The sequence below is a fragment of the Amphiura filiformis genome, chromosome 7 (genome assembly GCF_039555335.1).
Source record: "Amphiura filiformis chromosome 7, Afil_fr2py, whole genome shotgun sequence".
In the NCBI taxonomy this organism is placed as follows: Eukaryota; Metazoa; Echinodermata; class Ophiuroidea; order Amphilepidida; family Amphiuridae; genus Amphiura; species Amphiura filiformis.
This window is the reverse complement of record NC_092634.1, coordinates 45,187,185-45,248,132: the sequence shown is the minus strand read 5'-3', so window position 1 is coordinate 45,248,132 and position 60,948 is coordinate 45,187,185. Positions and strand designations below refer to the sequence as shown.

The window sequence follows — 60,948 nt, the reverse complement described above, 5'->3', positions numbered from 1 at the left end:
TCATCGCTAGGAGGGGCGCAGAATCGATGCTAAATTGGTCAATTCGCCCCCCCCCCCCTAAGCCTGGCGTTCAAGGCACGTTCCCCCTTCTTCCCCCGGTCGCTACGCCACTGACATTGCACTTGGTACATCGTATACATATACTTGGACGTTTTTTGATCGAGATATGAGCTGCGTTGGTCGTTGTTATGGTAAACAATAATGTTATATCCTTTTCAAATACTGCAATCCATAACAACGGTTATCGTATCGCAGGGGGCAGTGCTTTCTATAACACACTGCCTAGAGGTAAATTACAACATCAATAATAATAATTAAAACAAATAATACAACAATTAATCTATCGCTGTAAGCAGAATGTTTCGTGTAAGAGTTGTGTAACATGGTAGCCATGGTACCAATCAAGTATTGACCAGGTAACGGGTATATAAGGCAGCATGTGTTGTAAACGGTCACAGTATCTTTTCTGATCCTAACCATTACATTTGTGAAACGGAAAGAAGATCATTTGAAATAACCAAAGACGTAGAGGTCTTCATCTTTGTTTTACAACAACCTTAGAAGAAAACCAATCCTATCAAAATGGTAAGTAATTATTCTTATTTATATATTTTAATTTTTACATGATTTTGCAGTCTGTAAAAGGGATTATTCTGTTACCCTATAAACCTTTGGTGTCGTGCTTTAAGTATATGCTTATGTATGATCTGTCGTTGATATCATTGGGACATAAATATCTCGGCTGATAATGTTACACAAAATCATTAATCTTCAATATTATCATCATATTTACACGTATGTATTTCATGTTTTGATAAATTGCATCAATGTTAAAAAGCCATCGGGTATCGACATTCATCATCATCATCATCATCATCATCATCATCAGTCGGCTGCGGAGCAGGCGACTACAAGCATTCTCCAATTGTTGCGATCTTGGGCAAGCGAAACAATTTTGGTTGGCTGCAGCATCCCTTCAGTATCTCCCAGGAGGTGCTGTACATACTGTAAGTACAGTGTCCGCGGCCGTTCCGGTTTCCTCTTCCCATGTGGTGGAATATGGGCCCTAAAGCGCATATTCTTTCACAGGCTTGTCATCTTCAAGACGCAGTATATGGAGAAATTTGAGTTGATGAATCTTGACTCTAGCAACCAGTGGAGTGGTGTTGGTCAGATGGATCCGATCCACACGCTTGATGTTTAACATGATTCTGTAGCAAGATGTTGCAAAGCCATTGATCTTGTTTTCCATGTCCTTGGTGATTATCCAAGACTCGCACCCGTACAGAAGGATAGTGACACAAGTTGTCTCAAACAGCTTGATTTTTGTTCCGATTGGCAGGGATGGGCTTCTCCAAAGGCGTTCCAGTTTCCAGAAAGCGGTCCAGGCTAGAGCTTTTCTTCTTTTTAGGTCTCCAACACTAGAGCCCATCTTGGAACCCAAGTATACTTGAAGTCTGTGACATGGTTGATGGTACTACCATAGACTTCAAGTGCATGGCTGGGCGTTACAGTTTGCAGTCATATTCTGTCTTAGGTGCGCTGATGACAAGGCCTAGATCTGCTGCTGCTGTTGCAGTCCTAGTAAGCTGTGATTGGGCCCGGGCTATAGAAGATTCCAACAGGGCAATATCATCAGCAAAATCCAGGTCATTCAGCATCCTAGCAGGATACCTGCTTGACCGACGTGGGTAGGTAACAATTTCAGCATCAATTCCAGAAGTTGATTTCTTCAGGGGGTAGTCTACCAATATAATGAACAGGAATGGTGCCAACACATCACCCTGAAGCACTCCAGTTGTTACTTGGAAAGGCTCTGAGATACTTTTAGAGTCCTTGTAGAGCACCTGGATGGCATTGACCACAACCTTTGGTATTCCATAATGCCGCAGCACTGAGAACATGACGGACCTGTTGATGGAGTCAAAGGCTTTTTTGAAGTCCACAAAAGTGACTGTCAAGGGAAGTTGGTACGAGTAGTTCCTTGAAGCCTTCCATGATCCTCCTCAAAATGTGTATTTGCTGAGCACAGCTTCGACATTACAAATTCGCAATCATGTCATTTTAGGACAGTTTTGGTAGAGTTGAATTATCTTAGGCCTACATGTTATCATTAATACATTTACATATTTAGTTTGTGAGAATTTGTTAAACTTTAGTAAAACATTTTAAACAATATTTTATAACGAAAAAAATCCCAATAGTGTGATCAGCTCTCTGGTGTGATACGTCGTCGGTAAGAGTTTTGCCAAACCCGTTCCCACAATGCATTGGAAACTGTTTGAAAGAACCATAAAGCAAACTTATTTTAAATAACAGTGAACAGTGATTCTTATGATTTAGAAATTCATTTGATTTTCTAATACATGTTATATTAAATTGAATTGAAAGTGTTCTACAACCGGATCTTTCTAAACTATAAAGCATAATTATAATTTAAAGCCAACATCAAAATTAATTTGATAAAATGTTGTTAATTTCAGCGTGAATGTATCTCTATCCATGTCGGCCAAGCCGGTGTGCAAATGGGCAATGCCTGCTGGGAGTTGTACTGTTTGGAGCATGGTATCCAGCCTGATGGTCAGATGCCAAGTGATAAGACCATTGGAGGAGGTGATGATTCCTTCAATACTTTCTTCAGCGAAACTGGAGCAGGAAAACACGTCCCAAGAGCTGTGTTCGTAGACTTGGAGCCCACTGTTGTCGGTAAGTTATCCTTTTCAATGTGATTCATATGTTTATATTGCTCATGCTCTGCTGCTGCTGATGACTGGGTCAGGATTTCGGAACCGGGGGTGGCAAAACTTGTGAATGTAACGACAAAGATATTTATGCCGAAAAAATTGTGACGTGTCAAAAGCAGACACTTTTGGGCAGGCTCTGGGCAGGATATAAATTTTGAGATGTTTACATATCTTAAATAATAGAGATATTTTGCTCCACAACGCCGTTTTGAGTTCGTAAGTTATGGTATTATAAAATTAGAAATTGAGATATCGGCCTTTATTTTATTATTGACAATGTTGAGAGTAGGAATTACCTTGAAAAATGTTTCAAAATATACAAGATGCCAGTTATATTCCGGTCTGAAACTATCAGACAATATTTTTAACATTAATAACATCACAATTCGCAACACACCCAAATTGAGAAAAAGTCATCCCCGGGCAGATTTTTGGCTATTTCTGCATTTACGATTCTGCACAGAAGTGTCTGCTTTCGATATACAACGTCACATATCATTGGTGGGGATTTCTATATTCTGAAGATTTTATCATAAAGAGACACAATGTATTCTAATGATTATGTTTGCTTAAAGATACGAACAGTAGCAAAACTGATCATTAAGTCATGATTACCACTTTCTTTTTAAATAGATGAGGTCCGTACCGGTACCTACCGTCAGCTTTTCCACCCTGAGCAACTGATCACCGGCAAGGAAGATGCCGCCAACAACTATGCTCGTGGTCATTACACAGTCGGCAAGGAGCTAATCGACTTGGTTCTTGATAGAACTAGGAAATTGGTAAGTGATTTGTATTTCTTAAAAAGACCGAGTACAAATAAAAACATGTTTCTCGTCCGGGTTACAAATAAATGAGGAAGAGGGACTTTTTTTAAAATTGAAAAATACCTATATTTGGCCCTGTATTTAGTATATACTGACGAATCCAATTTCACGCATTCCTACACCTCAAGGTCCCCGTCGGCTCCATCTCACCTAAAATGTGAAATGATGCGGCCTTGGAGGGTATTTTAGACTGCATTCTATCACCCGTGTTACACGTAGACAAAAGAATGATGACAGTTTACAACACAAAGGAATCTAATATCGAATTTTAAGCGGCTTTAATCCACCCAATAGGGCAGTCACAACACCAGTCTGGTGCTGTGGGGACCCAGTAATGGCCGACTAAATCCTGACCATGACTTGGGTCGTTAGATTCGTCTATAGAATAATGCCTGAAAAAAGTAGGAGGCACTTGGAATTTTATTGCTCTGGCCTGGTATAGGTATTATATATTGAATTATAGAAAAGCTATAAAAAGCATCTCAACTTCCTAGACGTCTTTCTTCAAAAGTTATAACTGAATTAAAGCGGGAGTGGCCACGTGGAAGTAGAAACGTGTTTTATTTTTTACTTGGCCTAACTATTTTATGTTAGTATCATATTATATGATAATCACTCTAGCCATGCAGGTCCCGAAAAGAAGTACAGAAGAAAGAAAATAAAGCTAAATCACATACATGAATCATGAAGTAAAAACCGCGAAACGGTTAATTGCGTATGAGTATAACACGTCAAGGGTTGCTATCGGCAATAGCTGCCTTATGGACAGTTGCCATTTCGCCCTCTTTTTCTCCTATTTCTGAAAAGTTGATTAAATATATGTTGGTATGTAAAGAAACCTTGAATCGTTAGCTTTAATAAACCAAAACAATTATTTCAATCGGCTCACAACTTTTGAAGATATGCCCTTTTGAATAAAAGTACCCGTTTTTCACTCTGTCCACGGATAGCAAACAGAGTGGTTTGGATGGATCATGCTGTGGAGTGGCCTGCACGATCACCAGACCTCACACCACTTGATTTTTTTCCGTTGTGACAAAATCCAAGATCTTCGCAAACGTATTACTGAATGCATTCGCAAGTATCCGGCGCACAAGGATGGTACGCAACGCAATTGATGCAATGAGGACCAGGGCTGAAACCTGTATTCTCCAAGGAGGCAACCAGGTAGAGGGCAGAGCAGCACAGTAAACTCACTTCAGAAGAACTAAAGACAAACCAAACAGCCTTTTAGGGCTACCTTTTATCATAAAAAGAGAAATGACTTATGTTGTAAATAAAAAAAAAGAAAGCAAGAAACAACAAAGTAAGAAAGTAAGAAACATAATAAAACAAAAAGGCATAAATAACCAAGAAAAAATAAGTAATTGCAAGTAAAGCAAAAAGAAGTCCCATTCGGCATCCATTTTACCCACAAATTAATTACACTATTAACAAAACCCACCGGTAAAGCCCATTCCATAAATAAAGTTATTTTATAAAGTTATCATTGAGGAATGTTTGATATTCATGCATGGTATGTTTGTACTCCTTTTCAATCTTTGAAGTAGCGAAACCTTCTCCGTGGACAGAGTGAAAAACGGGTACATTTCTTTAAAAGAGCATATCTTCAAAAGTTGTGAGCCGATTGATAAAATTGTTTTGGTTTATTAAAGCTCACGACTCAAGGTTTCCTTACACACCAAAATTTATTTGATCAACTTTTCAGAAATAAGAGAAAAAGAGGGCGCAATGAGGGGCCTCTTTTTTTGGGGACACCCTGTATCTAAATAATATGACACTTGGCAGCTATATTGCAGATGTGGTCTTCTTGCAATAACCCCGACTTATGTTTCCTTTATAATAATGTCATGATTTCCTAAAATTTATTATCTGGTCATAAACTTTAAAAAAAATCGACACTAGTGGTCAAGAATTTCATGATTAAATAACTAATCATTTTGAAATTAACTTGCGACTTCTTTATTTTTTAATTTTCACAGGCTGATCAATGCACAGGTCTTCAAGGCTTCCTCATCTTCCACAGCTTCGGTGGTGGCACTGGGTCTGGCCATCTTTAGTAATCCCTATAACACCGAAGTCCCAATTATTATGAAACATCCACAATGCATGACCAAAAATCAAAATCATCAATATTGAACAGATAGGCCTGAGACATCATTTGTAAATTTGGGTTTATATCGTTTTTACATAACTTAACTCCAAAGTATTTACTTTCAAAAAGAATTTTCACAAATCGACCGATTTTACAAAAATTATAGGCCAAGAAAACAATATCGCAGCCGGCTCCCTCCTCAAAACAAATTTGAATAAAATGGACGATTTTAACGGCTAGCACTTCTGCTATCTGTCACCACATGCTGGTGTGGACACTATTATGCGCCACAGTCTTAAAATAACGAATAATGAAAAGTCACCTACTCAATCTTGAAAAAAAAAAAAAAACCAAAGAACTGGAAGCTGGGAATTAACCTTCATATAGTCATTACTCAAAAATATGGGATAGCGAAGCCCTCGGGCCGGGAGGGGGGGGGGGGGGCACTTAACACAAATGACCATAAGGGTATGCTTCCCCTGGAAAAAAAATCCTTTTTGGATTTCGCAGCTCCGAAAGACCACTATATTTGACCAAAGCAGAGCTCCGAAAGACCCTTGATTTTGATCATTTCAGCTCTAAAAGGTTTTTTTTTCAGGCGATTTTCAACCAGAAAGCCAAGACAGACCCTTGATTTTTACTGTTCGCAGCTCCAAAAGACCCCTTTTTACCGGTACGCCGTCAGCTCCCAAAGACCCACCACCTCAAAATTCCGGGGGAACATACCCACCAAATTATTTTGATGTGCCCCCCGGGAGCGAAGCGGTATTTTTTTTCGTAAGACATGTTGTAAAATCAGTTGATTTTTCAAAACATCATTTTTTCAGTAAATTTTGCTTTATTCCGTGTTAGATATGAAAACGGGGGGAAATCAGAATTACGCAGTAAGGGACCGTTCACAAACACTTGTAAGGGGGGCCTGATGCAAAAAGGGGGGCCCTGATAAAAATGACCACAAATTGAGTTTAGGCCTATATGCTTTTCTATGGGGTTGACCCAAAATTTTCATGTCAAAAAGGGGGCCCTGAAATTTTCGAGGTCTGTAAAGGGGGGGGGGGGCGTCAGGCCCCCCTAACAAGTTCTTGTGAACGGTCCCTAAGTACAAAAATTATGTGGGTCTATGGAAAAAAATATCTACAGCTGGATCCCCATCCTATGTGGCTTAATTTTATTTCTGAATAGCGCCATCCATATGTAGTTAGATGCCGGGGTACCGGTGGGGGTGTGCTAGCGAATGTGGGGTGATGAGGATATTTTCTGGAAATTAGGAAATGCTCTGAGCATGTTTTACAGGGTCGGTCACCCACCTTTGCACAGTATTTTTGTGGGGCCTGAGAGCCCCTGAGCACAAATAACACACCAAATTGCATTATACGAGATTTTTTGAAATTCGCGATATATACCAATTTTATGGCAAATCATTAAAATTGATAGGGCCTATATTAGCTTATATTTTTTATATTAATTTTAACAGAAGTAAACTTTATAAATCTAATGATACATGTATGTAGCTGGGAGGAAAAGCCGTCCATCATATGAAAATGTTGACCTTTTGTATTGAAGATATATATTTTCCCCCAAAACACAGCCCGAAATATTTTAGGTCTTTTGGGGGAAAAAATGCGTATCTTCAATACGAAAGGTCAACATTTTCATATGATGGACGGCTTTTTATGCCAGCTACATACTATTTAAGAACATATCATTAGATTAGATCATTACTTCAAGGACTGTTAAATTTTAAAAAAAAATAATTTGTCATAAAATTTGTATTATATCAATTGAATTTCAAAAACATCCAAATTATTCGATATCATCAGGAGTTGTAGTATTCAGAATGCAATTTGGTGTGTCTGATGTGCTCCCAGGTCCCACAAAATACTATGCAAACGTCGCTATCCGATAAACAGATTAATTTTAGAGCAAAGTGTGCTGATCAATATACGATTTGTTTGAAACAAATCGGATGTAATTTATGGTTTTCATAATATATCAGTTTATACTTTCTTTAAATTCTCAATATTGTTTTTATCAATAATCAATTAATGTAGTTAATGAGCTAAAATGACTGGCAGTGGCAAGGCTTATGTAATTCAGTTGTGCCTTTATTTTGCTAAAAATCCATGCATAGATGTTCAGGATACTTTTGTATATTTTTGCATATGGAAAGGTTTCTATACAAAAATGATTCTCCTATAAACCATCATGCGCACAGTTTCCACCTCGATACACCTGAGCACACATTTTCGTCCAAGAGCTCTCAAGCAAGCAGTGAATTGTCACTCCGCACAGTCTTTGATTACACTGCACGGTTGAGTACATAGCATTGTAACAGCTGTGGAGCTTCTAGCTGAAAAATGGACCTCTTTGATTGGTTTTGTCGAAACCTCAAGTGTTCCCTTCATCCAATCAGAATTTTTTTAAATATCAAACGAAAGCTAACACTGCCCCCTAAAAACGCTTTTCGTCACTAGGTCAACAGATATCGCAATTCAATGTTATAGCAAGGCGAATGTGGAAAATCTTTTGAAAACTGCTTATCCAAGCACATTTTTTGACCAAAATGTAGGTTTTAAAAGTCAAAATCTCAGGTGTTCCTTACAATATTTTTCAAATTTTATGTCATTAAATGAAAAGGCACACTATTATATTGTCCATATACTAGCGTCAGAATGAGCAATGGTCAATTCTCTTTACGGTAAATTACAAATCTTGCGCAAAAAGTTGCTATTTTCGCCTGTTTTGTCATACGGTTGACAATTTTTCAATATTTATTATGAACTATGACTTTGCTAAAGAGCGCTTACAAATTGATATGCCTTGAAACTTTATCAAAGTGTTTCTTATAATTATGTTCTAATATATTATATTGTCTAACCGCTCTCTAATTTGCATGACTGATGTGCTATTTTGCATAATTGATGTGCTAATCTGCATAAATGCTAATCAATTATGCAAATGTTTCAAAACGTTTTAATAACAACAAATATCGGCTTACAAACACAGGCTAGTTTTGAAAATATTCGCAAAAGGTTAGAAAAGGTTGTCAGAAAACTTTTAAATGTAAAAATGTTATAAAACGTTTAAGTAACATTTTAAATACACTTTTTAAAAGTTGCTTTAAGTGTGGACCAAATATTCTTTATAAACGTTTGCCAAAAAAATACTCTACAATAAAATAGCAAGTTGTGTCATCTAAGATAATATCTATACATGTATTTATTATTTCCAAGCGCATGGTGTGCAATCTGAATTTTCCATTAAAAGTCTTTCTACATGGTATCACCATTTGGATTGTTTTTCTTAGGTGAAGCCTGTTTCAGCGGTTTTTCGGTGTATGATAGTATGGCCATTAGCGCCAATCCGGCTTGAATGTTGGGGGGGGGCAATTGGCCAAAATGGTCAAAAAGTGGCTGAAAAGAACAAAAAATGGGTCATTTTGGCGAAAAGTGGAAGGGGGGGGGGGGGCCTGCCCCGGGATTGACGCCCATGAGTAGGGCTAGTTTACGTAATCACTTAATAAAATTGTTGCTGCAGCAAACAATAAAAAGTCTAATATGGTCGAAGTACTCATTTATGTCATGGGCCGAACATCGAGCCTTGTGGGACTCCTCAAGTTATAACTCCCCTATAATAGTTTCATCACTTCTACTGCATTGTTTATTTTGCCGAAAAGGTAAAGGCCTATGTTGATTGTCATTTAAGTAACAAATCCAAACCATTGGTTTTTCATTACTATTTTCATAATGTTAATAAATTCAATATAAGTTATATTAACAAGTATAACTGGTCCCAGATCAGGGTGTAATTGTTGTTTGTATATGTAATATCCCAAAATATATCTAATTTTGAAAATAGCGTTATAGTTAATTGTCATAATATTGTGAATCTTGGCACGAGTCCATTTAAAGGTCACCCTAATTTGTTACTGAACACCAATATACACAACGACAAAAAAGCATTGCTGTTTAAAATGTTATAGCCTTGTTTATTTATTTATTTATTTATTTATTTATTTATTTATTTATTTATTTATTTATTTATTTATTTATTTATTTATTTATTTATTCCTATCTATTTATTTATTTATCTATTTATTTATTTTACTCGGACACCTAACGCATTCAAAATAAAACACAAAATAGACTTAATCACTAAGACTAAGACCATCCCACCTCAAGATTTTCTGGGGAAAATCAAAATATATAATAGAGCGATATTATTATTTAGTTTGCTGCTTGTTGCCTGTTATCTTCGTTGCCCCATCTGTTTTGCCCTGATGCCCCGGGCTGATGCCCTGTAAGAGTTGTAAGTTCTGAATATATTAACCTCTGATCCGGGTTCTCATCATGACACGTCATCACTGGTTCACGAACATCAGCTGACACAAAAATACACATGTTACATACTTGCATTTTTTAAGGGATCTGGAATGAGCGTTTTGAGCGTTTCGACAGTATTTTTTGTGGGACATGAGAGCACATCAGACATATCGAATTGCATTCTGAATACGAAGAATGTCTTTCTGATATCAAATAATTTTCATTTTGTGAAATTCACGATATAATATAAATTTTATGGCAAATTATTAAAATTTGATATTTGTCACATTTTTTATCCCACCTTCATACATTTTAAGTACATATCATCAGATTTATAAAGTTTACTTCGAGTACTGTTAAATATCAAAAATATCAATTTTTAATCATTTGCCATAAAATGTGTATCTATTACATTGCGAATTTCAGAAAATCAAAATTATTTGATATCAGAAGGACATTCTTTGTATTCAGAATGCAATTCGATATGTCTGATGTGCTCTAATGTACCACAATAAACATGATAAATACTGTCCAAACGTTCATACCCCACCCCTTAAGCAAATTGCCTTATGACATGTTGACCCGCACCCGCATGTTAGTTTTTAAAAAAAGTATAGAATATATACCTACTTCAGTAACTTCACTGAGTTGTTTAAAAGCTTTTTAACATAAGTTCCATGACATGTTTTGCCGCTTTAATAACGCTTATCATGTCATGACTTACGAATTTTGCTTGACCTGCTATTCTGACAAAATACCAGATTATAATGACTTTTTCTATAAGATTTTGGCGGGATTTCGGGGTTGAAAAACTTCGAATAGAACAAAATCGTCACAAAATATAATACACTTATTACCATGACAATCTACTAGTAACCGTGGGATTTGCTTCAATAATTCCCAACCGAATTCTGTTCAAATAAAATTCCATTCCCCTAGGTCATGCATATTCTTTAGTTAAACGAATCACCTCATGCGACAGCGGATATATTCAATTGATGCTGTAACACACTCACGAATAGACGTGTGCGCGCAAATCTGCTCTCAACCATCGAATTTGAGAATCAGATTCATCCAGACTCTTTGATATTTTTCGACGATTTAACCAACTAAATCTACCAAAATGGTAAGTACATTTTCTTCATCTCAATATGTGATACCGGGAATGATACTAGATTGTGTAATAGTACTGTAATTGTGAAAATTTTGGTGGGTTAATAAAATATTTTTTACGCACGTGAACTTAAAGAAGGGAGTATGCATGCATGCCTTGTCGTCGAAGCCGTTGATCACCATAAAGGGCAATGCACGAATATTATACACGACATGACGCATGTAATTCAGTTTCAAAAACAAATGCTTACAACATATGAGTTATTTAACTCTTAGATATTTAAATAGTAAATGTGTCCAATAAAAATACGAATCGTGGATAACTTAAAACAGTTTAAATAAATAACTGAAAGTCCCGCCTCGATTATTGTAAAAAAAGTCTTCGTTGCATTTTGTCCTTGGAAAGTATGCATGTACTCAAAGTTAAAGTAAAGTACCACGTTTATAGAAATGACGTTCTGAAAGTGACTAAATGTACTAGTTTTGAAACGTCTGTAAAATAATTATACATGCTTTTATTCATTTATTTACTACTCTACTCATTTAATTCTTAATTACTTATTCATTTACCGTACGTACTTATTTTTTATTTATTTATTTATTTATTTATTTATTTATTTATTTATTTATTTATGTATTTATTTATTTATCTATTTATTTATTATTACTGATTTATTTAGGCCCTATTTATATTTATATTTATACGAATCCTTGATAAACCTGATCATTATTATTCATCCCAAAGTTATGACATTTTGTTATAATCTTTAGCTCTTTCAATTTATCATGTTTTTGGGTGATTTCAGTTCAGGATATAGTTCTTGTAGGGCCTATTTACCATGATTTACTGTGGTACGTACCATTTCAAAAGGTCATCTACCAACCTAGCGTTGATAATAGTCTAACAATATTTATGGCATATAATTATTATAGTACTTAACTGGTCGTGTATCAAATTATCAATTAATTTATATGTTACTTATTTGTAAGGCCACATAAAATTAAAACTTCGTTTCACGTTCCCAACTTTTTGGGAAAGTGAGGAGGGAGGGCGATAAAAAAACACTTTCAAGTGATTCATGCTGAATAATAAACTTGTTTATCAGCATATACAACATTTGACTATTTATTAAAACTTAAAATAGAGTTAAATTGAATTTGAAAATTGAAAATTAAAAAAACAAAAAACTGGACTGATCCCAGAAAGTAAGGAGGGAGGTGGACGTAAAACTAATTATTTGTATTGAGTGTCTTTATCATTTTGTTCAAAGAGCATAATTAATATGCTGATAAAGTTCAATATGGTTGTATAGATAAACCGTGTCAGGTATTCGTTATGAAAATACAAATGCAGCCCAGCCAGGATGTAGCCAATTATCGCGTGTACAACAAGAGCAGAATATGATTCATTCCCATGATGCATTTCGACTCGTCGTATAGGGCAGGAAAACTTCCTATGTGTTATTATATTGGCCCCTGAACATGTTTAACGCAAAACCTCCTATGTACCCTCTCTTGCCAGTTTTATTTTAAACTTGTTCAAGGGCAACCAACATTTCCTGCCCATCGACGTTTGGAGACATTGTGCTATAAAAGCTTATAAACACATGGAACCTTGCTATTCATTGCTTTATGGGACTCAATTCAATTCCATATTAAAAAAAAATCGAAATATTTTTTTTTTTGCAATTTTGCAAAAATACAGATTAGACCACATAAAAATAAATTCATGTTCATGTCTCATCTGGCCCACCCTCCTCAGTACAGTTCATCATACGTTGATTTTTCAATTTTCATATTAAATTTATGTTTTTAATACTTGAGTAAATTTTAATGCTGATAAACAAGTTTATTAGTCAACATGAATCATAAAAAAGGGCCTCGTCGTTTTCCTCGAAAAAATCTGCTGGCAATTGCAATGTCAATTTTGCGTGAAAACAGCTTTATTAATGCACCCATTTTTTGCATTAAAAAACGTCACTCCCTTCTCAATCCCCCCCCTTATTTAAAGACATTTCACAATCCCTCCTCTTCTGGCAAAAAAAATCTGACTTTTCTCCCACTTGCTTACAAAAAATCGCATCCCCCCTGAAATCATCCATATCCCCCTGGCGTAAATAGTGACCGCTCCCTTATGCGCTGATTATGAGAAGTGATGTATGCTGGGAAGACATTCATTTCTGATGTGTACATGTGCCTTGTTGTACATTTAAGGTATTGGACATATTGGAGGAGATGATCAAATGTAGCGCAGTGGCATAACTATATTATGAAATCATGAGTTAGCACAGGATTTAATTGTATTGATATTTAATTCCACGTTTACTTGATACACGTTTACATTTTTGCAATACACATGTACATGTACATGTATAGGTGTAATATTTGTATATCATATGGAGCGTAAATTTGTATTCAGATTAATTAATAAGCGGATATAAATTGTATTGACGATGATGTCAAAATTTAACCTTTGCTTGAAAAATATAAATCGGTTCTGATATCATCAGGGCACGTGATCATGACGAAAATGGAAAATAGAAAAAAAAATAATAGCATTATAATTGCAAGGACACGCAATTGTACATGAACCGGAAATAAAGTAAAATCCAAAAATATGACCATGACTAGGAAGGAAGAAAGAAAGAAAGAAAGAAAGAAAGAAGAAAAAAAGGAAGAAAGAAAGGAAGAAAGAAAGAAAGGAAGGAAGGAAGGAAGGAAGGAAAGAAGGAAGGAAGGAAGGAATGAATAAAGAAAGAAAGAATGAATGAACGAAAGTATATTGATAATATTGAGAAATAATTGAACATCAGAAGTTTTTTTATAGGCCTGCGCCTACTGCCAATATTTTGCAAAATAATTGTGATTTTCAAGAGGCAAGAAAAATGTTGAAGACACCAGGTTTTATACTTAATGTTGCTCTCTTGAAAAACACAAAACCGCATTTCTGAATCAAAAATATAATATCCTTATTTGTCGTGAACCAAAATGGCGACAAAGATGTATGGGTTCGTTAGTAAAAATTTTATGCGCAATCTTTTTAAATAGCACTACTTGGCCACGATATAAATAACTAATCCCTATAAAAAGAAAAGTACGCGTCGATCAAGATTAAGCTGTGAATTGTACGAAACGTTACCATTTTCACGTCATGCACCCATGCATGTATCAAGTTAGAATATAGAATTAAATTGAATTGTAGAATGATTGAAATACTCCATAAGCAAATTAATGATGATGATTTTCTGGCTTGTATGACGCGGCGTTTATGTCTAACTTTGTCGTCGATCTGCCAAATGAACCAGCTTAGTTTTTATTCCTCTGTATTCTTAACCTTTTCTATGTCTCAACCATGGTATTCCGAAAATATTAATCTTACGATTCCTGCAAAGTATTTAATTTCAATTTCTTTTTCTTCACATTTCAGCGTGAATGTATCTCAGTCCACGTTGGCCAGTGCGGTGTGCAGATGGGAAATGCATGCTGGGAGTTGTACTGTCTAGAGCACGGTATCCAGCCTGATGGTCAGATGCCAAGTGATAAGACCATTGGAGGAGGTGATGACTCCTTCAATACTTTCTTCAGTGAGACAGGTGCAGGAAAACATGTCCCACGTGCTATATTTGTGGACTTGGAGCCGACTGTTGTTGGTAAGTTGCTGTTGGATATTGAAATGCAGTCTGAATAGCTTTGAAAATACTTGCGAGTTTACGCGTGGGGAGTAAAAATAGTACAAATTACTCAGTGTTGAGTAAAAAGGGAACAGCAAAAAATGAGTCAAATGGAACACAATATTGATTTAATTTTTTACTCAATTTGAGTACAATTTAATCAATACTGAATTCTAATCACTTATTTTGTGGTTGCTCTGTTCCCCTTTTATTTAAAGTGTGAGAATTTGTCCTTCCAAAAAAGGTCGATTTCATTGTTTTTCTGAGAAAAGTGGACCTTTTTTGGCCTATTCATTCACAAAAGGACGAATTTCAACAATTTTTACAGAAAAAAAGTGGATTTTTTTATCAGGATCGGCAAGGGAGGGTGGTGTCGTAGCCTCACACCACCCGCCCTGGTAACTGCTTTGGTATAATCCCCATGACTTTGAAGAAAATACTTTTTAGTGGATGTAGTGGAAGTAAGGAGAATGGATGGGAAAGGGAAACAAGGAAGGAAAAGGAGAGGGGAAAGAGAGGAAATTAAGGGAAAGTAAACGAAAAAGAAATGGGAAGGATGTTAGAGAAAGGGAAAGCCAAAGGGAAAGGAATGGAAAGGGAATGAAAAGGAAATGATTGGAAGGGAAGGTATAGGGAACATGGGAAGAATAGAGGATATAAAAGCAAATATTTAGCAACCTTTTAAATTTGTTATATTATCTATGTTGGCCTCGTTAACATTTAAAACTGAATTTTATTTATTTAACAGACGAGATTCGCACCGGTACCTACCGCCAACTCTTTCACCCTGAGCAGCTAATTACTGGCAAGGAGGATGCGGCCAATAACTATGCACGTGGTCACTACACAGTCGGCAAAGAACAAATTGATCAAGTGTGTGACAGAATCAGAAAACTGGTGAGAAAAAAATCCTGCAAAATACTCTAAAAATTGCTCAATACTTAATTATTGCACTTTTCCACTGTTTACTTATATTAGTATTGAGTGATCTTTCTATAGAAACATTAAACTGATGGTTGCAAAGATTGGATGCACAAAATATAATTTACAATGTGCAGGCAAAGTTTACAAGTTTTCAGAATTGCAATGCAGCTGAATATTCATGATGTTACCTATAATTATTGGCTGTAAAGTACAATACGCTACAGGGCGTCAGCAACATTTTAAAGGACCTGACTAGGATATAGATTATTTCTTATGTTTTTGAAATTTTCTTGTTAAAAAGCTGATGAATGGAGATTTAAAAATAAAAGAGAGAATTGTTCTCAGTCAAAGTTTTGAATTAAATCTTTCCTGGGAACTTACTTTTACAACTTGCTACGATGCGTATGATACCATCAAGTATCACATGAGCAGCCAAGCGTAGTTACTTGATGAAGTCTGATGGTATCAGACGCAACGTAGCAAGTTGTAAAAATAAGTTCCAGTATAGACAGTGGAAGAAGATTTAATTCAAAACTTTGTGCTATTTAAAAAATATTTCATCGTCATTATAGTCACTTCAGTATACATTGTAGGAGTATAAAACACGAAAATGACCCTTGCTGTGATAATAATTGTCATTTCAGGCTGATCAATGCACTGGTCTTCAAGGCTTCCTCATCTTCCACAGCTTCGGTGGTGGCACTGGATCTGGTTTCACATCTCTCCTTATGGAACGTCTCTCCGTAGATTACGGCAAGAAATCCAAGCTCGAGTTTGCCGTCTACCCAGCTCCTCAGATTTCATCTGCTGTCGTCGAGCCATACAACTCCATCCTCACTACCCACACCACCCTCGAGCACTCTGACTGTGCTTTCATGGTCGACAATGAAGCGATCTATGACATATGTCGTCGTAACCTGGATATTGAGCGTCCAACTTACACCAATCTTAATCGTCTTATCGGACAGATCGTATCTTCAGTCACTGCATCTCTTCGCTTCGATGGTGCCTTGAATGTCGATCTTACTGAATTCCAGACCAACTTAGTGCCTTACCCTCGTATCCATTTCCCTCTTGCAACATATGCTCCGATTATTTCAGCAGAGAAGGCTTATCATGAGCAGCTCAGTGTTGCTGAAATCACCAATGCATGCTTTGAGCCAGCCAACCAGCTCGTGAAGTGTGATCCTCGTCACGGCAAGTACATGGCGTGCTGTCTTCTATTCCGTGGTGACGTTGTCCCCAAAGATGTCAACGCAGCCATCGCTACCATCAAGACCAAACGTACCATTCAATTCGTCGACTGGTGTCCAACTGGCTTCAAAGTAGGCATCAACTACCAACCACCAACCGTTGTACCAGGTGGTGATCTGGCTAAGGTCCAGCGTGCCGTCTGCATGTTGAGCAACACCACTGCCATCGCCGAAGCCTGGGCTCGTCTGGATCACAAGTTTGATCTGATGTACGCCAAGCGTGCTTTCGTTCATTGGTACGTCGGTGAGGGTATGGAAGAGGGTGAGTTCTCTGAGGCTCGTGAAGATCTGGCAGCTTTGGAGAAGGATTATGAAGAGGTTGGTGTCGACTCAATGGACGAAGCAGAACAAGAGGAAGAAGACGAATACTAGACAAAAACACCAGACAGAAACAGAGATCATCACTAATAAGACAAAGTAGCCATCTCGAAGAATATCAATTTAACCTTTATTTTTTTTAAATATTCAACGCATTTTTGTTTTCAGGAGCTGTAAACAGTATCGGACAATAACGGGTCAATATCTTAAATAGAAAACATGTATTCGTAAGAAAAGAAAGCATTAGTTATCAAATGTTAAATAATTATGAAAATGTGTGTGCATTTCATCGTGTATAGTCACTATACCGGCATTCCGACAACTGGTAATTGCTTCAATAATTGTCGCAGTACCTGTGTACAAAATATGTTCAGGGAATTCTTGCATGTTTGAGCCAGGTACCTACTGTAGGATGATAATCTAACGGGGTTATTCCCGAAGATGAAGTTTGTCATAAAGTACCTGTTAATGCAGGCCGACCAGTCAAGCATCCAAGGATCTAGGAAGAAGATGAGTAGAGGAAGCCGAGACTATTGGTTGGTGTTTGGTTCGGGTGCTCGGTTGGCGCTGCGGTTTTGAAGCTACTTGTTGACGGACTACATGTACGAGTAGAGCTATGTAGTTATATACGGTAAAACGCACAACTTAAACGAAGATCAAACCACAAGAACTATTTGGATTGGTCAACTCTCTTCCAGAACTGTTCAAATCAAGAGTAAAACTGCAAAATTAAACACACTCTTGCCACTTTTATATGGTTAAAATATCCATATAAATTATTATTATAACAGCCTATATTGGTTTACAACGTGAACAAAGTTTCATATATCATTTTCGTCAGTGAATAAAGATTTTAGTGATTCAGTGATCACAGTCTAGTATCAAATATGTTGTCACTTACTTTGTCATTTGTTGTTTACTTGAGTCCTGAATGAAATTTAATAATAAATATTGGAGATATAATTGAAGACCGAATTAAAAAGACTAGTTTGCGTCTGACGTCTGGGCAAAGGCGTGGCGCGATTGGTTGCTGACCTGCGTAGTACGCCATTTTGGTCTGGTTGACAGAACGTCATACGCAAACAAGTCTTTAATTCTGTCTTCAATTATAGATTTAGTTCCCGGACACAACTTGAAAGTGCTTTTCTAAGTAGTCTCGTACAAATATTTAACAAATTTTCAAATTAAAACCATGAATATAGATGCACGCAATTTGATAATCGTTCAGTTTACCCCATCCATCTTGACAGAATTGACCTTTTCGGTAAATCACTTAAGCCTTTACAGATAGACATGGTAGACCTGGGATGTCGTCATACCGATGTGCAACATCGTTTAGCGAATATCGTTACTGCGCATTTCAAAGCCAAGAAGTGTGCAGTAACGACGTGCGTAGCGGCATGACGACATCACAGGTCTACCCGCAAAAGATGAATCGAAATAATCAATTCACGTTTTCGGTAATTGACCTTTTCGGTAAATCTCATAATTCCTTATAGCCCCGGATGTCGTCATTTGACGTCATGCCGATGCGCACATCGTTTAGCGAACTCCGCTACTGCGCATTGCAAATCAGCGCTAGCGTGACGTCAAATGATGACATTTGGGGTCGAACGCAAGGTATAATGAGATTTACCGAAAAGGTCAATTCCCGAAAGCCTTTGTAAAAACAAACCCAAGACTCCGTCATCGTCGATGCGCAAATCGACAATGCGCATGTTCGTCTGATCGAGTGTGCGAGTTCGTCTGATCGAGTGTGCGAACGTGTAATCCGATTACAACCATGTCAACTGGATTGCGCTTTTGAGTTCTACACCACGATCGAAATGATCGCAACACAAAGTCTATGGCATGTACTATCAATTCCAATAAGTGCGTGATCCACTTACTGAGGGAGTTACGTAACCACTTCGCTGGCAGGGTTCGCTGGAGAATTCAGCATCGAAGTGGTTACGTAATTCTCTTGGTTACCGGATCACGCTATTTTGATATCCTTCGAGTACCATATACTTTGTGTGGTGATTGTTTCGATCGTAGTTCATTACTCTGGCGCGTGATCCCGTTGGCATAGTAACATTACGTAACTTCGATACTGAATTGACGACCTGCGTATGATCATGTGAGGTAGTCTTAGTTCAGCAGTCGTTTTAGCAAAGTCTTTTAAGAATAACCTCCCATAATACTTGTGGCCCTTCCATGTTTAAAACAAAACTGCCAAGAGGTTACATGGGCGTTTTGCTTTAAACATGTTCAGGGGCCAATGCAAGCTGGTGGACAGGGTGAACGAAGTTCAGGGGCCCGAAAAATGAAATAAGGGATAAAAGAGAAAGAAAAAAAGAATGTTAAAAGGGCCCGCACTGCTCCTTGTTCATGGGCCCGAGGCTCTTGCTATACGCCCATACAAATGTGAAGCTACCCATGTTTGTCATACAGCCCGGAAAGTGGTTGCTTTTTGATTTATTCGGTTTTTGACAACCCTGGATCCGGGCCGTGGATAACCCAAGAAAATCTCTATTGAAGCTTATAATATCCATTGGGATACATTTGAACAGCGGGACGGGTTGTGTACAGTTGGGTATGGCTCTCTGTACTTGGGACCAAACGTCCCCTCCGAAGGACGGAGTACTTTCATGATTCATTTACCCAATTCCAAATGACCCATCATGCCCATGGGGAGAGCGGAAGTCTGAATTTAATCTACAGAGGTTGCCAATTAATTTCAGACATTTTTTCCCCAAGTCAATATCCCAACAAATCTACACCGCCTGGAATTGAACCCGGGACCTCATGCTCTAAAGCTAAGGCAAGTACCCTAACCATTAGGTCACGCGCTCCCTCATTGCTTTCATTTGTCCTTTAAAAAAGTATCCATAAATAACAAAATAATCAAGGGTTCTGGCAACAGATGGTTTACAAAATTTTAATAACGATTTTACCATAAACAGTAGCTGTCCATGATTTTACACACACACTGACAAAACGTGGTCATGTTGGTTAAGGGATCTAAAATGAGCGTTTATTGTGTTTCGACAGTATTTTTTGTGGGACATGAGAGCACCTCAGACCTATCGAATTGCATTCTGAATACGAAGCATGTCTTTCTGATATCAAATAATTTTCATTTTTGAAAATTACAATATAATACAAATTTTATGACAAATTATAAAAATTTGATATTTTTCAAATTTTTGATATATAACAGTCCTCGAAGTAAATTATATACATCTAATGATATATTCTTAAAGTGTATGTAGCAGGAAGGAAAAGCCGACGGTCAATTGAAAATTTTGACCTTTCATATTGAAGATATGGATTTGTTCCCAAAAAGACCTAATTTTTTTTTTTGTGTTTTGGGAAAAAAATCCATATCTTCAATACGAAAGGTCAAAATTTTCAATTGATCGTCGGATTTTCATCCCACCTACATACACTTTAAGTATAAATCATCAGATTTATAAAGTTTACTTCAAGTACTGTTAAATATCAAAAATATCAATTTTAATGATTTGCCATAAAATGTGTATTAAATTGCGAATTTCAAAAAATCAAAATTATTTGATATCAGAATGACATTCTTCGTATTCAGAATGCAATTCGATATGTCTGATGTGCTCTAATGTCCCAAAATAAATACTGTCCAAACGTTCATACCCCAGCCCTTAAATGAAATGATGTATCATAATGTCTACGTATAATAAATGCACGGGTTAATACCCCACAAAGCAAACACATTGCAAACACAAAACGTTACTGCTAACGAACGTTTATATGTCGGGTTATATAAAGGGCATAAATCGTTAATAATAACATTTAAATTTCTTTTTATTGAAGACTGTATGCAAAATATTATAACATAATTTTATAATGCTATTAAGTGTCGACAAAATATTTTGGAAATATTTTGCAATAATATTAGCTGATCTCCACCAAATATGTTCTCAGTTCACAGGTTTACAAAAGAGAAGCCATAAAAACAATTTTACTATGGTTCGTGTATGGCAACATACGGTACGATTCCTTTTAAAATCGGACACTTTTATGGATTTATCATTAGAATGGAAAAAAACCCACCAACAACAACAAAAAAAACCGTTCCAAATTAACATAAAGGAAGCCAAAATAATACCTGGCGAAAATAACCTTCGTCATTAAAATACATGAACTACATTGCTCTTTATTCAATATCTCTGGTAGCCCGAAAAGTGTGTATCGGCTTTCCTATAAATAAACAAAAATTTAGGACTCAGTTTTATTTGCAATATATATAAAAGTGGTACATGCTTTTAGTACATACAATATAATCTAAGCGGTCATATCATTTAATTAATAGTACGGTATCCGTATAAATGAATCACATAGTGGCAATAACGAGTCCTAATGAGAAATGATGGGTTTAATTAGCATGATTAGTGTCATACTCAAGTACAAAAAAGTCCCTCGCCCGCCAAAGGTTAAATTCTATAACAGTAGTTAAGGATTTAAAAAAAATCAACACTTTTAAACTATATATAGTACTATTGTAAAATAGCCGATAAAATAAAGGCTAAGCAATAAAAGCATACATTTTTTACTCTATGCAATTTATTATGTCAAATTAAATACACTTGTCATTTTTTTTCAATGATAATATCAGTATAATATATCACCGGTTATATTGGGCGACCTAAAATTGTGATTTGTCATAGAGTATTAATTTTTTAAATAGCGTGAAATCACAATACGTCACAGACGAGGGAGCGGACGCCGGTGGAATATTACTGCTTACATATTTTCCGTTGTAATTTTGAAGGTCATGTACAAAAGTATATGAGATATCATTGAAGCGCGAATAGTTTGTTAGTTGTTACGGACGTACATACGGTATAGTCACCTACTGCTACCAGCACCTCGAAGTTGGATATCAGTGGAGCAAAATCTCAAATTCTCTTTTACATAAAATAACTCGTGGTTCTCCTTATTCTATCAAAATGGTAAGTTTTAATTTACTAAATAATTATAATATTGCTGTTGTTTTTCAAATAAAATTTTTTAATTTTTTTATATTTAAAAATACAGTGTTTTAACCATTTATCACATTTCACATTAGAAACTACATGTAATATCGTTGTCGTTGCACGCAGTGGAGCGCAAATTTTGAAAGTTTGTGGGAAAAGTCTAAATTTTGAACGTTTGTGGGAAAAGTGTAGATTTTGAAAGAAATCTGGTATTCGTAGTATATCAACAAATATTGAGTGATAGGGAGGGGCGTGTCAATTGTTCCAGAGCTGCATGTACAGCATGTATTGAGATTTCATGTTTTTGGTGTGACTATTGAAGTGTAATTTTTGTAATGCCTATGTTATTCCTAGAGTACAAACATACCTGGAATATAATTGGGTAAGTGGTTCTTGGTGTACCTACATTATTATTGATCATCAAGTTTGACAGTTATTTTTTTCAAATATCTGACTTGTGCGGATAAATCAGTACTAGTGTACCACAGTGTACTTTGAAATTCCTTCGTATTGACAGGTTGGTTGCGTTAAGACTAGATTAGTCGATGTATTTTCCACTTCTTCACCTTTTCTTTATCACTACGTGTGTTATTGCCAAGATGACTGCACATTAACAATTATGAATTGTAAGTTAGTTGGTGCAGCAGGTCAAAGACGATGTTGTACATTTAAATACAGAAAAATATCACTCATCCGCATATTTGCACTAAATTGACAAATATATGAATAAAGTAAAGTAAAAAAAAACCCGTGTTTTGCGTCCCCACCAGAGCCCACCCACTTTCCTTTTTTAGGGATTCTGAAATGTTCTTTCTTTATTTCAGGCATAACCTTTTTTTATTGTTAAAAAAAGTCAGACTATTGACCATATATTTTCCTTCGTCCTAGTAAGCATTTTGGTTCTGTGTTAAAACCCCCTCAGAACCCTCAAGTAAAAAGATTGTACACTTTTACACATTTCTTATACTGATCATGCTGGTAGAGATTTAATGGATGAGTTTGCATTGTCAAAAAACACCCCACAACCCCCCTCCCCCCCAAAAAAACCACACCATAAAACACCCCACACACACCAGGCCGGGCGCTAAACATTCATAGTTTAACCTTGTTATTATGCTAGTTATTCTACAGTTGAACATTATTTAAATATTTAGCAATCAGGCTAATAATTCAAAGTCCTAAGGAATATGATCACATTATGAAATACGATATTAAACCACGTTTGACCAAGTACTTTAAAATATATAAATGCAGTAAATTAAGGACGTGCTAGAGAAGCATTTCGTCAAAACATTAAACCTGAAAAAGTTTTTGTAGTTAACACGAAAAAGGGTATAAAGATAAAATATAATTTCGTGTTCTAAGTACATTGTATATCAGCAAAGGTCAGATTCATATATAGTGAAAGGTAATTAACATAACTATAATATACCAATCAATTTCACATTAAGTTATTGTTGTCGCTTATTATTAAATAAATCTACCTACCAGTACATTCTTGAATATGATAATTTGCTGTTAAATTTTTGAATATAAACGTTTTAAAATATATAAGTGTCATTCTTATTTCCTAAATAAAATACATTTGAAATTCCATGTTCATTATTTAGATTAATACTTGCAGATTATACATCAGGGTCATCACTGATATTTTTTAATTGTAATGGACAGTATTGATACAAACAAAATCCTTGCAAAATGACAATGGTGATCAACAGCTTGCAATCACTATGAACCACAATGGCCTCATCCCAATGGCATAGTTCAATAACCTCAATTAAACACTCATACTAGTGCAAAAATTGACCTCAGGTTGCAGAGTATGAGTTTTGGTACCCACATTTTCAAAGTTCATTCAATGAATGTACAAATGTATTGGGGTTAAGGAACTGTGCCCCTGATAGATGAGCACGTTGTGGATCCTAGTGAATACAGCCTTGCAGTTTGAATAGATACCATGATGTGTAACTAAATTATTTAATGACCGTAAAACCCATTGTGATATCATGATATTTCAGTTCAAAATGATTAAAACAATACCGAATATTTTTAGAATAATTTATTGATAATTTTAACAGATAGATAACACATAGCGTATTCAAATTCACGATTAATATTGGAGTATTAGTCCGTATTATCATTTTTCTTGATACTAAATCGTGTTTTGGGATCTTTTTGATATGATAGTCCACGTAAAGATATGTTTGCATATAATGTTAAACAATAATTTTCAGAGTTCTTTGCGACTTATTTGAATGTATTATTTGCCTGTGTCTTTCAACAGCGTGAATGTATCTCTATCCATGTTGGCCAAGCCGGTGTGCAGATGGGCAATTCCTGCTGGGAGTTGTATTGCTTGGAGCATGGTATCCAGCCTGATGGTCAGATGCCTAGTGATAAGACTGTTGGAGGAGGTGATGACTCCTTCAATACTTTCTTCAGTGAAACTTCCAGCGGCAAGCATGTCCCAAGGGCGATCTTCGTTGACTTGGAACCTACTGTTGTGGGTTAGTATTCATAAACATCTCCATTAAAAAATATATTATATATTTGAAACTACCAACCAAGCTTTCCAGTAAGACATCAATGTATGATCATTAGAATAACGAACATTGTTATCGTTGGATGATGTATTCCACAGGGCAGAATGCCCAGCATCCCATATTTATTACATACCAGGTGATACTACCTATATTAGGTGCAAATCAAATTAAATGTTTGTGAGCTGGTGCTAAATGTAGAAAGCATTAATTTCCTTTCTTTAAAGAGTGAAAAGTATAATTTGTATCCGTTTTTCTTTGTTGTTATAAATTGTGATAATTTTCCGTGTTCAGAGAAAGAATTTCAAGAAGCGTCAAGATGATATTAGTGCTCCCTCTATCGCTCTCTTTTGCTGTTTGTGTGTGAGCTTCAAATTCTCCATTGATTGGATGTATATCATTAAAATATAATCACTTCAGAAGTATAACATATAATATAAATAGTAGCGGACCCAAAATGAATCCTTGCGGAACATCACCAATTACATCTCTCGATTCTGATTCATACGTTTGATAGAATATTGTTTTCTATTATTACTTAAATATAATTCTCTTTTTGTCCAAGTCTGGACTTACCGAATCTTATTTCTACCAGTACCGAAACGTGTTTCTGGATAGAAACAACAAATTACACAAAGTAAACATATTAATCAAACCGTTTTGTTTAAACAGATGAAATTCGTACTGGTACCTACCGTCAGCTTTTCCATCCCGAGCAGATGATAACTGGCAAGGAGGATGCGGCCAACAACTATGCACGTGGTCACTACACAGTGGGCAAAGAGCATATTGATCAAGTCACTGACAGGATTAGAAGACTGGTAAGACCAACATGCGCAAAGTTTTCATCCAGTACACTCTAAATTACAAGGATTTAAAAAAAAATCCTTAAGGTTGCAATTAGGGACCAATCAATTTTAGATTTAAAATTAATCTGATAGATTTGAATTTCAAATCTTTTAAAATTTGATTTTAAATCTGTTAGATTTAATTTAAAATCCAATACTTGATTAGTCCCTATCACAATCCCTTAGGATTGTTTAAATCCTTGAAATTTAGAGTGTAGTTTAAACACCAGTTTGAAAATATCAAAATCAAATATTGGAAATTTGAAACATGCAACTCACTTTGCTGAATCGTTAAAAACAGGAATTCGCTTTCAAAATTTGACCCGGCTTTGAAAATCTCACATTTCCAGCATTGATTCACTTGGAGGCAATGTTGTATAATTAAAACAGTCGAATCTAACACATTAATTGACACCAATATAAACTGAGTCTGGTACATATAAGCTATAATAAACATGATAACATAATAATAATAAAAAACAAGAACTGGTTTAGTTTATACCCACTTGTCTTAGATGCTCGGCAGAAGAACAAATATGATCTTTTTCGGTGACAGAATAGTTGCGTAGCTTAAGCTGGTACTACACCCCTTGATAAATTTGTGACTATTTTTCTAAAAAAATAATAACACACTAGTAACAAAAGTTACTAGGGGCAAGGAATCCAGTTACTACTCTGGAATTTCAGTGACTCAATTCAAGACAAGCTAGTATCGCTGGAATGTACCTCAATTCTCAACATATAATGAACCACTTGTCTTGAATCACTGAAATTCCAGTGAAGTAATTGGATTCCTTGCCTCTATAATGTACATAACTTTTGTTACCGGTGTGTAGTTATTTTTTGAGAAATATGCAAACTTAGTCACAGAATTTATCAGGGGGTGTAGTACCACTTTAAGAATAGAACAACGATATGTTTGTCGCGACGGAAATGCTTCCAAATACGTTGTCGTGTAAACGCCCCCTTGATAGGTCAAAGAAACCCGTTTTAACATAAAATAATGTACTGATTTATCATTTCAGTCTGATCAATGCTCAGGTCTTCAAGGCTTCCTCATCTTCCACAGCTTCGGTGGTGGCACTGGGTCTGGCTTCACATCTCTCCTTATGGAACGTCTCTCTGTCGACTACGGCAAGAAATCCAAGCTTGAATTCTCCGTTTATCCGGCTCCTCAGATCTCTACAGCTGTTGTCGAGCCATACAACTCTATTCTAACCACTCACACCACTCTTGAACATTCCGACGCCGCTTTCATGGTGGACAATGAAGCCATATACGAGATTTGTCAGCGTAATCTAGACATTGAGCGCCCATCTTATACCAATCTTAACCGTCTTATTGCTCAGGTAGTTTCCTCCATTACCGCATCTTTGCGTTTTGATGGTTCACTCAATGTCGATCTGACAGAATTTCAGACCAATTTGGTGCCCTACCCGCGTATTCATTTTCCTATGGCTACCTATGCGCCTGTAATATCTGCTGAGAAAGCTTACCATGAGCAGTTGACCGTGGCTGAAATCACCAATGCCTGTTTCGAACCAGCTAATCAGATGGTAAAATGTGACCCTCGTCACGGTAAATACATGGCATGTTGTCTGCTGTTCCGAGGCGACGTAGTTCCCAAAGATGTAAGCTCGGCAATTGCTACAATTAAAACCATGCGTAGCATCCAGTTTGTCGACTGGTGTCCAACTGGCTTCAAAGTAGGCATCAACTACCAGCCACCGACTGTTGTGCCTGGTGGAGACCTGGCCAAGCTGCAGCGTGCTGTCTGCATGTTGAGCAACACCACTGCCATTGCTGAAGCCTGGGCTCGTCTGGATCACAAATTTGATCTGATGTACGCCAAGCGTGCTTTCGTTCATTGGTACGTCGGTGAAGGCATGGAAGAAGGTGAATTCTCTGAGGCTCGTGAAGATCTTGCAGCTTTGGAGAAAGATTATGAGGAGGTTGCTACTGATTCGCACGATGGGGACGAAGACGAAGAAGAAGATGAATATTGAGTCAGTAAATAATAGTAAATCGTTGACGTAGTAGATACCATGATAAACCATCCTTATAATTATGTAACACGTGAAGCGCCTTACGCGATTCGCCGAACGCGGACAGCGACAATAGCCAAAACGGCTTTGCACGGCAAAATATCGCCCTCTATAGTGGTAATAATACAATGGGATCAGGTATTCGTCAGTATGCGAAAATACAACGGTGTGTTAAAGATAATTCATACACTCTTAGATAGCGAGAACCAATCAGAGCAAGCGTTGGAAAAATGCAAACCACGCATTGATTGTGTATAATATGCACGGGCGCGCACTGAGAGTAATACTCACAGTGCTTTCGGACTCGTTCAGTTTTCTTGCTGGTTGATGCATTTATATTTGTTGCAATTTTCGTGTATGAAATTGTACAAATAATACACATGTACTGAGATGTTGATGCGTCTAATGCACTCTCTCTTCGAGGCTCGTGCATTAGACGCATCAACATCTCAGCACGCATGCATTATTTTGTACAATTTCACTCCCAGCATTTATTAACCTATATATCAGGACTGTTGAAAGTTTGTACCATTAGAATAATCACTTAAATTAATATACAGTTGTACATTTGCCTATTTACTGCTTGCAAAAATGTTAATCTGTCATTGCATAAATTGCCATATTGTTCAAATAATTGAAAGTATTACAACTTTACCTCTTATAGCAGGCACAATACTTGTATAATATTTAATGTTTTGCTATTAGCCAGCTTATATTAATAATATATATTAGCACGAGAAGATTATAAAGTATACCGGTTAGGAAAGTTCCAAAAATCAGTCACATCGTAACCGGGCATCGTAAATTCCATTTTTGCGTGAAAGTACTTCAAGTAGAATAATTTTTTTTTTTTCGTGATTACGGTTTACGGCTAGCGGGTGGATAGGCTGGACGATGTCCAGGGGCCTCGATGGTTCATGGGCCCCGAGCAAAAGCGATAATGAAATAAGGGGGAAAAGAGAGATGTTAAAATGGCCCCGCACGGCTCATTGTCCATGGGCCCCGCCGCCCCGGAGCTCTTCCTACGCCCCTGTTTGTAAGTTGTAAGGTAACGAGTAATGTGTATGACTCGAAACCAAAATCAGACATGACTCAATTGATATTCAGTGACTGGACCCCATTGAATTTGTACAGTGGCTCGAGTGACTTGACTTGACTCGAGCTGAAAGTAAGACCAAATGACAAGCCCTGCTATATGGACTTTAAAAACGCTATATAGGCTGAGAACCGCTATCGGTCACTGGGTTTAGCAGATGTAGAGATAGCGTTTTTTAAGGATATCCACAGTCAAAAGGCCCTACAATAGGGTTACAAATGACTTGACTTCCCCGAGCTTGACTCGACTTGAATTTTGGTGGCTCTTTACAAACGTGGTATACGTAACCGAAGTCTTTCATTTTGCTATTCTGTTTTAAAAAAGTAAGGATACTGTAATTCGTTGATTTGTAATTAGTTTATTTGTCTTTGACGATTGTCATAATGTAATTAGTCCTAGTAATAATAGATCACCAATGGTGATGAAATCACACAAGTATTTTACGGGTTGTTAATTAATATCAAGGGAAGCATTCATTATTTTGTTGAATTTTCTGCATTAATAAATTTACAATATACTAGTTTCAACTACATATCAGGTCACTTAAATGACAAAAATCAAATTACGGAGAATGGGTTTATTATTTACCACAAATATCACAATTTATATACCTGTCTGTAAATAATTTTAATGTTCAAAGAAAAATATTAATGAATAAAATTGATTTGTTCAAGTACATGAAAATCAAGCTTCTTTTCGTTATTTTAATGACATCGCTTATGCGCGAATATAGAAATTTATACCTGTCTGTAAATAATTTTAATGTTCAAAGAAAATATTAATGAATAAAATTGATTTGTTCAAGTACATGAAAATCAAGTTAGTCTTGCTTCTTTTCGTTATTTTAACATCGCTTATGCGCGAATATAGAAACGCAGCACAAATTCGCGCGAATGATAATGAAATGTAGTACAAATTTTGTACAAAACATGTACAAAGAATAAAAAGTGGTACATATTTTGTACAAAGAATGCAGAAACGTGTACTTAATACAGTGCCAAAACGTGGAACACATTGCGTACGAAAAATAAAAAAAACACAAAACAAATAGACCAAACTCTGTACGCAGAATACAGAGACACGCGTACACGGTTAACAGATAAAGAAACTTGGCGCAAAATTATGTGCGAAGATGTGTGGTACAACGTACCTAAAAAACAGAAGTGTGGTACCAATTATGCAAAAAAAAATCGTTAAACTTGTTTCTTTTCCCCAATACGACTTGTTCAACTTGAGACGTTTTAGGGCTACATATTTTGTACGAAAGATTATGAAACTTTTTACAAAAGTGCGTGTGTGACGTGGTACAATAATTGGTACCAAGAATACAGAAACGTGGTGTAAATTATGCACAAACAAAATTATTAATCATATTTAACAGAAACTAAAATGAAGAAAGTTACATATTTAAAATTGAGCTGGTTTCCTTTCCATATTACCACTTCTTCAGCTTGAGACCCGACTTGTAAATTCAAGTTCCGTACTAAGTTACATATGACTCATGGTCAGTAAAGTCAGTGTAACTTATAGTTGAGATCTTGCTTCACAAGCTATGTGTACCTTATATCATTACCAATAAGGGAAATAGCATATTAAAACCAAAGATTATATTCGCTCAGTACTACATGCGCTTAATGCAGCATTTGTCGTGCCACGCAAGACACGGGGAACGATTTACAAATGTTCAAATAACATTTTAGCCTTTCAAGAGACGGTTTGGAGAATCTGGAAGCACTTGACAAAGTTATCAGTGCGCATTTATAGATTGCATACGAGAACATGGCCAAAATGGTAAGTGTAATAATTGCAAATTATTTTATTTCAAACTTATGAATTTGACACAAAATCAAGGTGGACGGTATTTTTTTTTGCGGATGCACCTGCAGAAAAGTTAATTTGGGCAAGTGTAAAAAAAGAAGACAAGCATTTGCGATCAGTAATATAATGAAATCTTACACATCTATAAAGTACACACCGGCTTGAATATTATTTGAGACTATAATATGCATTGGTTATATAATTGTAATGGTAGGTTGTTCTACATGGAAATATTTAGCGGACATTAGGCACTTCCTGTATATGAGGGCATAGGGCTACCATTAGAGTGCAGGTACAGGTTACGCTAGGATTTTCTTTCATACGACTTATATTTTGACATAAAATAACATTCTTTGTAATTATAAGTCTTCAAAAAATGTTACTCCATGCTTCTTTTCAAACCTTTTGTTACTAGTGCGAAAGTTTTTAAAATCTTGATTTCAAAAAATTAGAAACATATGAATATATGAATACAAAACCCACCAAGTCCATACTTTGGCCAAATTGAGTTAAGCATGGGAAATTGTTGCTATTCATAGACCTGTCATATGTATGAAAGAATAGCTCAAATTCATCCTCTGTGTCTATTGAGCATGTGAAAAAATAGCATGTATGAAAGAACCACCAAAGTCCATGATTTTAGTCTTGTAACACATTGATTGAAATCTAGTATGTATAAAAGTCCACTTGTAACACATTCATTACTGAAGAGTGACTTTTGAAAAAAAAAATGGATTTAATCAAGGAAAGTGTGTGGTTTATATTACATGCCAGAATGCTTATCAACATTATACGTACCTCTGTGCTTTATTTTGTATTATCTTACTAGTGGTAATCTCATTCCAACATTATTGTCCAGCATTTAAAATGAACCCCACGAAGTCCCTGAAATGCTAATCGTCATACCTACTCATTTGCACGTAAAACTTACCATATTGACCATGTAAATCTAACTGAAGGAATTAAAATGATACACGGGTTTTTTTTTTCTCAAAATCACTTCCCATGGACTTGGGTGGTTTTTGAATTCATGTATTCATATATTTGTCTAATGTCACTAATAAGAAAAAACTTATAGTGTTCAGTGTACAAGCTGACAAGTGGTTGGCGTACCACGAGTCAACAATATGAAAGAACAAAATAGAAACAAGGGGAGCTCACATGTATGTCTGAAACTTGGAAGACACAATCTAAGGCGCATATCGAACTTGTCCTCAACATGCCATGTCCCACCAGAAGACACGAAATCAGGACGTGTCCCAGAACTGGCTTCAAATAGCATGTCTTACAAAAGGTGATTTGCATAGCATGCATATAGGGACGTGATTTCGTATACAGCCTTGCAGTCCTCTTTAGTAGCAGATAGGTGTGTCTCAGAATGAAACTCGCAGAACGCGTGTTCATTAGGAAATGAATTTGGAGAAAACCTTCTGACAATAAAATACTATGCTGAGCCATCAGCCTGGGTGGCTCACGCTCCAGTAATTTCAGATGATTGAGCTCAGTAATACATCAAAAAATGCCTTCCAATTCATGAAAACAAATAGATAATCAGCTTATCGGATTAAAAGCTTAGAGGTCTTGCTGCTCAGCGAGTGTTTGTAATTATCAGAAGGTTTTCTCCAAATTCATTCTCTAATGTAGATTGTGTCTTCAGATATCTGTATTGCTCTTGAGAAGACGTCTTAAAATTACAATGAATGGCTATCAACTGTTATCAATCATAACGCATGCATCAAATTCAAATAATTGTTATTAAAAATAAGAAAAGAGAAATGTTGATTGATTTTAAACCTCTGAAATTTTCAGCAGTATTTGCTTATGTTTGTTTATTTCAGCGCGAAGTCATCTCAATCCACGTCGGGCAAGCCGGTGTGCAGATTGGCAATGCCTGCTGGGAGTTGTACTGTTTAGAGCATGGTATCCAGCCTGATGGTCAGATGCCTAGTGATAAAACTGTTGGAGGAGGTGATGACTCCTTCAATACTTTCTTTAGTGAAACTGGTACAGGTCAACATGTTCCACGGGCAATATTTGTAGATCTGGAGCCTACAGTTGTCGGTAAGACGTGTTTTAAATTAATTACTGTAAATACATACCAATTGTATAACCACATAGAATCAAGTCATCATATTAAAAACAATATAGCGAGTTTAGCTCTTCTGATACAACCCAATATTGACGGGAGCGGGTTTGAATAATGCAGTTATAGTTCGAGTAAACTTTTCCCCTTTCTAGGCTGGGTAAAATTTAACCCATGTCTATTGTCTAATGTTTATCTCTGTAGTGGCATATCCTGGAGAGGAGGCAGCTGTATCTTGTGGAACATCTCCTCCTGGCCCCCTGTGGGATGCTGGACCCATGTCTAATGTTAATCTATGTAGTGGCATACCCAGGGGAGGCAGGGCCGGGTTTACCTCTTGGGGGGGGCAAAATTTGGAGGCTCCCAAACTCAAATTGAGGAAGGCATGTGTACCGAAGTGGCCAAATTTTTGTTTACGTACTATAAGACAGACAGTGACGGCAGAAGGAATTATATTTTAGACGATATTTTTACGACTTGCGCGCGAAATAAAAATCAATTTCAGACTAGCACAAAATGGAGGTGAATTTCGCTATATATGCTTGTAAATAACCAGTGCGCGCGAAGCGCGCCTAAAACATGGTGATTTGGGGCTAAAAAGAAGACGCACAAGGAAATATTTTGGGGCCTTGGGCCCGGGCCCCCCGGGCCGGGCCCATCTGGCCCAATGGTAAATCAGGCCCTGAGGGGAGGAGGTAGCTGCCTTTTGTGGAACATCTCCTCCTGGCCCCTTGTGGGTTGCTGGACGCCATGATATTTTAGACTGTTAGGTCTTTTTTGACAATTTTCGTCTGATTACCCCTGAAAGTCGCCTTTCCCCCGACCACTGACCACCTCCAACTGTTACAGTGCTCACTGAATCCTGTTCCCGTGTCCCTTTTGACGCAAGTCTCTGTGATGATCATTAGCACGAAGTCGAAGCTACTAAAATTGTTGCTGTCACTTTTATTATTAATGTTTAGGGTAACATTTGAAAAATACCTTTGAAACTAAAGATATGGAATAATACTATATCATAAAAGTCACAAGTTTTTGCCTTCAATCTTGTTACTTGTTTGACAATCATAGGTTTTAAACATTTCCCCTTATTTTGGAAACCAGTATTGCCAAATAAATGATCATATAATGTACGATATTAATTTTCCTCAATATTTATCACAGATGAGATTCGAACCGGCCCCTACCGTCAGTTGTTTCACCCAGAACAGATGATAACGGGCAAGGAGGATGCGGCTAACAATTATGCACGGGGGAGACTTACTGTCGGGATGACTATCATTGATGTCGTCACGGATAGAATACGTAAAATGGTAAATAGAAACCTGACCCTTTTTCATCAAATTTCAATAATAACAAATTAGCATGTTTGTATGTTTTGTTGAAATATATCCAGATAAAATGTTACTGTCAAGTAGGGCGTAACATTTTGTATCAGTTTTACAAATCAGCTGCAGTTTTACAAATCAGCTGCAAGTTTGATCAAAACCTGCGACAAACAAGAGAGACCACTATTATAAAAATAATTAAAGGATCAAGAACTGACCATCTTGATTTGCAGTCTTTATTTTCTCATTGTTTTCATGGTGCTGACCTGTGGGTGCTGACCAATGTAAACATCTCAAAAAAAGTAATTAACCCCCCTTAAATAACCGCCATTATTCAAAAAGGGTCTATTGTATTACAAATCTGTAAAATGCGTTGAAAGCAGAATTTATTTCTGCTCATTCTCTGCTGAATCTCACTCCGATATCATTATACAGATTTCCTTCCATTTATACTGAATACAAAATCAATACAATTTACTGCAACTTTCAAATCTTGGGTTTACATTGATTTAAATGTACGCTGTGACGTCAATATTTAGTCAATTGCTACAAATGAGGTGTCAAAATGGGCAGAAATAAATTCTGCTTCCAACGCATTTTACAGATTTGTAATAAAATTGCCCGTTTTTGAATAATGGTCATTATTTAAGGGGGTTAGTTACTTTTTTTAGATGTTTATTTATCAGTTTCATGTGATTCCAGTACTCGACAGTGCAAGTGTTCTGTTGCCTGAACATTTAAGAAATGACACATTGATCTGATTTACAATGTTAATACTGTTTAAAACTTGCTACCAAATATATCTGATCCTTTAATCTGTTTGAATAGTATTTTTTTACGTTTTAAATTTTTACGTAATCCCATTCCAAACTCCATAGTAGTCCAACAAATGGGGACGAGAATTTGGCTCCCACTCCTCACACACACAATTGGACAACAAATTGACAACTTAATGCGGATGAAAATTGGCTTTTCCCCCCTCCCTTTAAACTAAACAGTCGTCTTAGGGCATGTAAATAAAGGCACTTAATTTAATGCCCACGTGACCAGATGGGCGCAGACATTTACAGAGTCTAGACAGGATGTCTGAAAAAGTGACCTTTGGCACAGCGAGTGGTTTTCCTGTGTATTTCAATTGGAAACACGGGATGCATGTCCAAATTTGCTAGCAAATTTGTCATTTTTTTGCAACTTTGTAGTATTATTGTAAGAGTTTCCTTTTTTCCGTCGACCAAAACTTTCACAATTTAGTTCTTAAAAACATAGTAAAATAACAGAATCCCCAATTTTTAATTAAGTTGCCTATTAAATTTTCAGCAATTTTGATGATATTTGTCTGAAAATCTCTTAGCATTGTAGCACATCTGCTGATCACTTGGTGGTCCTGGTATGGCGGCGCCCATGGGTCACGTGGGCATTAAATTTAGTGCATTTTATTTAATACCCTATGGTAACTGCTAAAAGGCTGGCTACGCCCCTGGAAAAGCATGTTTGAACAAGCGATCCTTCAGATAAAAACCGTTCGTAACAAAAACACATTCGGAATATAGTCCTGCATGCACCCCTTAATTGTAGATGGTATTGGTTACCCGTATTTCCCATTATTTCCATAACCTGATCTTGAACCCTTTTCTTACAGATCGATAGGTGCAATGGTCTTCAAGGTTTCCTTGTGTTCCACAGCTTCGGTGGCGGCACTGGCTCTGGGTTTGCCTCACTTCTTATGGAACGATTATCACAGGACTACGAAAAGAAATCCAAACTTGAATTCGCCGTCTATCCTGCACCGCAAATCTCCACTGCTGTAGTAGAACCATACAATTCCGTATTCACAACACATGCCTCCATGGAACATTCTGACTGTGTTTTTATGGTGGACAATGAAGCCATTTTTGATATCTGTAACCGATATTTAGATATTGGAAGGCCAACGTATAGGAATCTAAACCGTCTGATTAGCCAAACTGTGTCTTCAATCACAGCGTCCTTACGATTTGAAGGCGTTCTTAATGTCGACTTATCCGAGTTTCAGACAAATTTAGTTCCATATCCACGAATACACTTTCCTCTCACAACATACGCACCTATCATTTCTGAAGAGAAGGCTCACCATGAATCGTTGAGTATATCAGACATAACGAACGCTTGTTTTGATCCCAATAACCAAATGGTCAAATGTGACCCTCGCCTTGGCAAGTACCTTGCATGTTGTCTTCTCTACCGTGGTGATGTAGTCCCTAAAGATGTCAACGCAGCGATCGCCTCGGTAAAAGCAAAACGTTCAATCAAGTTTGTCGACTGGTGTCCAACTGGCTTCAAAGTAGGCATCAACTATAAACCACCAACGGTTGTGCCTGGTGGTGATCTAGCTAAAGTTGAGCGCGCTGTTTGCATGTTGAGTAACACAACCGCCATTGCTGAGGCTTGGGCGCGATTGGATCGTAAATTTGATTTGATGTTTTCGAAACGTGCTTTTGTACACTGGTATGTAAGTGAAGGCTTGGAAGATGTGGGAATAGGTTTAGATGAAACGGAAGATGATAGTGATGATTATTGATTGCAACAAACAACTGAACAAGAGAGCACCACAACAAACAAACAAACAAGCAAGCAAGCAAACAAGCAAGCAAGCAAGCAATAACATTCTGATATTTGCATTATGTGACAAGATACGTGGATGCTGAAGCGAAGAAGGGTAACTATAAACAGTAACTCCGTTGGTCGCAATATTCGTAGAAAATATTCTGTAAAAAATTCAAATAGGAATTCGAAAAGCTACGAGAAGACATAAGATTACTTTATCATATCACCTTATGTTTCGCTAGTTTAACAGAAATCATATCATTGGAATGGTAAAAGACTCGACGCCTTCTCATTATTTGGATGAGACTTTAGATGAATTTTGTTACTTTTTGTTACATCATAAGATTACTTTCTGTAACTATGGTAACACCAAGATATTGCTTTCTGAGCACCAAAACAATTACCAGTTATTATCCAAAACCGATGATCGCCGCCTGTACCATCTAGTACTCCAGACTCGTTCTATTTGGCAAAAATGTGCTTATTGGCAACTCACTTTAGGGATCAAATCAAAAATCGACCGCAGATTAACCACCGGTTCCCGGCTATGCCGAACTACTGTCTGTTCAATTAGCTTAGATTCTTGAATTTTTAAGATATTTGAAAAAATAAAAAATTGTGGCCAAAGTCATCAAAGAAAAGTGTTAGCACAGCCTTAGACCCAACGTGATTTATACTTTTCAAATTCCCAAGTTCAATTTAAAACCCCATTTCTTTTCAATTTTGCCTCATTTTAGGCAGTTACTTGGGTCCATCAAAAGGGTTCGCGACCTTTTTACAAATCGAGTGGGACGGTCCATTCTCAACTTAGGGCATAGACCCTATCCAATTTAGCAAAACAATCTGTCCACCAATCTGTCCTGCCATTTCAATTGTTATACCGTTCCGGTTACTGGATAGGTTCTATAGGTGATGATGGTCCACCGGTTTTTGTTACACGAAATTATATGGCGCGATTACGTTTTATGCATAACATTATTCTGAGGATTTTTTTTCTAAACAATGACATTAAAATTATGGATTTCGTTCTTATTTCAACTGTTTTACAATGTAAAGTGAGTTTTGTTTAATACCATCATTCCTTCCCAAGAATATCAGCATTCGCTTGACATTTTCAGATACAGTGACTTTACAAGAATTGTTTTCTGTAACCTGATTGTTTTAAATAACATTTTCTTGCACAAAAGTTCTTTTGTTTCCAAATAAATAACATTTTCTTGCACAAAAGTTCTTTTGTTTCCAAATATCCTTCTCATAGTTTATATATTCAACGAAATAACAAATTGAAAATAAATAGTTTTTATAGTGTAGTTTTATATTATAGGCCTATAGCCTACACCTTCTCAGACACATTCGCAAAATAAATAAATAAATAAATAAATAAATAAATAAATAAATAAATAAATAAATAAATAAATAAATAAATAAATATACGATTTTTTTATTCAATAATGAGCAAATACATTTGGGCCACCAAAGCGGCTTTATAAATCATTACATGAATAAATTACAAACAACATGAAAATGAACAGGAAGAATTAATTGCTTTTGGTGAGCCTATTTCGCAGTCTCCAAATGATGTTGGTTCCAATCATGGAACTGACAGAAGCATACTTGGCAACAGCCTTGGAAACACGTTTAGGGAAGCCAAGTTTCTTCAACCCACTTCGGAAACGGTGATGAATATGACCGAGTGACCCAATCACGAAGACAAGGATTTTACAATCAAATCCGCACAATGTGAGCAAGTTACAAAGAGGAGTATACTTTTGAACTTTGTGTTGTAACTTTCCTCAATGAAAGCATCGAAAGGACAAGTTACTTCCAAAATGAAACACTTCATGTTTTCGTGATCAATGAGAAATAAGTCTGGTTTTCTTGCTTGAATGTCCTGAAAGATGTTTGCGAATTCAATTTCCTCATCGTCATTCGTGATCAGGGCACCCGAGATGATCTTTTCACGGTAGATATCACACCTGTTGTATTTTTTATTTCTTATTTCAACTGTTTTACAATGTAAATTGAGTTTTGTTTAATACCGTCATTCCTTCCCAAGAATATCAGCAAATAAATAAATAAATAAATAAATAAATAAATAAATAAATAAATAAATAAATAAATAAATAAATAAATAAATAAATAAATAAATAAATAAATAAATAAATAAATAAATAAATAAATAAATAAATAAATAAACAAACAAACAAATAAATACGCAAGGAATGTATTTATATAAGCTGGGCCTATTGTTCATAAATAATAACGTAATGTTTCAACAGTAGGATTTCATCACAAATATGCATACTGGCAAGCTATTTTGCTGGACAATACTTCTTGATGCGGATGGTCGAATAAATACTATTTCAGCGCATTATGACATTCGTCCCCATTGCTCTAAATGGATTGATTCAAAAAAGTTTATGGTACCCGACGTTCTACGGCTTGTTATAAAAATATCGCGGGAAAAGACCAAAATTGAAAAGAAATGGGGTTTTAAATTGAACTTTAGAATTTGAAAAGTATAAATCACGTTAGGTCTAAGGCTGTGCTAACACATTCGTCCCCATTGCTCTAAATGGATTGATTCAAAAAAGTTTATGGTACCCGACGTTCTACGGCTTGTTATAAAAATATCGCGGGAAAAGACCAAAATTGAAAAGAAATGGGGTTTTAAATTGAACTTTAGAATTTGAAAAGTATAAATCACGTTAGGTCTAAGGCTGTGCTAACACTTTTCTTTGATGACTTTCACCACAATTTTTTATTTTTCAAATATCTTAAAAATTCAAGAATCTAAGCTAATTGAACAGACAGTAGAATATTTTGTCTACCAAGCTGTATTGGAACCCCATCACTCTAAAAAGTACCACACAAATTATATATCAAATTATTCGTTTGGTCAGTTGGTGCTAAGAATTATACAAATACTAGTATAACAAATGTGCGTGTAGGACTTGTTGTTACCAAATTATGAGGCACAACAGGTCCAAGGTCAAATTTCATGTTGTACATGCTTTTTCCTTTTTTTGGTAAAAATGGGGATTCTGCCGGGGGATTCTGGAAAAAATAGTTTGCACTATCGTCTGATATGGGACGTTCAGAAGATAAATAAAAACGGTGGTTATTGACTCCTATATTGAATCCTGACTTTTGTTTTTGCTGTGTAACATACTAACCAGACAATTATTCTTTTTCTGAAGCAAGACGAACAATTTGCCTCCATTTTTTACGAAACTTTGGGGGTCTTTTGAAGGTCGCGGTAACATTTCTGAATTTCTTAACATTGTTCTGATATTATCAAATTTATTGAAGTTTATGGTGATATGTACTGAACCTAAATACCAATAAGTGTTGCTCATAATACACCAGTATAATGAGGGAGGAGCTTTTGAAAAACTGACTCTTAAAAGTGGTATATACTCAGAAAGTTTGAATGGCCTCTTGGGGCCAAGTGTTATAAACTTACTGTACGCAAATAAACAGCATGAGTTCATTCGACAATCAGGAATCTGTGAAGTTGTTTTTGTACCGTAAGTTTATCACATTTGATACCAGTGGACATTCAAACTTCGTGAGCATGCTGAGTACGTACCACTTTTTAAGAGCCATTTTTAAACTCCTCCCATTTTCAAAAAGTTGATACATTGCAATTGCATTTCAGCTCTGACGAATGCCAATTGCTGTTTAGGAAATATCACCTCGGCTCGAACCCCAATACATTTGATAATAACAGAACAATGTTGCATAGAGTCCGAAATTGTGTCCCCCACAAAGCTCAAATTCAGCCTCCCTAAATCCGCCATTTTAGGCAAATGCACTACAGTACATTATGCTCGACATTATAAGCAGACCATTTACAGTGAGACTAGTCTTGGCACTTGGCGAAGATATATTCCAAGCTTTAAATATCAAGTCTGTTTATCATGTATATAAACTCCTCAACAAAAGTTTGGACAGTTTTTTTCAAGCATCTGTATCTCAAATTATTTGTGACATATTCATATCGTGTTGCATATCAATGGATAGCTACAATACTCCCCTTTACAATGACACCCCATTTGAAACGATAACATTTTTCACGGCTGAGTACACGCCTTGTGAATGTAGCGGGGTCTCAAAAAGAATTTGCCAAATTGATCATTATTCTGTGCAGCAAGCTGCAATCCTATAACTTCACAATCTGGGACCTAATGCAATCCTAATGACACCGCTCGCCCCACATAGCCACGGTAGTCAACGACTACCTATATAATATGGGAGTAGAGTCAAAATGGCTTGCCATCAGGTCAGACCCAAGGGCCAGACCTCAACCCAATTGAATACTTGTGGGACCAGCTTGATCTTGCTGTGCGTGCCAGAGAAGCCCATATGCAACCACAATGAATGACCTGCGATGAATCCTTGTTGAAGAATGGAATTCCATTCCACAGTAACGTGTAACAAGGTCAGTAGGCAGCATGAGGAGAAGGTGCCTGACTATTGTGGCTGCCTGTGGTTTTTCCACCCGCTATTGAGGTTAGTGGCTAGCGTTGTTTGAGCACAGAATAATGGTCAATTTGGCAAATTCTGTTTGAGACCCCACTACATTCACAAGGCGCGTACTCAGCCGTGAAAAATGTTATTGTTTCAAATGGGGTGTCATTGTAAAGGGGAGTATTGGAGCTATCCAGTGATATGCAACACGATATGAATATATTACAAATAATTGGAGATACTGATGCTTGAAAAAACTTTCCAAACTTTTGTTGAGGAGTTTATAACGATGAATTACGAAATTCTGTGATTCCCCGGAGTTGACGTTGACTGCGCAATCAAATTAGTAAAGTTAAAGTTGCTCATATAAATATTAGATAGTTCCTGTTACATTATTAGGTTTGTCTTCTGTAAAACTGGACGTGGCTGCTTCTTCCGAGCTTTTGTGCAAGATTCGAGAATTTATTTACCCAATTGGGATATCGGTAAGCCCACACCATCTATATATTTTTTTTGCAAAAATGGTTTCCATTTGTGCATGTATACATTTTTTACAACTAATTACTTTGCAATTGTCTTTCAATAGTTTCTTCCTCTGCATCCTATTTTTGTCTTCATTCAACTAATAGCTACTAATGGGAAATTGCAATAACATCATCCTGGACATTTGAGCTGTCCATAAAATAACCGACACCCATCAAGTTTATTGCTTATTGAAAAGGTTACTTTTCCAAAATGAGTCTTTGGATCGTCTTGAATGATCGTAATAATTTCGAGTAGTTAGTTCAAGATTGCCCATCTGCAGTTATAGCTGCCTGGTGTCATATTTTAGATAATGTACAATATAGAGTGCAGAAATATTATGGTCAAATATATAGGGCAGCTATTGCAGATAGCACCTTCTTGCATTAACTCAACCGTCCACCTTTCAACAATGTACGATCTTTTTCAATGATTTTTTCAAGCCTGATTTTTTTTCATATTTTGTAATCACATGTCCCAACTTATACACTTAACTGGAATCAGCCTTTGCTGTGTTTGAAGAAAAACGGAGCAACTTTAAATTAATGTCTTAATTAAGACATTAAATCCCCCATAGAGCTCCACATTTAAGCGGTAAAGGTAAAGTGGGGTTGGTATATAATCATGATGAATTACGACATTCAGTGTGATTCCCCGCAGTTGATGTTGACTGCGCAATCCGACTGCGTTTCGATTTCATTAGTCATGTTAGTAGGCAAGGTAAAGATATGTTGCTCACAATATTCATGATATTACATTAGAAAGGCTTGTCTTCTGTATAACTGTTCGTGGCTGGTTTCTTCCGAGCTTTTGTGCAAGATTCGAGGATTTATTTACCCAATTGGGTTATCGGTAAGCCCACCATCTATATTTTTAATTAATATGATTAAGCTTAATTCGCTTAATGATGCTTTTGCAACACATTCTTAAGTATACATGATTTTTTTTCTTTAACTTTCTGTTTGAATATGCACGTTGCTAGAACATAATATGCTTTTTCTTTACATCTTCCAAAGGAAAAGACCTAGCTAGACCTTATGGCTTCACAAACAAACAAATCGTGTTTCAGGTAATCAGTCAAGCAGTCAATCAGTCACAGTCAGTCAGTCAGTCAGTAAACAATTATGTAAAGGCGTTTGGTTAAAATTTGGTCTCATATGAACAGTTCATATCTTTCATGAGGTGGCGGTGTTCAAAGTGGTGTTCATTTGAGGTCAACTTGTAATATTAGGCTAATTAAATCCCCTTTAAAAGGGAGTGCTCATGCATGATTGGAACACATGGTTGTGCAATGTAGGTCGTTGGTGTTGAATAAGGTCGCGTTTCTTATAATTAGGGCTAATGATACTGTTTTTATTTAGGCCTACATAAGATTAAGATATAAGATTGTGAAAAAGCATTTTGATTAAATGGGTAAATATAACGTTCCACTAGGTGATCAGCTCTTCAATATTTAGAGACTGCATATCTACTAATGTAGAGTCTGTTGGGATATGTATATATAGGATATGATATGTGATAGATAATGATAATGATAAGGTTCTTATGATTTGGATGATTCATAAATAGTTTTAGGAAATACAGTAAAATTTTAACGTTTCAGAAGGCTGATTATAGCATTGTCCAATGATAAGAATATCCCATTTTGTCTGTTTTTGTTATTTTTGTTTCGTTTTTGGTAGGGAAGTGCAAAATTATGATGAAGCTGGAGGGGATCGTGAAATAACCAAAAACTTGTCTAATTTAATACAAAATCAATTAAAATTTTATGAAAACAACAATTTTAAATTTGTTTTATACTCAAAATGCTGAAATAATGCTAGTAATAATTATCAGGAAGGGTTTCTGTCCATTTTGAGCTGAAATAACAAGGTAAAATGAAAAAAACAAACCTGCTGGTTAGTTATTTTGGCCATTTAACACGCAGTTCTCTATAGGAGGACATAATGTCACAATTCTTTGAATTATATAAATGACATTATGTCGAACTTTGTTCTGTTGACCTACAAATTTGAATTACAAATATGCCAAAAAAATCAGGTTTGAAAAATATTAACCAATTTCATATTATAAGAACGTACATTGTGGCTTTAACATTTCAGAACTTACCATAGTCTTTAGAATAACTCAAAAGGCAATGTGTTATTTTAGAAAATATTGAATTAGAATACAGTTAGCTTAGAATATGTATGAATATAATATCTAGAAGAATAAACAAGGAAACAATATTTTGATGATATTCATTTTGCACTGGACTAGTTTAATAACTCGGGTTTTTGCGAATAATAAACTGGCAGATTCTAAAGTTAGAATTGTTCAGTATTGAAGTACCATTATAGTTATGCCATTATGATATGTTGCATTCAATAATATAAGCCTATACGTATACTTTACTTTTACTGTCACAAATATAATTATATAAACTTTTTCATAACCATTTCATAAGTAGTATTTGATGTAATAAATATCAGTATAATTTCGAGTTCAACTGAATGCGTTCATCATGATTAATAACATATTTTTATTTATCAAAAATCGACTATGGCATAGTCTAGGATATGAGGTAAAAGTTAAAAGTTCAAACTGGACCTAAATGCTGAGAACCTCATTAGTAAAGTAAAAGTTGAAGGTAATAATTATGAAACTAAACCTATTCAGGTAATGCATCAAAATACTGTGTGCAATGTAATGGAGAAGATATAAACATTTGGCCTTAAAATTCAATGTTGTTAATAATGTTGTTAAATGCTGGGCTGATTACTAGTATATCAAATCCATACTCTGGTCAGAACAAGCCTTAAAATTCTTACCTCTCGATGCAAATTTAAGACGTTCATGGGCATTCGGTATTGTATTGGCCATGCACACTGAACTAGCTGGCTGGCAAACAAAATCTGATCTAAAGAAGTTCATGAGCAGTATGTAATTTACTAACTTGAACTTCCAGACCACTATCAATCTGTCAACACCTATGATTATTGAAACTAATATCATCCCTATGGGTTCCACTATGGGCCACAGAACACAGTTTTATAAATAATTTCATGGGAAATGAGGCTAATATTCTATGCCCACCTCAAGTTAGATATCTCACTGCTGCATATATATTATGAACTATGTCATAGGGAGTGAGGTTAATTTAATAGCTAGCATTTATAGTCTGCATTTCCATTACCAGGCATTATCCTATAAAATATTATCCTATAAAATATTTCTAGTGAAGACAAAGCAAAAGCATTTGCAGAAGAAGCCTGACTTGGAGCTACTTAGGTTCAAAGGTCTACTTTAATTCCAAGGTCTAAACTGGGTGCATATATTCACTCAGGTGTACCTGAGCGAAAAAACAAAACCTTCGGACGACCTATCTGGGACAGCCGTCCCTATTTTTAACTTACATACGAGGGGCAGTCAGTATGTTTTAAGAGTGGACTCGTGACGTCATATATGGATTGTTTTCATGGCATTTCTCAATGATTACATAAACACTGTACCTTTGTCTTTCAAACAACACATGTAAAAATTATATCATACACATGATTACGTAACAGCATTAGCATAAAATCAATATACTAGGGACACTGCCAAATCACGCAAAAAGGCGGGCCTTTTAAATTACAGCAAAGACACGTGTTTAAAATTTCCGAGAACAGAAAAAGTACAATGGGCATAAGGCTAGTTTTTAGCAGGAATAAACACTAGGTCCTCAGTTTGCATTTGGTAAAATATGAGACTTATCATTAAACTGTGGTGGAAATGGGACGTCTGGAAACTTCAACAACTTTAGTGCTTGAATGGAAGCAAAATTATTCTGCAAAAATGGCGTTAATGAAAAAGCAGTTATTACAAATAACATTAATTATCTCCAAAATGAAACAGACTAAAATATAATGACTGGTCACGTGTGAGAGCTAGTACTCAGTGCGATGATAACTGGTGCAAATCAAACAATAATCTGCGCATGCGTAGGTAGGATGACCGATACAACATGGCGGAAATGCACGAAAATGGCAAAATTCCATGTAAATAGGGCCTAAAATATTACAAAATGCTATGAAATTTTTAATTTAAATATTTATATGAATTTTTATGGATGATCTCAACCTGAAATGAACAGAAAAATTTTAAAAATAAATTTCTTATTAAAACGATGGCCTCTCTCTCTGTACCACTACTTTTTGTATAAATGTAACAATGGTAGAATAACAGTTATATTTTAATCACGGATGCAAATATTTTCTAGGGAGACTCCCGTTTTAATTTTTGGAGATTAGTCAACAGAACTGGCCAAAAAAATTAAATTTCCACGTTTGCTATTTTTGGCAATGTCAAGATTTGTATAGAAAGAAAAGCCTTGTTTTTGTCAAAAATAAGACATATTTGACCATGCATTTTAAACAAACTAAAACCGTTACAGCCCAACAAACATGGTTTAATGAACTGGTAGTTTGTGTTCTATTACTGTTCCAAAAGGCAGCATTCTCTATTCTTTAATTCCCGAGAAAATATAAAAAATAAAACAATACCTCATTTCAGCCTCTTATTTCCCTTAACAAAAACGACTCAATTTCACCAGGTGACTCTAGACCATTGATTTTATGCTAATGCTGTTACGTAATCATGTGTGTGATATAATTTGTGCATGTGTTGTTTGAAAGACAAAGGTACAGTGTTTATGTAATCATTGAGAAATGCCATGAAAACAATCCACATATGACGTCACGAGTCCACTCTTAAAACATACTGACTGCCCCTCGTACTTCGTAAACACCGGTGTTATGTGAGATGTGATCAAATGTCCATTAATTTGCAGACATGGCTTTTATGAGTGTAACCATCAAAGTTGTGGATAGTCAGCATCCAGAAATCATAATAGTAATACAGAAGGCTCCAATTGGCTCAAATTTACACAAAGTTATGACCCTAGGTCACCAGCAATATCCGGAAAAATTCAGGTAAAAATGTGTTGTTTGTCGAGTTACTATAATTGTAAACAGTAAGAAGAAGAAGAAGAAGAAGAAGAAGAAGAAGAAGAAGAAGAAGAAGAAGAAGAAGAAGAAGAAGAAGAAGAAGAAGAAGAAGAAGAAGAAGAAGAAGAAGAAGAAGAAGAAGAAGAAGAAGAAGAAGAAGAAGAAGAAGAAGAAGAAGAAGAAGAAGAAGAAGAAGAAGAAGAAGAAGAAGAAGAAGAAGAAGAAGAAGAAGAAGAAGAAGAAGAAGAAGAAGAAGAAGAAGAAGAAGAAGAAAAAGAAAGGGAGGAGGAGGAAAGGGAAGGAGAAATAGAATAAGATGATAAAGAAGAAGATAATCATGATCATGATCTTGATGATAATTTGTATGATTCAAATTGTGTTTTAACCAAAATACTACAAAATTCTACAAAGCTTGGATAGCACATGCTTACAAAAATAATAAAAAGAAACCAATAATGTGACCTTCAATTAGATATAAATGGCAATTCAACCTATTATGGCAATATCTGTTAGAATAAAACAATTTCTCTACTATTACGTATTCTATAGCTTCAAAGTTGTTGAATATGAGGAACTTGGGAGTTACGTCACATGCATAAATGGTGTATGTGAACAGAAACCAATCCATTGGATGATTTACGGTAGCAATGACGAACTGCTACCAAAAGGTAAACTGATTTCATTGACCCTTGACTCATCCAAGCATGTCGTACAAAAACGTCCAATGCTGAATCTCCTCTATTGTATTGATGCAAAATAAGTATATGATGTCACTATGACGTCATATTCTGGATAAGACCCTGGTGAATTTAGAAAACCTTTGATCGTAGACGTACAAGGCTTTTCATTAATATGGTAGGCAAGCAAGTAAGCAAACAAATACCCGCCCAACCCCGCACCCAACCAACATGCATTAATTACATCGTAATTTGATATTGTAAAAAACAATGTTGCGTTATATAAAGATCATAAAAATTGAAATTTTGTAGCACCTTGTGTGTACTACCCATGTACCATGCCTCAGTACCATAGCTCTTTTAATTGTATCTGAAAACTTAACTTTTTATTTGCATAATTCATGCATATAATTAGAAAATTATCTGGCAACTGGCCAATTTGTTGGTTTCGCGCTATTTTGACATGCCATATCTCGAGAATCGAATAGCCGATTGAAACAAAATTTTCAGTTTTGTAATCTACAAGGCAAGAGCTTTAACATATTTATCTGGTTTGACGTCTTCATCACTTACAAAACTTCTTTGCAGGTATTGACAACACTACACCAAAGAACGGTGACACTTATACCTGGAAGTACGAATATGCTGCGGCTTCCGCGTGTGATCAAACAAGTTAGTGTGGAAGATGGCTCCATAGCATCGGAGAATTAACACAGTCTGGAAACCACATTAATACACTTGCTCTTAATTCAATTTGAAGCTGAATTCCATCCATCATGATACATTAAAGGGGCATTTCGTGATCCACAGTCTCATCTCCCACTTTTCTCAAAAACAAGTTGAGATTTTTATACCACAGGAAAGCTCAGGCTACATAATGTTTATGTACAAAAAAATTTCTTACAGATTAATTCATATCCTTAAATTTGAAAGCCCCAGGCTCCCAGGCTACATGTTTTTGTACAAAAAAAAATCTTACAGATTAATTCGTTTAGCAAAAATATTCTAATATTTGAATTACGTTCTGTTATACCACACAGTGGCATTTGGAGTAAATATGTAATACACATAAATCATGCATAATTCGCAATCGCAAAATCTGAATCAACTGGAATTTTGAGAACAAGCTTTTTTCGTGGATAACTACTGAAAATGTCATAAAAAGAAGATGCTATGATCACGAAATAGTTCTTTAAGATAATGTCACAATAAATCAATATTGTTATTTAAAAATTGTATAAGAACATTATATATCAAAATGACTTGTACTCAGCAGTATGGTGATACAACTATAAATTGTGGTCATTACAAGAGTAGCCAATGTTACATTTTGGAAGAAGCATGGTTTTTAATAAACATTAAAACTGATGAGTACCAATCATTTTGATACAGCCTGTACATTACTATAACTTAGTACATGTATGAATGGAATTCCCCTGGCTGGTGGATTTCTCCAGATTGAAATATACCGTCAGTGACCAATCTATCATGGAAGCTAACATCTCACGTTATTGATAATTGAAATAGCATAGAAAGGTAGAAACATCATCTACTTACTTGTTACATTTTTATGAAATCGCACGAATTTACTCTTTAAAAATAGACAAATGGTGAAAGTTTTGTTCTTGATTTATAACGCTTTACATTTTTACTCCTTGGATGTGATCACCATATAATACGTACAATTTCGAGTTGAAATTAGCCCATGTATATAAGGGTTACATATCTTTGTGTATTATTAATTTAATGTAAACACATCACAAAAACTAATTACCATCTAATTACTAAAAACACCTCAAAATCTAAGCGTAAAACTATAAAATAGCGTAAAGAAACCCAATTTTGTTCTGCAAAATGTTTAAATGTTTTTACTCTTTGTGATGTGCTTTTTTAATTGAACAAAACTAATTTGGGGAATACATGATGGTGCAATGGTCTCGAATCCGTTATAAAGTATTAGCTGGTCATCTTGGTGAATGTTTCGCATTTTTTAATATTTTGATCTCAAGTGGTCCAAAACAACATCCACCCCCTTTTTTGACATGTTTGTTTGAAATTTGAAAAAAAATCCAACTCTTAAATACTCGTTTTCGTTTTAAAAATGAGCGTTCTAGGATATGCGATTTACTCTTGCGTTGACCGTCAATTAAATATGCAAATTAGGTTAATTATATTTTATGCTTGGTCATTTGGTTGATCTATAAAGTGTTATACAAATTGATATGCTTGAACTTATTATGTCTTTATAATAATTATGTACAACCCTTGTGTAAATTATTCAATTTATTTAGTGCAATAGTTGGCTAAACATTTTTCTGATGTAGCTAGCGCTTAAAATATTTATTTAGCTTTATATAAATGTCTTTAATTTGTTAGATTATGATTGTTAAAAACTGTTCAATAAGTATATACAATACAATATACAAATTCAAACAGGATAAAACTAAACATTCAAATTCGCTTTATACTGATAGAAATTAAGTTTGACAAAGACTAAAATTATTGAAGACTGTAATTAAAAAAGTTCTCAAGTAGCTTCAATTTTTCAGAAATAGTTGAGTAAAATAATGGTTCAATCTTCCCCTTCTTCCAGCCACAAACATTCATGTTTTCACTAATAGGTATACAAGTACTAGACACAGGAACTGTAAACACCACACCTTTCAAACAAAAAGTTGACGATAAAATTTTGTGACACAGTCAAGCGTCCAAGATAGTAAGTGCGTTTTCTTTTCCTAATTTCCTAATTTTTGGCATAGAAATGTTTAGGGGAGTCAAATATTTTTACTCCGGTCACCGACATGTTCATGAACCTTTCCGAAGAAAATGGGAGCCCTTTATAAACATTTTAGATATAAGCAAAATGAAACACACGACTTTTTATACTAAATCAACTTTTTTTTTCTGCAGCAAAGCCTTTATTAATATAACATCATAATTATTATTGAATAAACTCAAAGTTCCTGCTTAAACACACTGAAAGTAAAATTTAAATTCCCTAATTTTACTGGTCCCCATAAAAGTACGAGGAAACACTGGCAGCAAATTTTCCGGTTATCCCTTGATAAATATTCCTTTAAAAAAGGAATGGGCGCCCAATGTGAGCTGGACGGGATATGATGATCAAATACGAGAGAAATGCTTCATGGAATGAAGCTTTCGTGTCAATTTGCGATTATGTGGGGTGGGAGTTCTGTTTTGGGGGCCTATTGTAGTGAGAATATTGCTTTGGCATATTGAATATTGTTGAATTTCGTTATGCAGGGCCTTGGGTATATGATGGATAGTATAGAAGACACAAATAAGTAAGCTTCCCCCCTAGTCATCTATACACTCATTCTTGTCACACGACGAATTTCGACAAAGTCATGTAAACGTAATTTCGTTTTTCACCCGACCTCCGTCCAGAAACAATCCTGAAATGTTGAAAACCTGGGGTCGGCGCACTCATGCCAGTTTATCCTAAGGTATACTCTGTGTCTTTTGTAGCCAACCCTGTGGCTAAGAGAGGCTACTTAAACTAATACAAAAAAATCATACCCTCCTTTCATATCAAACAATTCCAAGAAATTGACAGGCCTGTTAAATCAAGGGTAAGATCGATCGTTATTCTTCATGAAACGTTCAGAAATATGCTATAAAAACAGCAACCAAGTTATACAAATGCGGCAAGAATAATTGATAAGAAAGCATACAAAAACATTATATCATATCTTTAAGTAAACAATATATACAGAGAAACTGGCTCGGTAATATAAAACAAATAATGAATGTTTTTTATTCGTGCAATGGAAAGAATATTTTCATTCGTTGAAAAATGGAATGTTCCATTCAACGAAGCTTCGCTTCGTTGAATGGAACATTCCATTTTTCAACCATAGATCATCTATGTTTCAACTCATGAAAATGTTCTTACCATTGCACTCATAAACATTCATTATTTGTATGAAAACAATATAAATCTCAAGGTACAAAATAAGAAACTTTATGTCATACATATTAAAATTGTACAAAACAAGATATCCTATATTGCAAAATGGCAAAAGCGAACAGAAAATAACACATTGACATCCAAACATCATTCTTATGTATTAGGGACCGTTCACAAACACTTGTTAGGAGGGCCTGATGCAAAAAAAAATATCGCAAAATTTTTTCGGCCCCCCCCCTTTTGAGATCTCAAAAATTTCAGAGCCCTCCCCCTTTTTTTACATGAAAATTTTGGGTCAACCCCATAGAAAAGCATATAAACTCAATTTTCCAGGAAAATGTGGTCATTTTTCAGGTCCACCCCCCCCCTTAGAAGGGTCAACATTTTTCAGGCCCCCCTTTTTGCATCAGGCCCCCCAACAAGTGTTTGTGAACGGTCCCTTACACTTGGTTATAGCACTTTCAATATGGATATATATACAGTAATTGTATAATTCTCAGCGCAAATTGTACAGACATTTGAATGTACATCTCAAACATTAGAATAATTAATGAATTTCACTCCCCCTTATCGACAATTAAAACTGTTATTATCGTTGGCCATCTTAGTTTTCAATCAAACAATTGTTTTGTAAATCTGAAAATATGAATTAATAATTTCACATTGTTTTGCATTATATATTCCAAAATAGATATATATAGATGTAATCAAAACAAGCAAATTGGGGGAATTTCCTCCAAACATGGCCTCAAATTGTTTCTCTTTAAATATGATTATAAGATGTTTCACTTTTATCTAGGGTGATTCATTCTAAGCTTAAATAGTAAATTATGTCACAGTTAATAGGCACAAAAGGAGTTCATGGCCTTTGACCTAATTTCCCGCGTAACCTAACATAATACATGTCAATGCATGTATGTGAAACCTATTTCTATTTGAGACCATTTTGATAAAAAACGGAGCAATTTTCATATTTGACCCCTGCGGTGGAGGTCAAAACTTGATCTTTGACCATTTTGCATACGGTATAACTCGAAAATATCACATTATAAGTCAAACAATACTTTCCCTGAATCTTTATGACCTGAGCGAAAATAGTTTTTCGATTTCGTAGTTTAAAAAAAGTTTAAAAAGTCAATAACAATATTTTTCTATGACCTATGGTATTTGACCTATGGTCTCTTGAAATTCTATTTCCCCTATTTCATATTTTTTTTATCAATGTCTTGCATTATGCGGCCCATACACGTTCGATCTTATTGATCAATATCAAAGACCCTAGAAACAAGAGTGGATACAAAATCCACCATTGAACACGCACAATGGTAGATTTTGTATCCACTCCTGCATCTATAGGGTCCCCAATATTGATCAATATTGTGATCGTGTATGGGCCGCATTACAAAAGTTACCAATAGCATTACAGGTTATATTATTCTGATTATTGATATACAAGGCTTCTTTAATTTGAAGTTATAAGAATTCAAAGAGAATGCAGTTTCCATGGCGACGGCCATTTACACCCATTTGTTGTTACTTTTACTTAGAAAATTGCTCAATTTTGCTGGAAAATTGGTCTAAATTTGCCGTTGTCATGGAAACTGCTTTATTTTTACATTGTGTTCTGTCAGTTTCCCTTAAGGGGGTACTACACCCCTCGATAAATTTGTGACTATTTTTGCATTTTTCTCAAAAACTAATAACACAGTGGTAATAACAGTTATGTATATTATAGGGCAAGAAATCCAATTACTACACTGGAATTTCAGTGACCCAAGACAAGCGGTTCGTTATTTATGATAAGAAATAAGGTACCGCTACGATGTACCTCATTTCCTATCATATATACTGAACCGCTTGTCTTGAGTCACTGAAATTTCATTGTAGTAATTGGATTCCTTGCCCCAATAATATACATAACTTTTGTTACCAGTGTTTTATTATTTTTTGAGAAAAATGCAAAAATAGTCACAAATTTACCACAGGGGTGTAGTACCCCCTTAATCCGAAAAATAAAGACGAAGTAAAACCCAAAAGCGCTTCTTCTGTAAAATGGCCAAAATGTCACGACTTTCTTGCACTAACTCCTTTAAACAGATTTAATTAACACCAAGTATATGCAAGACCTCTTGTCAGCTGATGCCAGCTTTAATTTCCCTTTCAAACGAAGTCTGTATAGTGTATAGATATGAATATATATAATTAAACCTTAATAAATGGGGGTGCATGGTGTAGCTATTTTGAATTCTGTAACACTATATCTCTGCCAAATACAGCAAATTTAACATGATTTCCACGATTGATATTGGACTATTAGGCCCTGTATCCATAGGCTGTTCCCTTGTGGCGTGTGCCCTTGTTCCGTGTTCACTTGTTCCCATGTGACCTGCCACACAGACAACGAACCTTTGTTTTGCTTAGTGGCCGTATCCATAGGTTGTCCGGGGTCCGTGTGGCAGGTCACATGGGAACAAGTGAACACGGAACAAGGGCACACGCCACAAGGGAACAGCCTATGGATACAGGGCCTTAGAGAGGAAAAAGGTTTTATGTCAAACTCTAATGGTGACCCGCGGGTCAAATTGCTAGAGTTTACATTAAACACACTTTAACAGACACAATACAATTTTGCAGGCAGCAGCTTAATCAGCGCCAATATTGCAACATTGAAACAAACAACTATACAAACATCCAACCCCACCCCATCCCCGTAGGCAATGAGGATAAAATGCCTTGCCCAAGGACACAACACGTTGGCATGAGCGGGCTCGAACTCGCAACCTACGGATTATGAGTCGGGCGCCTTATCCACCCTTTTATATTTCTTATGGTTCACCTATTAGCAACAAGTGCAGCAGCAACAAGAGCAACATGATATGCCTTGGGTGACATTGCTCAAATTAAACGTTTGAAACGTTATTTTTCCGATGCTGTCGAAAACCCCATTTTCGTAGACGATGGCAAAATTTGGGTTCGACACTTCGTTAGCTGAGTACTGCGTCAGGTCTGAGTATCCGCTGGCACAACATCTTATTTTCCATGCGTTACTCCAGGTTTTGCAGCCATCTCTACTGAGTCGAATAGACATTCGGAAGCGAAACACTTTACTGGCTGGATTCGAAAATAACGCCCATCTTTCAGAGCTTCCGTCCGGAGATGGGAACCCTAAAACGGACCCCTGCAAATATATAGATAAACACAACATAGATTTTTAAACAGGCATAACACATAAAAGGACTTTGTTGAAAATAAGCTTTGAATTGGGCTTCATTGAATAAATAATCTTGTCAATTTGTAATCCGTACGGAGGGGCACTTTTTTAAAGTCATACCCGATGACCCCCTTATTTAGGTACGGCTACCCAATGACCCAGGTGCGTAGCAAGAGCATTCTGGGCCCATGGACAAGGAGCAGTAAGGGCCCCCTTTGACCAGGGCGGGATTTACCTTAAACGACATACGAATTACACCAGCTAAATACCTAAGGTGATAATTCAGCAATTTGATATGCCTGCAAACTACGTCTGCATAACATGCCAACCGTCCGCTATAAGTCATGGCGCAAATTTAAATAACAATACGCTATTTACATAACAATGGGTCACATGCTAATAGCTATTGCCGAATCCAGGAATTGATCTATGATACGTGCTGGTCAGAAAGTTTTTATACGCTTGATTAAAATTCAAGCATATAATACCTGAACAATCACCGTCATTTGATCGATTTACTACCATGACTACACAGAATATATCTTGTATACTCAAAATATAATTTAAAAATTGTAAACCTGTTAACTTATATAGTTTTGTACTAAAGTATATCGACACGTGAATAACATCATGTAGGAAACAAAATGGTCGCTAATGACCGCCTACTGTCTAGACCTAGGTACATCATTTGGATTGTGACGTATTTTCAGTTGCCTATCCCGACTCTTCAATTATCCCTGACTAAATGCGTATTGCGAGCTGTCAATCTCACCCAGGACGCCTAGCATCACACATCGTCTACATAGGTAAGTAATTACTGTATAGCCGGATCCAATTTCTTGCATTCCTACACCTCAATGACAGCCATAGCCGGGTCCTCGTCGAGTTCACCACACCTAAAATGTGAAATGATGCGGCTTTGGCGGGGATTTTATAGAATGATAAAAGTTTTCATCACAATGCAATATAACATCGATTTTTACGCAGCTTTAATCCACCCAATTGGGCAGTCACAATGTTCCAGTTTGGTGCCGCGGGGACCCAGTAATGGCCGAATGAATTCTGACCATGAAACGAACCGGTCTATAAATGCTCCGCCAGCTGCCGAGAGTCACAAAATAACTTGGTTTCGTTTCTTTTGTTAAAGCGAGGACAAAATAAAGCGAAGTTGATATAATGAGGATCTTCTTTAAACAGTACTTTTATTCATCCAAAAAAGTGGCAATAAACTTGAGGTTTTGATAAATGACATCTTACAAACTATGCCTTACTTCACACCCAGCCGCCACTCCACAACCGTTGGTCGGTTCAATTAAATTCGGCACCATTTGAAGAGGACCAAACGTTTTCCCACCATCCTGGCTGAAAGATTGTGCTCTTGGTTGACATTTCCCTAATGTCCGAGAGTTGAGGCATATGGAGTCGTCTGCAAGAAGTGCCACCTGAAAAGGAGAAATTTTAGGTGACAGGTGAGTTGATCCATCGAATTCGAATGTGGAGTGACGTCATGGTTCAATGAGGTGACGACTGTAGGTTCATTAAGTCTGAACAATAATGCGCAATTTCAGGAGAGTGAGAGTTCATAGGGACAACGTTGAAGGTTTTACTATAGTCTCTATAAAGGTTGTGCATATGACGTATCATACCGTAAATATGGCGAACTCAAATGCATTCAACAAAAGCATGATTGATCTACCGCGACAGTTTGTTGATGCCCTTGATGACAACATTGGATTGAATGGACTGCACTGCGCCATGATTACGGTGAAGGACACCTGTTTAAATCCTTGTTTGGAGCCAATCGACAAAAGTATGCAGGACATATAGGCAATTCTAATAAAAATAGGTAAAGGAGTCGAACCTGCATTATCTCTCTTTTGTTAGCGATTAGGCCAGAGTGTGGCTGTGGGGGATCGCCACACTTCCTTCACGTCGAGTCTTTTACCGTCCCAGCATTTAAGAATGCCGGTACCCATTTAAACGCCTGGGTGAAGAGGAGATAGAGTACCTTACTCGCTGTACGACGGCAACTTCGTGACCTCTTTTGTTCGGCAAACGCGTTCTAGCAAAATAGCTCCAAAAATGGAAGACACGGATCGTTTTCTGCGTAAATTGTGTACAATGACCACGGATAATATATATAATTTTATTCTAACACTGATTTTGACTATTGCAAAACTTCATTTGTTGACAAAGATGACAGAAAAACGATTAAACTTATATATAAAGGGAGTGTTTCCAAATACCAAGCAATATGTAGCTTACAGTTACACAAATTTATTAAGAAGTGGCAATCCTGGCAACTATTAATAGGGATGACCAATGAACCATCAACATGATTAGAACGCTCCCATAGACATGCAGGGAGCTCAACTGTGCACTGCTTGCACAGACATTTCTAAATTGATCTCATTCTTTTATTTTTCAATATTTTTCTGTACAAATTGGGGAAGTGAATACCAATTATATCTTGTAACTATCTTGCAAATTACAGCAACACAACTTATTTCATTTTCCTGTAAGTGCGAGTCAAAATTGTTCCATCGCCACAGTGCGTTTAATTGCCAGTGGCTAAGTTCAGCACTGCTCAAGAATGGCACAAAATATTCATGTCAATAATTTCAGGTAAAAAACGTGGCCTACTGAGCTGTAATTTGGCAGAGTTGCCAGTAATACCTCTATCATACCCTCTGTAAAAAGGAAAAAAATTGAACAAGTAGATCTCGAGTTACAAATTAAATCACCAGCTTCCCTTTGGAATTTCCATACTCCTTTCGAATCATGCTAAGAAGACACCTTTCTGAACATAAATGTGAAGTTTCGTGCTCATTCGATGTATTTTTCACCTGATTTCAACCCTAAACGTTTTCTTATATTTAGGCCTATACCATCTACAACTTGCTGCTGGCTATACCTTGTTTAGAACTTTCAAAAGAAGTACATGAATGTGCAACCATAACTGTTTCAAAATAGCCCGCGAAAGTCATGCAGGTGACTCGAGGTCATGCATTGAATTGGTTTGAATGAAGAATACTACGGGAACCAGCACCTTTTGTTAGAAGTCACACATGAGCATGATGAGTGAAGTAGATAACCTCTATTGTTGTGAATGAGTCAATGACCTTCAATGACACTTAAGATTTTGTTTGCATACACCTACTAATTGGTCATATTAAACCCAATAACATTGACATTTTTGGTTGTGAAAAAAAAAGTTCACCTGGACTTAGTGCAATTTTGATTTTGTGCCATATCGGCCATCTTGGATGATTTTTGGCAAATGTTCTCAAAATGCATGATTTCAATGCCTCGGTTTGAAAAAATAATTTATGCCATTGACTAGTAAAGTGCCATTTCATAAGAAACCCTTTGATACTTTCACAATATGCTTGTTTCATGTTTGCATATATGTTAAAATAAAGAAATATATAAAGGTAAATATATGCTTATGCCAATTTTGCTCCCAATTGCTATTTTTGGACCATGTCATTTTATTTTGTTCCAATGACCGGTCAGAATGGGAAACTTGAAAATTCATAATTCGAAAAGTTTTTGACCGATTTTGACCATTTAACCACCAAAATACTTCTGTTGATGAGTTCTATCCAGAAAACAATCTTTTGTAGCAATAGGGGCAACATGAAATTTTGATGGTTATCCCTACTATTAATATTATGATATCTTTTTCAGCCCGGTGTATTTTTCTCACAGTAAATTCATTTGCTTGTTTTTCAATCCTCGTATAAATTCTATTATAATGCTTGTTATTAACACTAATAAATAAAATACAGGACAATGCACATTAAGGTCACTGAGTAAGTGGCATGGCAGTAATATGTATTAAGAAACTTTGAATAAAGTCAGCTGTCAAAAAAAACCACATTCAACAAGTTGGACTTTTGGCACACCTCGACTTTGCCCTGGATCACTGTGCGACGCGTACCGACGACCTATGATGCACCGACGGGCCGTCATGACTGGGGTGGATGGTGGAGCTTTAGAGCACTGTAACTCTCTACTTCCTTCTAGTCGCCCCACCCCACCCACCACCCCCCGATTATGCCACTGGTCGATGTTTTATTATGCTCGTTTAAGTCTTGCTGCGTTTACTTCAAGTTAGAGATTCTTCGACACAAAACAAAAATACAAATAATACGGTATACAAACATACCGAAGTCTCATCGGTGTAGACTCCTGTTCCCCCTGGTGTCGTTTTTGGCACAAGCCCACCCACATACCATTTGTCGCCATGGTCATCACTCAGCAATACACCAGCATTGGAAGCTGAAACGTCATAACATTTGTTTGAAATACAATGTTTTAACATATTCACAATCACAATATTATTCAAAATGACTAATGATAATTATTCGAGGAGCGGTCAGTAAGTAATGAAAGTTGTCTTGTGACCCCCATGGATTATTTTCAAGGCATTTCTCTATGATCACATGAACATTCTACCTTTGTCTTTCAAACAACACATGTAAGAATGATATCGTACACTTGATTACGTCACAGCATTTGCATAAACAATAGTCTACAGTCACTAGCTCAAAATGAGTCGATTAAGGGATATAAGATGCAGGAATTGAAGCATGGAGCATGGACATTGCTGCCTTTTGGAATAGTGGTACAACAAAAACTTCCAGCTCATAAGACCACCTTTGTTGAGCTGTTAAAATTTTTGTTTGTTTATGATGTGTAGTCAAATATGTGTTATTTTGACAAAAACAAGGCCTTTCTTTCTCTAAACATTTTGATATTGCCAACAATAGCAAACGTGGATTCTTTTTTGCCAGTTGAAACCTTGATTAAAATATAATTGTTATTCTACTATTGTTACATTTATACAAAAATAGTGGTAGAAAGAGAGGAATCATCGTTGTAACATTTTGAGCCCTATTTACATGAAATTTGACAATTTTCATACATTTCCAGCGTGTTTTATCGATCATCCCACCTACGCATGCGCATATTGTTGCATCAGTTAACATTGTCACCAGCTCTCCGACGAGACCAGTCATTATATTTTCCTCTGTTTCGTTTTGGAGATAATTAATGTCATTTGTATTAGCTGCTTTATCATTTTCGACATTTTTGCAGAATAATGTTGCTTCTCTTCAAGTCCTAAACTTGATGAAGTTCAAAGACGTCCCATTTCCAACAAGTATAATGACAAATCTCATATTATTCCAAACGCAGACTCATGACCTAGTGTTTACTCCTGCCCAAAACTAGTTGCAACAAGTAGTTTTGCTGTTCTCGAATGTAATAAACATGTGCCTTCGCTGTAATTTAAAATTACCGCCTTTTTGCGCGATTTGGCAGTGTTTCTAGTCTATTGACTATGACTTTATGCTAATACTGTTACGTAATCAAGTATATGGTATAATTTATACATATGTGGTTTGAAAGTCAAATGTATATTCTTCATGTGATCATCAAGAACTTCTATTAAAGGGTCAAGGTCAACTTTCATGACCGACCCTCGTAATTAATAAGTTTAAAGTAGATTTTCCCATGTACATGTATAAACAGAAAAACTTTTCTTGTGGAGCACGTGTGGCCGAGTGGATAAGGCGCCCGATTCATAATTCATAGGTTGCGAGTTCGAGCTCCGCTCGTGCCAACGTGTTGTATCCTTGGGCAAGGCACTTTATCCTAATTGCCTACTGGGGGATGGGATGGGGTGGGGATGGGATGGGGTGGGTGGGGTGGGGATGGGGTGGGGTTGGATTGGATGTTTGTATAGTTGTTTGTTTCAATGTTGCAATATTGGCACTGATTAAGCTGCTGCCTGCAAATTGCATTGTGTCTGTTTAGGTGTGTTTAATGTACAATTCTAGCAATTTGACCTGCGGGTCACCATTAGAATTTGAAATAAAAACCTTCCCCTTAAAATTGTTGATATAAAGTATCACATAGTGCATTTTGGTCAATATTTAAACCTCGTCTTCCCCTTGTAAATTGATATGTTAATTTTATTCGTTATTTTATTCGGTATCCGATAATTATACGAATGAATATGCAATTCCTTAAACTTACTAATCTTACATAAAAATGGAATAACGTAGCAAATGAACAGTAAGAGAGCCCAAAGTTAAGCAATTTTTTGTGGCCTTACAGAAAAGGGGGCATGACGAACAAAGTAAGGCACCACATCAAATTTGGTCCTATAGCACTATCGGTGCCCCCCCTCCACTTTTCTGCAAAAAAGTTGAGATATTTATACCACTGGAAACCTCTGGCTACATATATTAATGTACAAAAACATCCTGCAGGTTGATTCGTTCAGCAAAAATATCGTGAAGTTTGAATTCACGGTACCTTGTCCACCCCCTAGTTACGCCACTGATTGGAACACTGTAGAACAGATTGTATCAAATGTGAGACTTACTAAGAGGACCGGACGGGTTCGAGTAGCCTGTATGCATGTAGCCTTGTAATACAAGTCTTCCTGATTGCAATTGGGTTCCATGTCCTGGGCCTAATAACAGGCAGAATGAAAGAAGAAAAAATATCAGAACAAAACTTTTGAATATAAAGTGTGTCTGTGTGTTCGGTCCTC

The 60,948-nt window shown here is 36.2% G+C and overlaps 5 protein-coding genes across 9 annotated transcripts in view; 4 read left to right on the top strand and 1 right to left on the bottom strand.

The window, feature by feature from the left end:
* The first annotated feature begins 567 nt into the window (after positions 1-567).
* LOC140157228 (tubulin alpha-1 chain-like) lies at positions 568-18,153 on the top strand. Of its 2 annotated transcripts, none has more exons than XM_072180351.1 (4): positions 568-585; positions 2,484-2,706; positions 3,378-3,526; positions 16,341-18,153. In XM_072180351.1, the coding sequence occupies exons 1-4, from the start codon at positions 583-585 to the stop codon at positions 17,319-17,321; spliced, it is 1,356 nt and encodes a 451-aa protein (XP_072036452.1). In that variant the 5' UTR covers positions 568-582; the 3' UTR covers positions 17,322-18,153. The 2 variants fall into 2 exon arrangements, with proteins under 2 accessions (XP_072036452.1, XP_072036451.1); XM_072180350.1 differs by lacking the exons at positions 568-585; positions 2,484-2,706; positions 3,378-3,526 and adding exons at positions 10,955-11,114; positions 14,529-14,751; positions 15,521-15,669.
* A 3,960-nt stretch (positions 18,154-22,113) lies between these two features.
* On the top strand, positions 22,114-27,826 carry LOC140157227 (tubulin alpha-1C chain-like). The gene is made up of 4 exons (XM_072180349.1): positions 22,114-22,237; positions 24,546-24,768; positions 25,474-25,622; positions 26,675-27,826. Exons 1-4 carry the CDS (start codon positions 22,235-22,237, stop codon positions 27,653-27,655), a joined length of 1,356 nt encoding a protein of 451 aa, XP_072036450.1. The 5' UTR covers positions 22,114-22,234; the 3' UTR covers positions 27,656-27,826.
* Positions 27,827-30,316: 2,490 nt separating this feature from the next.
* LOC140157226 (tubulin alpha chain-like) lies at positions 30,317-37,158 on the top strand. Its single transcript, XM_072180348.1, has 4 exons — positions 30,317-30,581; positions 32,447-32,669; positions 33,853-34,001; positions 35,656-37,158. The coding sequence occupies exons 1-4, from the start codon at positions 30,570-30,572 to the stop codon at positions 36,571-36,573; spliced, it is 1,302 nt and encodes a 433-aa protein (XP_072036449.1). The 5' UTR covers positions 30,317-30,569; the 3' UTR covers positions 36,574-37,158.
* Positions 37,159-41,360: 4,202 nt separating this feature from the next.
* On the top strand, positions 41,361-48,058 carry LOC140157225 (uncharacterized). 2 transcript variants are annotated; one of them, XM_072180347.1, is made up of 4 exons: positions 41,361-41,557; positions 46,405-46,546; positions 47,111-47,229; positions 47,827-48,058. In XM_072180347.1, exons 2-4 carry the CDS (start codon positions 46,407-46,409, stop codon positions 47,913-47,915), a joined length of 348 nt encoding a protein of 115 aa, XP_072036448.1. In that variant the 5' UTR covers positions 41,361-41,557; positions 46,405-46,406; the 3' UTR covers positions 47,916-48,058. The 2 variants fall into 2 exon arrangements, with proteins under 2 accessions (XP_072036448.1, XP_072036447.1); XM_072180346.1 differs by lacking the exon at positions 41,361-41,557 and adding an exon at positions 42,297-42,446.
* Positions 48,059-52,982: 4,924 nt separating this feature from the next.
* Positions 52,983-60,948, bottom strand: part of LOC140157224 (sialidase-4-like) — a 21,974-nt gene continuing 14,008 nt past the window's right edge. Inside the window, exons 4-7 of one of the 3 annotated variants that reach the window (XM_072180345.1) lie at positions 60,778-60,867; positions 58,552-58,664; positions 55,652-55,822; positions 52,985-54,347 (exon numbers count right to left, since the gene is read on the bottom strand). In XM_072180345.1, coding sequence (XP_072036446.1) covers positions 54,009-54,347; positions 55,652-55,822; positions 58,552-58,664; positions 60,778-60,867 — 713 coding nt within the window. In that variant the 3' untranslated portion in view covers positions 52,985-54,008. Of the gene's footprint in view, positions 54,348-55,651; positions 55,823-58,551; positions 58,665-60,777; positions 60,868-60,948 lie in introns of all 3 variants that reach the window. The other 2 variants (XM_072180342.1, XM_072180344.1) reach the window with 2 other exon arrangements.

Coding starts and splice junctions, on each gene's coding strand:
- LOC140157228 (XM_072180351.1), top strand. Junction 2,707..3,377: donor CTTGGAGCCCACTGTTGTCG/GTAAGTTATCCT, acceptor CTTTTTAAATAG/ATGAGGTCCGTACCGGTACC. Junction 3,527..16,340: donor TTGATAGAACTAGGAAATTG/GTAAGTGATTTG, acceptor TTGTCATTTCAG/GCTGATCAATGCACTGGTCT.
- LOC140157227 (XM_072180349.1), top strand. Junction 24,769..25,473: donor CTTGGAACCTACTGTTGTGG/GTTAGTATTCAT, acceptor TTGTTTAAACAG/ATGAAATTCGTACTGGTACC. Junction 25,623..26,674: donor CTGACAGGATTAGAAGACTG/GTAAGACCAACA, acceptor TTATCATTTCAG/TCTGATCAATGCTCAGGTCT.
- LOC140157226 (XM_072180348.1), top strand. Junction 32,670..33,852: donor TCTGGAGCCTACAGTTGTCG/GTAAGACGTGTT, acceptor TATTTATCACAG/ATGAGATTCGAACCGGCCCC. Junction 34,002..35,655: donor CGGATAGAATACGTAAAATG/GTAAATAGAAAC, acceptor CTTTTCTTACAG/ATCGATAGGTGCAATGGTCT.
- LOC140157225 (XM_072180347.1), top strand. CDS start 46,407: ATGGCTTTTATGAGTGTAACCATCAAAGTTGTGGATAGTCAGCATCCA. Junction 46,547..47,110: donor CAATATCCGGAAAAATTCAG/GTAAAAATGTGT, acceptor CGTATTCTATAG/CTTCAAAGTTGTTGAATATG. Junction 47,230..47,826: donor TGACGAACTGCTACCAAAAG/GTAAACTGATTT, acceptor ACTTCTTTGCAG/GTATTGACAACACTACACCA.